This window comes from Carya illinoinensis, chromosome 9 (genome assembly GCF_018687715.1).
Source record: "Carya illinoinensis cultivar Pawnee chromosome 9, C.illinoinensisPawnee_v1, whole genome shotgun sequence".
Lineage (NCBI taxonomy): Eukaryota > Viridiplantae > Streptophyta > Magnoliopsida > Fagales > Juglandaceae > Carya > Carya illinoinensis.
Genome location: NC_056760.1, coordinates 4,465,432 through 4,528,064, shown reverse-complemented (window position 1 = coordinate 4,528,064; position 62,633 = coordinate 4,465,432). Strand labels below are relative to the sequence as shown.

General features: G+C 34.8%; 9 protein-coding genes and 1 long non-coding RNA gene across 12 annotated transcripts; 2 read left to right on the top strand and 8 right to left on the bottom strand.

Moving 5' to 3' along the window:
* Positions 1–7,290: 7,290 nt before the first annotated feature.
* LOC122275268 (triacylglycerol lipase SDP1-like) lies at positions 7,291–12,770 on the bottom strand. The gene is made up of 3 exons (XM_043084254.1): positions 10,163–12,770; positions 8,852–8,995; positions 7,291–8,628 (listed from the first exon to the last, which is right to left on the bottom strand). The coding sequence occupies exons 1-3, from the start codon at positions 11,579–11,581 to the stop codon at positions 7,636–7,638; spliced, it is 2,556 nt and encodes an 851-aa protein (XP_042940188.1). The 5' UTR covers positions 11,582–12,770; the 3' UTR covers positions 7,291–7,635.
* A 3,043-nt stretch (positions 12,771–15,813) lies between these two features.
* LOC122275168 lies at positions 15,814–18,127 on the bottom strand. The gene is made up of 2 exons (XR_006228495.1): positions 17,989–18,127; positions 15,814–17,488 (listed from the first exon to the last, which is right to left on the bottom strand). It is a non-coding gene; the product is annotated as an uncharacterized LOC122275168 (long non-coding RNA).
* Positions 16,270–20,858, top strand: LOC122275167 (calmodulin binding protein PICBP-like). The gene is made up of 3 exons (XM_043084138.1): positions 16,270–16,617; positions 16,708–20,427; positions 20,566–20,858. The coding sequence occupies exons 1-2, from the start codon at positions 16,270–16,272 to the stop codon at positions 20,365–20,367; spliced, it is 4,008 nt and encodes a 1,335-aa protein (XP_042940072.1). The 3' UTR covers positions 20,368–20,427; positions 20,566–20,858.
* Positions 20,859–25,907: 5,049 nt separating this feature from the next.
* LOC122276386 (protein GAST1) lies at positions 25,908–27,514 on the bottom strand. The gene is made up of 4 exons (XM_043086052.1): positions 27,359–27,514; positions 26,605–26,661; positions 26,478–26,511; positions 25,908–26,288 (listed from the first exon to the last, which is right to left on the bottom strand). Exons 1-4 carry the CDS (start codon positions 27,425–27,427, stop codon positions 26,107–26,109), a joined length of 342 nt encoding a protein of 113 aa, XP_042941986.1. The 5' UTR covers positions 27,428–27,514; the 3' UTR covers positions 25,908–26,106.
* A 1,674-nt stretch (positions 27,515–29,188) lies between these two features.
* LOC122276385 lies at positions 29,189–34,767 on the bottom strand. Of its 3 annotated transcripts, none has more exons than XM_043086050.1 (10): positions 34,611–34,767; positions 34,268–34,467; positions 33,312–33,704; positions 33,055–33,195; positions 32,868–32,971; positions 32,548–32,769; positions 31,418–31,912; positions 30,237–30,628; positions 29,896–29,989; positions 29,189–29,787 (listed from the first exon to the last, which is right to left on the bottom strand). In XM_043086050.1, exons 2-10 carry the CDS (start codon positions 34,442–34,444, stop codon positions 29,673–29,675), a joined length of 2,133 nt encoding a protein of 710 aa, XP_042941984.1. In that variant the 5' UTR covers positions 34,445–34,467; positions 34,611–34,767; the 3' UTR covers positions 29,189–29,672. The 3 variants fall into 3 exon arrangements, with proteins under 3 accessions (XP_042941984.1, XP_042941983.1, XP_042941982.1); XM_043086049.1 differs by having other exon boundaries at positions 34,268–34,491; positions 34,611–34,752; XM_043086048.1 differs by having other exon boundaries at positions 34,564–34,678.
* Positions 34,768–40,549: 5,782 nt separating this feature from the next.
* On the top strand, positions 40,550–42,428 carry LOC122275792 (protein EARLY RESPONSIVE TO DEHYDRATION 15). The gene is made up of 3 exons (XM_043085030.1): positions 40,550–40,704; positions 41,541–41,885; positions 41,995–42,428. The coding sequence occupies exons 2-3, from the start codon at positions 41,576–41,578 to the stop codon at positions 42,147–42,149; spliced, it is 465 nt and encodes a 154-aa protein (XP_042940964.1). The 5' UTR covers positions 40,550–40,704; positions 41,541–41,575; the 3' UTR covers positions 42,150–42,428.
* Positions 42,429–42,982: 554 nt separating this feature from the next.
* On the bottom strand, positions 42,983–47,241 carry LOC122275789 (GTP-binding protein BRASSINAZOLE INSENSITIVE PALE GREEN 2, chloroplastic). The gene is made up of 4 exons (XM_043085027.1): positions 46,993–47,241; positions 45,514–46,871; positions 44,383–44,550; positions 42,983–43,715 (listed from the first exon to the last, which is right to left on the bottom strand). The coding sequence occupies exons 1-4, from the start codon at positions 47,108–47,110 to the stop codon at positions 43,362–43,364; spliced, it is 1,998 nt and encodes a 665-aa protein (XP_042940961.1). The 5' UTR covers positions 47,111–47,241; the 3' UTR covers positions 42,983–43,361.
* A 290-nt stretch (positions 47,242–47,531) lies between these two features.
* Positions 47,532–48,393, bottom strand: LOC122275791 (replication protein A 70 kDa DNA-binding subunit B-like). Its single transcript, XM_043085029.1, has 3 exons — positions 48,113–48,393; positions 47,890–48,010; positions 47,532–47,815 (listed from the first exon to the last, which is right to left on the bottom strand). The coding sequence occupies exons 1-3, from the start codon at positions 48,307–48,309 to the stop codon at positions 47,663–47,665; spliced, it is 471 nt and encodes a 156-aa protein (XP_042940963.1). The 5' UTR covers positions 48,310–48,393; the 3' UTR covers positions 47,532–47,662.
* A 43-nt stretch (positions 48,394–48,436) lies between these two features.
* On the bottom strand, positions 48,437–49,651 carry LOC122275790 (replication protein A 70 kDa DNA-binding subunit D-like). The gene is made up of 5 exons (XM_043085028.1): positions 49,391–49,651; positions 49,215–49,311; positions 48,991–49,115; positions 48,832–48,910; positions 48,437–48,723 (listed from the first exon to the last, which is right to left on the bottom strand). The coding sequence occupies exons 1-5, from the start codon at positions 49,554–49,556 to the stop codon at positions 48,564–48,566; spliced, it is 627 nt and encodes a 208-aa protein (XP_042940962.1). The 5' UTR covers positions 49,557–49,651; the 3' UTR covers positions 48,437–48,563.
* A 1,547-nt stretch (positions 49,652–51,198) lies between these two features.
* On the bottom strand, positions 51,199–54,033 carry LOC122275954. The gene is made up of 3 exons (XM_043085303.1): positions 53,472–54,033; positions 51,849–53,390; positions 51,199–51,656 (listed from the first exon to the last, which is right to left on the bottom strand). Exons 1-3 carry the CDS (start codon positions 54,031–54,033, stop codon positions 51,199–51,201), a joined length of 2,562 nt encoding a protein of 853 aa, XP_042941237.1.
* Positions 54,034–62,633: the final 8,600 nt, after the last annotated feature.

The following is a 62,633-nucleotide window of genomic DNA, read 5'->3' as shown; positions in this document are numbered from 1 at the left end:
GTAGTAAATAGTAATAAAAAATAAATTAAAAGTAAAAATAAAATAATGAATAGTACTTAAGTATGTTGAGAAGTGTTAAGATACTCTCAATACTTAATTGTAATATTTTTTAAACTATTTAATATTTAATAAATACCCTAATATTTATGTGGAGGATTTTACTATGCCACTTTGCCTATTTTATTTGGTTGTGTGTGAATGTTGGGTTACTACCGAATATTAGGAGAATACGTAAAAAAAATAATAATAATAAATGATACACGCTTAAGTCTTTTTATGATTTTATTTTAAAATAAAGATATTTATATAAAATGATGTTATATATATAAGTTTTTTTTATACAAATTATATTCATTTAAAATATATGTATATACATTATAATAAAAGAGTTGCATGTCTATCATTTTTTTAAAATTATTATGATTAAAACGAGTAATTATTAGCGAATACATACTAAAAAAATCAACATTTATTAGTTATATAATCAATTTCGATTAAAGAAAAGTTTGCATTATACAAATTTTGAAAAAAAAAAAAAAAAAAAAACAATTGTTAGGTGAGAATCTAATCTTCGATTCTCCAACCAGGTGATGAATGTCCTGTAAAGATCTCATCTGCCCCTTTGACTGGCATTGCCTCCTCAAACGGCTCTTTGTTTTACTTTTCATTTTGTTATTTAGACAATAATACCTTTACACTCATTTCCTATTGTTTTGTTATCATTTGTCTTTTTTTTTTTAATTTGAATTAAAAATATTAAGACATGACCTTCTTACATAATTTAAAAGAAAATAAACTCAACTAACCAACTAATCATATAATGTAATTAAAAATAAATTTAATTTTATAAAAATTAATTTTCTATTAAATTATGTAAGAAGGTCATGTTCTAATATTTTTAATCCAAATTTAAATAACAAAAGAAATCAAAAAAAAAAGTTAAATAAAAAACAATAATAATAAAAGATTAAAGGTATCATTACCTTCGCTATTTTGGCAAGAGAGAGAGGGAGTGATCTCCTTTTTTATTTGGAAAAGAAAAAGGTACAGAAATCTAGCATGAATATGGCTTCACTCATTTATTTCAACTCATACTTTGCTTTTTTTTAGGTAAAATATAACAATTACATGCATGAGCTGTTTACCTAAGATGAGATTATCAAAATGGAACATCGCTTGAATGTAATTATAACTACTTTTGGCACTTTTCGATGGTGGTTAGAGCTCATGCACGATCTAAAGTATGATAAATAAATGCATAAGATGAATTCTTAAAATATTTATTAGTGTTCATTTGAATTTATGAAGAATCATTAAATTCTCGATAAATATTATTTGATCCATTTTATTTGTTTATATCTATTATTTGGAAATTAACAAAATTTCTAAAATATCTCAATGGTGCAGATGCAATATATTATTAAGCTTAAAACTCGTCTAACACGAGCCCTCTTTTTTTAGGGGGTTCCAGTCTATTTTCAAACTTCTATTTGCCTTATTATTGATTTCATTCATCTCTTATTCAAAATAATCGAGATTGCCACAATTATGAAATAACCCAAGTATCATGGCCCAGATCAGGTTTTTGGAAGAGAACTACTACAAATATAAAAAAATTATATAAAGTAAATTTACAAATTAATATGAGTTTCATGGAATCTGTTAGATTTAGTTTATAATAAAAGTAAATTTATATCTGACATATCACATCAAATTATATCAATTTGTAAGTTTACTTTCATATAAGTCTTATATAAATAAAGTATTTTTGTTTTCAGTTATGTTTGTTCTATGGAAAATAAGAGATCTGGGAGGATGAATAATGTCAATGATGGATGGGGGTAGAACAAGGTTGGTCAGGCATGGGAGCATGAATAATCATCACTGGTGATAAGACACCCATGCATTGCATTTGATAGCGTATTGTTAAGAAATAAATCTCACGTTGTCTGTAGATAAAATTCTGAGTATGTTTATAAGATTAAAAACAAACCTCACTTCTTGAATCGATTTTATGTGTATCAGGCTTATAAATTTTTTCAACTACCTCACCATCCTTAACAACCACATCAATGACAATTTTCTCAATGAATACTATATACAGTTTTATATTTGATAAATTCGTGCATTTTTATTGGAAATCTATTATTAGTAAAATAAAATTTTAATATAAATTCATTATTAAAATTATAAATTGATTAACTTTTTTTGAAAAGCGGATGAGTGTTGCATAACTCAATCCTACGATGCATGCACTTTTTTCGTACCCACAATTAACAAAAACGGTGTGGAACTTCCGAGAATGTTTTGTCGGATTAATGTGGGAAAAAGCCTCACAAAGTCACAATGACGTGTAAATTAGGAAAATGTTTAATTAGTGACTCCTGACTTTGATCCGACCGACTCATCCATACTTAAAAGCTAGCTGAGAAAATCCAGTTCATGAGTTCACATTTCCTCCCAAAGCATTCAACCATCTACCTACACTTCTACCTCTGTAAATAATAGTTTTATTGTTCACATTTAAAATGGTAGCTGAGTCTTTCCATGAGTAGGGTGAGGCTGAGTCTAAAGAGACTTTACTCAAACAGCTGCTGAAGAAGCTGCAAGGTAGGTGGGGGCATCAGTTCAAAGCTGTGTTTGGTAAGTGAATTTTATTATTATCTGTAAATAATTTATTATTGTTTCCATATCATCTAAAATTACATCTAAACGTAGTCTAATTGTAACTTAATAGACACTTCAGGCACTTATAGAATTCAAGGCGCAGAAAACTGCATTTCAAGGAAAAAAAAATAATAAAAAAGAGGATAAAGTTCTTATCCAACTGCCGATCAGAGAAATAAATGGTCGAAGTTGGGCTTATATTAGCCATATTCTATCAAGATCGCCATGAATATACAAAGCATCTTTTAAGTTGCATTGACTGTGAATGACGTTCCCGACTGTTAATATGGACTTATTAATAGTAAAACCCCATTGTCACGGATTGATATGGACTTAATCGAGTTACAACTATTCATCCATCAGCGCATAGACTTGTTACAAAATATATTACTAATACATTTACATTTTCAAGATTATTATATAATAAATAAGGTTACATAAAGAGTAAATTAAGATTGATAGACAATAATAATTCATTGTCCATAACCTTAAATCATGGCCATAATTTTATAAATAGTAAACGTTAATTACGGAGGAAATCCAATTCAAACAAGTTGAAAAATGAAAAAGATAATCCTGACTTTACTACTACGTCTTTTCTCTCTTTCACAACCACATGAATTTCAAAGAGGAATGGCCGCGTGGTTGATATTGAATTGAAGCCAGCATATCTCCTTATTTCAAACTCGATCCCTTATTGCAACAGTCACGACCACCACGTTCATTTACTTTTTTCCCATTTTGAATTATGTTTATAATATTAATTGGACTATTATTAAATTATGAAAGTCTTCATTTTTAACTATTAATTATAACATAATTTATAATTTATCATATTCCTAAAGAGTAATACTTGTTAAATCATATAAATAATACTCAAAGGTTGATCTTGACTCATAGAAAGAGTAAAAATTATTTGTATGTAGATTTATTAAATAAATAATAATCTTTTACAAATTTAAAGGGATGTTTGGAAACAATTGATCAATTTCATCTCATTTCATTTCCTTTTCAAATATCATTCAAATACAGATACTTTTAAACTGATCATTAAATTTTTTTCAAACTAATCATTACAATTTTTTCAAATTTTAAACGAAAAATAAAAAAAACTATTCAACTTTCTCAAATGAAAAATCTAGTTTAAAATACAACTGCGCACTAATATGTGCATCAATATAATATAATTGATCAAAAAGTATATTTTATTAAAAACAATGCTAATTTAAATTTTAAATATGAAAGAATCAGTATTGGTTCGTAGATTAGTACGTGACTTTGCTTGTACGTACCAAAACTCTTTAACTTTTTCTCTTTTCTTTTCCAAAATTTAGTAAATACTTAACTCAAACTATCTTACTATTATTCATAAATCACTTTATCACTATTCATAATTTTTTTTTTATCTCATATCATTCTCCAAGCATCGCTTAAAGAGTTTTGATACTCATCATCCCACCCCCGCCACACTTATTTTTATTTTTATTTTTTTTGTTTTATTTTGTTTAAATTAATTAATTTATTCTATTCATCATCTATATATCATATATTTAATAAAATAACTAAATTATATATAATATGTGATGCGAGAAGGATATTCTGCCCTAAATATATATCATAGTTGTAATAGCCTCCTTGGTCGACATGGGAAAAATCTCAAATAATTGAGAGAGAGACGCACACAGAGACGTGGAAAATACAACTGGACATTCACTTCACTTGTCTCGAATGCTTTATGCCAGCCCACGCCCAATGTACCTCCCAACCTCGGTGGGAATCATTCCTTGGACCTATACAACAATCTTGTATTATTATTGAAAGAATATTGTATATAATTATTTTTACATAATTTTTTATATATTTTATTGATGTTATTGACTGTAATAATTTTTTTAATATATAATTAATTATATTAATAAAATACACAAAATAATACGTAAAATAACTATATATAGAATTTGTATATTATTATATACCGACAATTTATTTTTGATGCCCCTAAAGGGAGATGGATGTTTGACTCGTTGGCATCCATCCCTTTTTGTCTCTCTCTTTTTTTTGTTTGTTTTGTTTTGTTTTGATTTGATGGCATGGGCCAATGTATTATGTTCTATTTTTCCAACCCAGCTGTCTTTGTTTTTGCTACTTGGCTATTACTGTCTAGACGTTAAGTGGAATCACTAGTAATTCACTATTCAATTCCAAAAAGTGGGGTGGCTGTGGCTGCCTCTCAAAAACCATATAAAGAAAATTCAAAGTGGGAGTTGTTTGCATTTTGTCTGTGAGTGGGGCAGTCAGTTCGGCAGACACAACATGGTGCGAATTTGTGAGAAACTAGCATTAAAATCTGTTGAACTCAAGGTTTCAAGTTTTATGTGATTATAAATCTACACATGGATTTTGATGATAACAAATGAATTCAAAGAATAAAGAAGTCTCAAACTCAAATTGTCTACACAATGGAGTCAAGCACATCAAAGAAACAAGCATGAGTAAGAAGGGAACAAGTTCACATTAAAATTATAGAGTAATGTTGTAAATCTCTTCAAAATTCGAAATTAGGATTAATGCTCAAAATTAATATTTTATCATAAAGCATTAAAATACATTTTCCACATGTGCATAAATATTTTTGAAAATTAAATTTGAAAATTTTGAAAGATGATTGATTGTCATCTTTTGCATGTGCATGCCTTGATTAAAGGGTTGAACTTTGAAAATATTAAAGATGATTGATTGTCATCTTTCACATGTGCAAGTTTTATTTGAATATTTTCAAAAGTGATTGATGCTTTTTTAGACTTATACAAAAAGTAAAAGATTAGGTTTGAATTTTTTGAAAATGAAAGTGTGCTCATTTTGTCATATGCCAAAAGTAAAAGATTAGGTTTGATTTTTTTTGAAAAAGTGAATGATGTTGTCTTTGACAATTGAAAAAGAAGAACCTTTTATTTGAATTCTTTGAAAAAGTGAATGATGTTGTCTTTGACAATTGAAAAAGAAGAACCTTTTATTTGAATTTTTTGAAAAAAGTGAATGATGTTGTCTTTGACATGTGAATCTTTTTAAATTTGAATATGAAGTCTCATATGCCTATAAATAGATCAATTGAGAGCTTCACATTTACAACATCAAGAGCATACAACATTCATTTAAAACTTTCATTCTCTCTTCTCTAAGCATTGAGCCTTAATCCTTATTCATTTTGAGAGATATAGTTTGCGCTGTATTGTTCTTATTTCACTCATTGAGGAGTGTTTTCTGATAACCTACCCACTATCAGCTCTTGTATCAGAAAAAATGTGTGTATAACCCTTGTGTGTGTAGAAAGTATTCTACACGGGGAATAGTTGAATCACCACGTGTAAGGTGATTGCAAGTGTAGAGGGTGTTCTACACGGATCCTTTGTAGCGGTATTGTTCAAAGGTGTAATAGGTTTCTATCTCCACCTGAAGGAGGTTGAATAATGAATTTGGGAATCCTCAAGGGGTAGCTTGAGGCGAGGACGTAGGCAGTGGGGCCGAACCTCGTTAACATACTGAGTTTGCTTCTCTCTTACCCTTACTCTTTATATTTATTGTTATTTTATATTTTGTTTATATTTTATATTATATATTTGATTTATAATTGTTATTTTTTTTTTATACAACTCAATTCACCCCCCCTCTTGTGTTAGTCATCTGGGCAACAAAATCTCACTATTTTATGTTGCCATTTTACTCATATTGTCCACGAGAAATTTGTATAGGATTGTCCGGTCTATCCTGTGTTTCTTATGCTCTGAACTTGGATGCATGTCAACATTGATAAAAGTAATCCATCCTTGCGGAGAAGTTTCCTTTCATACTACTTTTAAGTGCATAGTAAGACTGTTCAACTGCTTCATTGCCAAATTAATTTATCACCGTACCAGGACAAAAGCATTTGTAATGGAACTTTCATCAGCAAAGGAAAATGTGCTTTGGGCACGAAAAGCTTGTGCAATTTCTCAGCAAATGTTGGGTGGAAAGATGAGCCACGTGAAATCGATCATGGGTCAGGATGATCGCCTTTATCTTCCATCTTTTTCTCCCTCATGGTCGTCGGCTTGAGAGAATTACAAAATAAACACAGCCAGCCACAAAGCAGAAAAAGCAACAAACCCTGACAACGAAGTATAATTTCTTCCATTACAATAGCCACAAGAGTAGGAGCCTCCCTATTTTAGGATCTAGAAATTGTTGAAATCATCCACACAGATGTGATCGGTTCATTTATCCAAGAGAAAAATTGACAGAAAAATAGTGCTTTTGAGAAGCATGGAACTGCTTGATGGGAAAAAGGATCAATGATTCTTCCAAAGGTTCTAGGTTCGCCAGAAATTTAGAAGGTTCTAGGTTCACCAGAAATTTAGAACCAAATTTTGTGAAACTTTTCATAGACATGATGCTCCACTTAATTTGATATAAAATGAGGCATAAAGGAATAAACAACTTTTTTTTTTTTTTTTAGTAAGCATGTGTAAAAAGGAGTCTTTCCCATTTTGGCTCATTTTTTATGTTTCCAACATACATTTATACATGCATACATACACACATATACACATATACATCCATCCCTCCCTCCATCCATATACACATGCATGCGCGCACAAACATTGAGAGTGAGATAAATAGAGATTCATTTGTTGACATATACGAATGACATGATCAGCTGTGGTATCTACTAAACATGATTAGCTTACATATTCAACGCCACGATGTCTGCAAAATCCAGAATCAAGACTTTCTTTGCAAATTAGTGGGGGAATACCACGAAGTGCAATACCAAATGGGGTAGCTATTTGAAACTTCAAGCTGCTTTGGTAGCCCTTCTAATATTTTCTTGGAGTTATGGTCCAACACTTCACTGGAGACATTAGAACTTCAGATTTGATTACAATCTAGCGATCAAATGCAAAATCCAGAATCATTGAAACAAAATGATCCTCAAAATTGATCATCAACAACAAGCTGACTGCTATCATCATCTATGCCAGGAGGATCCCTAGAAGTAGAAACTGGAAGATCTAGACTGTTTGTTGGGGTGACATTTTCATCACCATATTCAGATGTAGAGCTAGTATCAATCTCCTTTTCAAGACAGTCAAGATGCAGACATTCAGGAACGTCACTGCTGTAACTTTCTGCATCATGGCTCCTAGGTGGGATTGTCAAATCTTCTCTCTTAACAATATTAAACACAATCCCATTATGGGTACTCTCAGGCTGCAAAAGATCGCCTTCAGTCACTGTTATGCTGGAACCATTAGTGGAAACTATGTTTGCAAGATCCCTCTGATCGGATTCTGTGCCTTCTGAGCTTCTATCTGGAGTATTCACCCTTGGGCTACGATAACATTGATTGTTGCCAACTATGTGAAGTGTAATGGAATTAGCATTAGCTATTAAACCTCTGTTTTCTTCAACATCGATATCCAAATTTTGGACAAAGTGAATAAACTTTTCAGCTGAAGTAGTCCTCATCAAGGGCCCACCAGACCTTGTCCAAGAATTCAAATCAACACTTTCGGACTCACTATCACTTCCATCATGCATGTTGCGATGGGTTCGCAAATTTTTACCTGAAGGTCCCCCTCCAGTGGATCCACCAACTCCTTGATGAAATGAGGGAGCGACATCTGCAAGGAGGTCTTCAAGGGAACCTGTGGAATTCTCCCGTGCAATTTGGTTCCAAGAAGGAATTCTTCTGGAAGCACTGAATCTCACTGTGCTGGCTAGACCATGAGAAGAAGCAGCAGCTCTCTCAGCACTCCTTTTGAGTCTACGCATGTGGTTGAGAATTGCAACACACTCATCAAGAGCAAGCTCAATCCCACAGTTTGCTTTTATGGCTGAGAGCTTCTCCCAAGTGCACCGTCTCCCTTGGTTTGCTGCCTTTTGAAGCTCCACATATGATGGGTTTTGTATAATTTTTGAGTACTGGAACAACAATAAGAGGTGGGAGAGAATAAATTGTTAGCCGTGTGAGAATTCTTCAATTGATGAAAACAAAGAGAATTTTAAAGCTAGGCTTCTGACAGCTTGCAAGTATTCAACAATTTTCATTTTAACTATTGAAGTTTTAGTCAAGCAAACTTTTGAGAAGTTTTGTCGTTAGGGTTGGTTATACCCTCTTCAATTTACAACTTCTCTTTGCACATACCTGAGCAAGCGTGGCAGGCATAACAATGGTGATATCACCCTCCCAATCTTGAGCAAACAGCTTGGCCAGTCCCCCTAAAGGGAAACCAAGTTCCAGAATCTGGTTGTATCTATGTTTCACCTCCATCTCAGCCAGATGAGCAAGCTACAAGATTAAGGATTAAGAAAGATTAACTTTCACACAAAAATGCCAAGAAAAAGATTTGATAGCTGAAACCAATAATAACTAGGCATGGACCAATGAGCCCACCATTCTTAACCAAATTTTCCTATCCTTCAAATCATATCTAGCATAAACAAACAAGATGAGACACTACTTCAGATTATTAAGAATCTTTTGGAAAAATATTTGAGCTGGAGTCCATTTAAGATGTGGTGTGAAATTCTACGGTTCAAATTAACATCAATATTTGCTGCTGTAACATTCTGACTGAGTGTAGGTGCCATTATATTGCAATCAAGTGCAGGTCCTATGACATTCCAACTAAGTGTACCGACTCCTCTGTGGCTCTGTGCATCACACATAAACAAATCTCTGTGACCCTTTATCATTTACTTGTGAATCAACCTAACCCGTTTGAAATTTAAGATCAAATAAATATAAGCAAGCCATGAGCATAAAATCTCTACTCAAATGACAGGTCAAGCAATTAATGCAAGAGAATCATGTTTCACCAGATACCAATGATTTTTCATTCCAACAAGTTTTAAAAATTCTCTAATTATGTTCCAATAAAAAATAATTAAAAGAAGAAAAGAAATAGAAAGAAAGGTTGACCCTAATTCAAGGAGAAGAAAGCCAAACTCTACCATCTAGACTATCATAAAAAAGGAAGAAGAGATTAATCATTGCAGAGGACCAGGATCAACAAGTACAACCAATCTCTTTTAACCTATGAGATGGGCTCGGAGGGGAGGAAAAGGTATAATTATCTTAAAAAAAATGTCAGCCCATTCATCTTCAGAAAGCTATATTCTATTGGTATCAAGTAGCAACGGTTCACCTAGTGCACTGACAAGCATAAAAAAGGAGAACCAGTCCTGACTCCTGATAATGTTCAGAAAATATCAGACAACTAAGAGTCGGATGGTCAAATCTCTGAAACTTTAGTACAAACTCATATTGCTTGTTTTTCGGTTGGGGGGGGGGGGGGGGGGGGGGGGGGGGGGGGGGGGTGGCGGTGGTTGTGGGGGCGTTAGGGAATCAGGGACACAAGAACAAGCATTAGCCAGGAATCAGGGACACAAGAACAAGCATTAGCCAAGAATAACGCATAAAATGGATTGAAGTTCCCATGAAATATATACATACCTTGGCAGCAAAGTTGCCTCCATAAGCTCTCACAAATTCCTTCATCCTCAATAATGGTGCTACATGAGGATTTGCCTGACTAACAATAAAATGATTCACATTGAACAATTCCTTCAATTGCATCATAGGCAAATCAATCTCCAAACTACCATCCCTCCACCGACGAACATGAGTGCCAGAGGCCTCCTCAGGACCTAGATTGAATGGTGGATGATAAGGAACAATCTCTCCACTTCTATCCTTTGCCATCAGCTCCTGGGCCTCAAAGAGGCCCGGGAACGCACAAGAAGCAGTCACTGCACTCCATATAACAACATGAGGTGAAGTCAAGTAGTTAAGGCATCTAGGCGGCTCATGCTTCCTTGGGGAGCAAACTGTTATCCCAAGAATTCGACCAGTCATATCATAAGCTTCTTGAAATGTAAGGTTACTTGTTAGATGCCTTAACATCATCTGCAATTTTCTGATCTCATGAACAGCCCCTTGTGTCATGACCCTCTTAACTACAGTAAAAATCCCACCCATCTGATCAAAAAACTGCATTGAGTGTAAAGAATCCTCAAAAAAGCTTTGCAGCTCAGGCCATGACTTAGTGGCAACCACAGCACACATAATGGATCCTACACTAGAGCCAGCAATTATCCTGGGCAAAAGCTTATGCTCAACCAGTGTTCTAACAACGCCAACATGAAAAGTTCCTAGGGAAGCACCCCCACTCAAGAGCAAAGCTGTCCTCCCAAAGGCATGCCTTGTTTCATGCATGAAAGCAAGCTTTTCTTCTAATGTTAGCTCCTCTGAATCCGAATCACAGATCACTCTCAACTGAGTTGAGACCTCATCGATGTATTCCTTTATGAGTTTGGGCACTTGAAGCCTACCTTTGTGAAGCTCAGGGTTGCACATATTGCCGAGATTTCGGATAAGGTCAGCCCGCATGCAAAAGATAATATCTTTCAGAGATCTTTCTTGGCGACGATGGTGGAGCTCTTGAAGCTTGTTCCTCACTAGTTCTACGTCATACAGGTCAGACTCATTCATCTTTGGGGTCTCTTTATCTAGCATCTTCGCAGCATGAGCCCATTCCTCATAGGTCAATGCAGCTCTCATCATATTTCTCCAAAACTTTCTCCGGTAAGCCATTTCAGCCCTCTGCTTCACATTTGTGTATCGTTTCAACAAGAAGGCAATTATTGTCACCATTGCCAAGATCCCTTGTGGGTTTCGGGGATGCAACCATGCAGCCATGGGTGCCACAAAGTCCCTAAATGTATATATGAAACTCCACAACACACGAAGTATTTGATGCCTCAAATGCGAGATTGACTTGCAGAACAAAATTCTGAAAGCAACCGTCCGACCAACAATGGTTGAAGGTCCAATTGAAAAGGGATCAACACTGGCCTCGTTACTAATATCCATTTTTTGTCAATATAATAGGTTGCTTCTAAATGAGTGGCGGTATCACTGCCGAATCTACTCAAGGCTGAAGGAGAAAAAAAACCTACAGTAGTTCTAAGATACTATTATGCAGACGATCACTTGGCAACCTAAATTTAAAAAATTACGTATAGATGTAAGAATGAAAGGCCGGACATGCATAAAATACAGGCTGTGTTTGGCTGTCAAATTTAATGAAACCTGAGAGGGTGATTATGCGAATGGGTTTGTCTCGGAAAACTTAAACTTGGATATCTGCCAAGAACTAAAAACGAAATCAATGAGAAAACAATTTCAACCTCAAAACTTGAATAGCTGGTTTCTCCTATAATTGCATCTGATGCTTAATCCTTTAGCTCCAAAGAATTAGGGAAAAATAGTGTTCGTTGGTGTAACTCTAAAAATCTTAATTTTGTATAATTCTAAAAAAAGAAGCCTAATTGCACATATTAAATTTCAAGCATGTATAGAAGTAACAGAGGCCAAGTTCTTGATCCTGAACCTCATGCCAAAGCGCACAATTAGACCACAAATTCTCAAACTTCCAATCACCACCAACTCGGCAACTCAACATCCAATTAAGCTCAAGATCAGAGCCCCCAAAATTCCCATGACCATTGGAACCTCAAAACACCGGTGGTCAGATTCCCCAATTCCACACACTTCACCCCCAACAACGTTGATAAAAGAACAACTGCCGCGACGCTTTCAAATCCCAACTGTGGTTCAAAATACCCGTAAATCCTATCTTAAACTCATATAGGAGAGGGAAAAAAAAAAAAACACGCAAATCTCCCCTTCAAATGCCCAAATACAACCAAAATATAAAATCAATAGCCAAATGGGTTGGACCCAAAACCATCAATACCTGTCCAAAAAACCAGAAACGAAATCCCACCTAATCCAAAAGGGATACAATTATAGAATTGATTTAAAAGAGATACGCGTAAGAGTTATTAAGAATAGTACCGAAAAAATGGAAACCTACGATCATTGAGATTGGGATTCTGGTATGAGATAAAGATACAGATGGTATGACGGAAACGGCGGAGTGGAGTGAAGATTCGGATGAAGCATGTGACGGGGTAATAAATAGAGTTCGATGAGGTGGAAGAGGATAAGAAAGACATTGGCTTTGGCAGATCGTTAGAACTATCTATTTAAAGAAAGTGATGATTGAAATACGATTGGTTCCCAAACTTTAATGCCTAAACGGAAGCTCTTTTTGTTCCTTACAAGAAAGAAAACACAAAAAAAAAAAAAAAAAAAAAAAAAAACAAATATTTTGCACTTTAAATGATGACAACGAAAACAAAATTTGTTGGTCGATATGGTTGGTTGATCATTGGGTTTTTGTTATCTTATGAAGGTTAGTATCCAATAATTTTAGAATTTTTGAATCAATGGTTAAGTTTTTAACAATTGGAATTAGAGTAAAAATCACATATGACTTCAAGTTAGGAACGGGACGATTTATAAGTTGGATTAAAATGTCTTGATACTTTATATGGTTATAGTGTTAAGTCATTAAATACTGATAAATCAATGAAGTAACTAAAAGAAATATAGTTCGTACCAAATTAGTGTCAAATGTCAATAAAATAAGCTACCATAAATGTCGAATTAAAAAACGTGATGGAATATTATGATCACAAGGATTAAAGGTTTAATTAAATTAATATATCTAGAGCTTTTGGATCATTAGATCTTCAACAATTATCCATATTTTTTGTTTGTTTCTCGATAAATCTTAACTTGAAAATAGTGGAGACTCGGACTGAAGCTCTTTATGAGCTACTACTATCGCCCACGATGAGTCGGAGAAGAAAAGTTAAAACCTGTGGAAGAATATATCTTACTTGTATTCTCATTGTTAATAGGTTTATTTTGTCTATTTTTAATGACATAAGAAATTTTATAAAAATAAATTCACAAATTGATTACATAAAATGTCAAATTATAAAATAAATTTAAATATAAATCATGTAAATTTGTAAATTTATTTTATTTATACTTACAAATTTTTTCCCAATTTTATATCCACAAATAGACATAAAATGAAATGAATCATTGAGCAAGTCTATGCAGGGCATGTAGATTGTAGTGAGACATATAACGTGGTTGTATTTTGACGAAAAGAGAAAAGTCAGAAGTTGATAGAGTCGTACGACTCGTATTTTTCAAAAAATAGTGTCAAAATCTAGGTTGGCAGCATTTGCCTGAACCAAATGAGTACTGTAATTTGGAAAAATAAAAAAAGAATAATTAATTAAATCTTGCATTCTATCTTTCACATGTCTTTAAAAAAATAAAAAACTAATCCTTGAAAAAATTGTAAATTGAGATAGAGTACTACCAAATGTATTGATGTTGTGTTTCGTTGCCCAAGCAAATCCAAAGGGGCCAACTTGCACCTGCAAGTATGGAGAAATGAGAGTTTCCGAATAGCGAGGAATACCTCCAATACTTAAGTCAGTATGTGGTTCTATGTATGAGAATTGTATGAGCTTGAGTGTAAAAAGTATTTATAGAGCCCTCCCCTTGTTCAGGTGGGATATATATACTTGGTAGGGATGATCTCTAGAAGTGAGATCGTGAAAGTGTCGCTTAGTACTTAGGTCACATCCCCCTTATTTGCCTTCTGTCATACAACATGCTTGCTTGACTTGATCGTGGTGACCACTGATAACCTAGGAGGCATGTCGTGGCATGCCTACCATCGTCCTTCATTAAATGTGGCGTGGCTCCTCGTTGTGGCATACCCGATTCTATTTTTCATTAAATGCGGCGTGGCTTTGGTTAGGTACATCCACTCTTAAGGTCTATTAAACCGTTGGGGTTTAAAAACAAGAATTGTCCCTGACCTCAAGCACTTGGACTGTCGCTAGGCCTGCAACAAGGCCAACCCAAGGTTGTTGGCTAGTAGGGGTGTTAGACAATCTATTTGCCAGCCCCTAACTAATTCGTGTCACTTAACTGTTCCTTCTCTTGGGCTTCTTGGGCCAATTTATCCCAGCCCATTCTATCCACTCGGGCCATTAGGCCTAGTGCCCCGCAAGTTGGGCTTGTTCGGCTCGGCCAAGCCTTGGGAATGAATACCCCTCACAAACATAATTGCCAACATGAAGCTCCATTACCAAATCAGCAGGGACATGAAAATTTATTTTGGGTCCCCACAAAAAATAGAGTAGTTGGTGCTTTTTTTAAAAGATGATGGGTCCTGGGCCCTCCGGCCCCAAAATTACGCAATGGAATTGAAAATGGATCCCGAAGCCAGAAAGCATTTTGCTGGTCCAGCTTTGCCCATGGCCCATGAAAATATAACCAACGCGTTTTGCTTGGTGTCCACCTCCTATTGTCTTCCTTGTGATGGTCATTTTTTAAAATCTCAACCGTCCATTTGTAGAATATATCAATTTCTTTCTTTCTTTTTTAATCAATCGGGATCAAGATAAGGACTAGACTTATATAATTTTAAGGTATTCTCATCTTATTCCAAAATTAAATTTTCATTTTTCTATTAAAAAAGTAATACGTTATGAATATCTGTCAATAATATTAGACGAGCCTGATCCGAAAAATTTTAAGAGTTCTCTAAAAAGTTTGGACATGTATTTTTGCAAAAGTTGTTAGGAAATATAAGAAACTATTCGAGTAAATTTTTTCTTTAATTTTTTTTTATTAGAATTTGTGATGAATAATATTATAAATAATTGTGAATTATGTGAATACGATACAGTCGTTTTGAAAAAGAGTATGGTCTATTATTAAAAAATTATTTTTCTTTTCAAAATAATTGTGTGACTTTTACAATTACTTTGACGTTGGACTTGGGACCAAAATATGCATCTGATCTGACTAATCGAAATCTGAAATTTTCAAAGCAACGACTCGTTGATTTGTACATTTGCTATCAAGTTTTGACATAAAAAAAACCATGTAAATGTTGAAGGGAATACAATATATCTTATGGTATTAAAGTCTAAGAGCCACGCATTGTTTTCAGGAATAATATTTTCACATACAAACCGTGTGGGTCACTGCATGCGCCTTTACAATTCACAGGAAAAAGAAAGTCATGCTAGCATGTTGCAGCTGGTCATCATATCTTAGGATTCTTTCAACATCATCTCAATAATACTGTGACATTTTTTAAGATCTACATGCACAGGAATGATCTGATCATGTCAAGCCTTTATTCCAATATTATAATCTAAGCTAAGATTTGAATATTTCTTTATTGTCTTTGGAGTTTTTCATCAGCACGACATGTGTACGAAAATGATCAAGTTTCTGGCATTATTCTCTACCAAAAAGCTTCAAAAAAAAAAAAGAAAAAAGAGTGAATCGGAAAGACAAGGTCATTGGCATGCATTCTGTGTTTGTACAAGTCAAGGCATCTTCCTGTCCCTTTCTCCACCATAATCAAACTTGGTAACGTGGCAAAGTCATGGCTGAAATTTTAAAAAGCAGTTGGAGGAAGATGAAGAAGACGAGTCGCTATAACCAGGCACAAGCTTTTGAATCCCTTGTCCTTCCCAGACAGCCAGAAGGGCACTTTTGCTTTTCTTCCAAAGCTTAATTCTCCACCGCAGAGTAAAGATAGAGACTGAAAGATAACTCCAACCTCCATAGCATAGCGTTGAATACTCTCGTTACAAATTCAAAGAATGATTTCTAACAAGCTTGAAGCTGGCACCGATTATGATAGTGTTGGGTCTGCGGAGTCTGAGATGGCATCTATAACCAAGGACTCATCTTGTTTTGGGGACAACAGTGACAGGGGAGGAAAGGATCCAAAGAAGAAACTGAAGAAGCTGAGGTCAATCAAGTTCTCAAGATTTCCAAGTTTAAGATCATCCAACAGATTAACGAAATCTCGAAATGGTCACCTCATTGCCTTCTCTGCTAATCCACCAAGCTCGGGACAGTCCACTCCAAATAAGATGTCAGATGTGTCGCCAAGTTATATGAAGGCCACAAGCAGTTCAGATGCAAGGAGGAAGGGAAGTTTTCAGGCAAGTACTTGAAATCATTGAATCTAGTCTTGGTAACAATAATTCAGGAAGAGATTTTCTTATACACCAAATATTACTTCTTGTGAACAGAATCCAATGACAACCTCGGCAAGGAGATCGAGTTTAAAGCCTGAGAAGAGATTGGCAAGAATGGCTAGTTTGAAATTCAAGAGGACTTTGATGAGTAAAAGCTCTGGAGGGACTGAGGTGCAGAGAAAAGCAAAGAGGTCAAGATCAATCAGGCAGGAAAAATTGGAGGGGCCACGTTTTTCCACAAGAAGCTTCAAATTCCGGTATCAGGCAAGATCCCGTAATTCTGAATCCAGTTTTAGTAGCTGTTATCAAAATAGGAAAAAATCATGTGTTTCAAAGCCGAAATCTACTTTGTCTAGTAACAAATCTGTGAGAGTTGTAACTAGAGCATCAAGTTTGAGACCTGTGAGAGTCTTAACAAAAATGGGTACTTTCAAATCAAAGAAGTCTTCCACGGTGAAATGTTGTCAAATATGTCAATCTCCTAACTCAAGCATGAATAAAGCTACCTGTTCTTCAATTCTCAAGGATTCCAAATTCCCTAACTCATTGGAGCTCGAGCTTCAGCCTGGGGAACATGAATCTACAGGAACTTCATTCATGAATGTTTGTACATATACTTATTGCTCCCTTCATGGCCATCACCATAATGCTGCTCCTCCATTGAGGCGCTTCATTTCCATGAGGCGGCGATTGCCTAAGACCCAGAAGAGCATGAAACGGCAGTGTCAATTTTCTAACGGCAAACGTTCTGGAAATAGGAAGAAAGGACTTCAGGCAAACCAAATGCTCCATAATGGAGATCTTGCAGTTGCTAATGCCACCAAAGCAATATCTCCTGTCAAACAAAAAGATGGCAGGGACTTGTTTGTAAAAAATCAAGCTGAAGAACCAAAGGGCATGGCAAATGGAGTAGGCATATCAGGTGGAGAAGATGAAGAACTCAGTGATTTGGAATATCAGGATGAGATGCTGCTTAGTGACACTAAGTACTCGCATATGTCTGAAGCCACTCATGAAGACAGAAAAGAAGAGAAAATTGGTACACCCAACAATGGAGAGGCGGAGGCTAATTCCGTTCTCATTGATAAAACTAGAAGACCAACCGATGATGAATTTCTAGAACTAACAGGTAGTAACAGCGATGGCTCTTCTGAATTTGATCTGGACTCATTGGAGGAACAAATCACAGGCAATGAAGAAAAGAAAGGAGAATTGGAGCCGGAACATGAACTTTTTCACAAGATCTCTACCCAAAGTGACTCCAAGCCCAATATGATCAATGATGCAAAACACAAAATGCAGTTTAAAAATCAAAAGTACATCGGAATGTGGCACCTGATGTATAAGCATGCAGTAGTAGGTATCGACAGCAAAGCTGGAAACCAGCTTCCTCTAGAGGAATTGAAGGATGAAGAACAAGTGAAGGATGAAGCACAAGTGAAGGATACCAACAACTTGCTTGGAACTAACAACTGCAGTTCTTCTGAGGGCTTTTTTGAAATAGGTAAGGGCACATCCAGGGAAAGTCGTGATCACCCAAAAAATGAGCTCAGGCAGAGTGAAGCCATTAAGCTGGTACAAAAAGCATTTGATGATATCCTTCTCCGAGAATTTCAAGACTACCCAACGGATGATGCATCAATTAGTAGTAGCATAAGTTCAGACCGGGAACTCTTCAAAAAGAGTAATGGAGAGGGCCGGGAATGGAGCATCTCAGCCTCATACGAGCCAGCTAAAGATAGTAAGGTACAAAATCCAGAAACAACATGGCTCAAAGCTGATAGCATTGGCACTCCCAAAGAAGGGAAAAGCGCGTCAAACATGAGAAATGAATCCGACCAGAAAGCACCCAAGAGCTGGAGCTATTTGAAAAAGCTAATTATCTTCAATAGATTTTTCAAGGCATTGGAGAAGGTGAAAATTTTCAACCGCCGGGGGCCACGATATCTATCCTTGAAGCCTGACCCAGAAGCAGAAGAAGTCCATTTGAGGCACCAGACAACGGACAAGAGAAAAAGCACCGAGGAATGGATGCTTGATAATGCACTTCAACAGGTCATTTCTAAACTAGCTCCAGCTCAAAAACGAAAAGTAGCTCTTCTTGTCGAAGCTTTTGAGTCAGTTCTTCCACTGTCAGAAGTTGAAACTAGCCAAAGGTCCAATTCTGCAGTTCGCACTCGAGCCAATCCCATTCAAGCCTGTGTCTGTGATGGTTCCTCAACTCAAGAAGGAGGAGAAACAAGTCATGAAAGTAACTATGAAGAGTTTGCTGAAATTTTGATTGGGAAAACATCATTTCATGAGAAAACTTTCAAAGCTTACCCAGACCAAGTCGGTGATTTTCTCAGGGACAAACAGATCCCTTCAATGAAATTTTCTGAGCTCAGAGAAACAAGTTCGGATTGTTGTTGCATTAAAACAGCACAGGAAATAACTGCCTCTCAAGACACTGATGAAGAATGGAAGGAAAAGCAAATTTCTGCCATCAATCTTGATAAGGTGGAGAATAAATTCCTTCTTGCTGACGGTCCACCCGATTCCATCATTAGTTGTTCACCAGAGATCAAAGATCCCAGCTCAGGTAATAAATTCTCCTCGAAGCCAGAGGACATTGTAAGCACCTGTCATGAAGAAGTTGGAAAGAATTGGAAAGTCTCCAAAGAAATAACTTTAAGTTCACAATTCTACAACAGTGGTTCAGAATCAGAGGCCAGAGATTCAGGGATGCATTTATTGATCAGTGCACCTTGCCCATTGAAGGAACAGATAAAAGCCGAAGAAGAAAGAAATGGAAGAACTGCGCTAGAATCTATATCCTTTCCAGAAGTTTCTTCATTTGAAGAATTTAAGCATGACTGCACCATTGATGTAGCAAATGAGGCCCGGATTGAAAAAAAGAGAAACATGAGGTTGTGGTACTTGGTGTATAAGCACATGGTGTCGAGTATTGCAGCAACAGATGGACCCAAGCTACATTTTGGTGAAGCAGGTGAAGAAGAACAATTGGATGATGCCGACTCATTGCCAGAAGCAAGCATTTCTAGTTCTGGCCAAGATTCCTCAGAAATTGATCAAGAAACAAATAGGTATAATGAGGCAGATGAGCAAAAGGTTGAACTCCACCGTATTGAAGCCATTAAGCTGGTAGAAGAAGCAATTGATGAAATCAGTCTTCCAGAAATACAGGACCTCTCACCTAATGATCTAATGAGCACTAGTGACATGATTCCAGGTGAGAGACTCTCAGAAGAGAAAACTGGTGAGGGAGGGGAACCATTCATCTCTAATTGCAAAGACAGCTTCACAGAGTCCCACAAGAAAGATCCAGGAGAAAAATGGCTCAAATATGGTAATATCAGTACCCAAGAAGGAGATAAAGCAGCAATGAACGTGGGAAAAAAATCAAACAAGGAAATTCCGAGGAACTGGAGCACTCTGAAAAAGTGGATCTTGCTTAAAAGATTCACCAAGGCATTGGAAAAGGTAGGGAAATTTAATGCACGGGAGCCACGTGATCTGCCTTTGGAGCCCAATACAGAGAGAGAAAAAGTTCAATTGAGGCATCAGGGCATGGATCAGAGAAAAAATGCTGAGGAATGGATGCTTGATTATGCACTTCAACAAGTTGTTGCAAGATTAACACCGGCACGGAAAAGAAAAGTGGAACTGCTTGTTCAAGCTTTCGAAACAGTCATCCCAACCATTGAAAGATGAAAGAAAAGATGCAGCAGCTTCCAATAATGCAAAACGGTGTTCAATCCGTATGTCACAAAGGTAAAAACCTTGGAAAGAAGAAACTAATAACACTAGAGATAGATCGTGAACATAATGCCCCTGTTCTTAACGTAACATGTAATAAACCAAGAATAATGCATATTTCTCCTTGGAGTCTTACAAATTCTTTTTATACAGGTGAGGCGATAAAAAGCAGCTATATTGTGATGGTCACTGGAGATGGCTCTGTAGCACCACTTCAGAGAAAATTTTCCCAGAGACGACCGTTTGGCTGAACAACTAAACTTATTCATTCTGTCATTTAGTACATATACCATGTAGATGCCAATTATGAGTTAATGAAGATTGTAAAATGCATACACTTCTTGTGTGATTCCAAGGCTTATTTGAGGTCAGTAAAGGTTGTGAAAAATGAAGAGATGTTATTATTTCACATTTTTATACACGAAAATGCTATTTCGAGTTCTGAAGACTGAAAGGTTCACCACAATCACTAGTTTAAAACGTGGTACTGCAAATTATCCCGGAAACTATCAGATAAATATATACTTGTTTCTCTATCCAGACCATCTCTTGCCAATGACTGCAGATAAATTACCGTTATCTAGTAACCAAACCTTTTCCGTCCACATTAACACATGAAGAACAAGGAACAAAGTTACAAACATGCATACAGGTGGCTCCTGACCAGGATTAAGCTAGCTACGGAATTGGTGTCTGCCTAATTGTAAGACCTTAAAAAGAAAAACATGGGTGGGGGAGTCAAACCCACATAGTTGGGCCTGTAAGCAGCAAGCTTATGCATGTGGAGAAGCAGAACATCTCCCATAACGGATCAAAGGTTATCTCATCTCATCGCATCTCATCGTTATAATTTTTTTAAATTTTTATATAAAATATAATAAATAATTTAATTTTTTTTAATTTTAAAATAATAATATTAAAAAATATATTTTAATAATATTTTATTCAACATTACCACTCAATTCTCTCATTATAAAAACATCTGATTATTTCCGCAGTAACACAAAGCATTCGGTGTGGAAGAACGAGATGAAAGGCAAACTCAGCTACCCCTGATGACAGTAATTGACTCGCACACATCGACACGTGAGCTCTTGTGAAGTAGGCACATTAAAGTCTTGTTGGCGTCCATCTTCTCAATGCATCTATTAAGAATCCACGTTTAAAAGCAAGGCGCAACATTTGTTAGGTGGGAAAGTGGGAGCCGTATCCACCCAGAACTCCATACCAGGAAGTCAAATCGAATATCCCCTGTTGTTTTTGCAACTACATCGAACCTCCCAGGAAAAATCTCCTTTTTTTTTTCTTTTGGGTTTTCTAGTTTTCTTTCATTAAGAGGATTTTGCATGCGAATTAAGAAAATTAATCAAAAAGCATGTGCTCAAAATGGGCCGGTGGCACCCTTCATGAGTTTGATGTAACATATAGAAGAGGGGAAAAAACTACAAACTAATTATTTTCTTTTTTAATTATATTATTGGTAGAGAAAGAACTCACATGTTTAACTCAAGTACCGTCTCTCCTCTCTATAAATATAGACACGAAGTATTTGGAGGTAAACGTGATCTCTCTCAAATCAACCAAGTTCTTATCAGCAGTGCTTTCAGATCACATGGCTGGCCTTCAGTACAACTTCTTCCCCACTGATTTCTTTTACCCTCGTCCACAGTCTGTGTCCTCAGACGCAGCTCACAAAGTGGTTCTTCCTCTCCAGCAGCAAGGCCCCATCAAGGAGGCGACCAAAGATTTTGACGGTTCTAAAGCTCTGATTCAGAACAACCTTGTTAAATTCCACCCTTTAGTACTACAGAAGAATCAGACGCAAGGTTAGATCAAGGACAGCATGATCATGATCAAGCTGTATGCCCCAACATCTCAACTTTTAGCAGAATCGACCGCTTTCGTGGGTGGTTGCCGTAGACTCCACAAGATCCCACGGAGTCTTCAGTTTAATAGAAGCTTATGTCATGTAGATTGATCCCCATGAAGCTGGATGGGTTATTTTTTAGAAGTTTTCTGTCATGATAAAAAGGGGAAAAAAAATTTTGTTCGTTCTTGTAATAATTAGTAAATTTCAGTCTTATCGGGTGATCAGAAAAGAGTTATTATTGTGGTTATCAAAGAAATAATTCAGCATGTTCTACAACTTGTGTCTTCAAACGATTTTTTCTTCTTATTATGATCTAGAAATGGATGAACAACTTGATCATCGACATGTCTATCTTTGAAAGCCCATATTCCATGTTTATAATTAACCTAAACATGCAGTGTGATTTTGGATATGTACTCCCAATGTTACAGAATTGCTCAGAACTTTTCAATGGAAGTGGAGAAACTTGCAATTGTGAAACAAATGCATGGAAAGGAAACTTGCAAGTAGATTTTTTTTTTTTTTTGACAAATTGGATTCAAATGTTTTATGGGACGATTGAGATGGCCTGGTTTACCACCAAAAAAATAAGAAATATAATATGCCTTCTGGTTCTTCAACTACATCCGTTTCTCTCATGTTCAAGAGCACGACTTTCAACTTTCATCATGGGTAAGCAGCCTCGCGCCGCCCTTGAGGCTGCTTTCTTGATGTGAATATGCTAGAATATGCCTCACTCAGGCGTGCAATTTAATCAAACTACTAAAAGTCAACTTATCAATATTTTATTAAAATAAAATATGAAGAAAATCAAAACGTTAATAATGCTTCTCCTCTCATCATGATGTCATTTGTTTAATAGATATTAATCTCTGCGCCTGCATCTTACGTAGAAGAGTATATACCATCGGCAGAAAAATACCTTAATATTCTTTCAAAAGATCTAGAAATTAAACTAGAGGTGAATAAAATCACACACAACTCTTTAATTAGGAAAGTTGGGTCGGAAAAGTATACGGTCCAATTACCTTGCGGTCCACGGAAATGGGCCTGGCCCTCCCCCACAATGACTTTGATTTCACGCGCAAGAAACTGAGAAAGAAGTCTTCTAGTTCTACTCGGAAACGGAAACTACACTTCCGAAGAACTTGTGGCCCAAGCCATGAACAATGATCGCTTCTCTCTCTATTATAAATAAATACCAACATACTCCCCACATATCCCAAGCACCAAACCACAGGATTCAATTCTTGTAAACTGTTTGCCTTTGATCAAGAGCTCCATTAATGGCTGGCCTTCAATATAACTTCTTCCCCACTGATTTCTATTACCCTCGTACGACCCCTGTCAATGCGGACAGCAGCAGCAGCGGCGGCGGCAACAACAACATGCCTGTCGCTCTTCGTGTCCAACCACCAAAGGTAGATGCAGACGGCGACGACGTGCCAGAAAGAAACAAGCTTTGTTGTCAATTACCTCCTCCTTCCACGGCATTGGTTCCCTCTCCCTGCATTATCAAGAGCGAGTTGCGTCGTAAAAAGGCCATCATTTTTGTGTCAAACTGTTCCAAAAACTGAGGCTAGCTAGATGATCTTTTTTATCTCTTTTGTTTTAACTGCGGATTAGGGTTTCTGTAAGGGTTTTTCGATGGCTCGTGTAAAATATGGATGGATTAATATTTTTTTTTGCCCCAGCTTTCTGAATTGATGGGTTGATCTACGTAGCTAGAAATTAAGCTTCTTTAATAATATTTTTCATGTTATTCATCCTGATCACTTCTCAGACTACACGCATGAACTGCACGTCTTTTTCTTTTTCTTTTTTCTCTGTAATTTCAATTATCAAGATCTCACATTGAATGTTGGGACGTTATGATTATCAAGATCTCAGCTTCCATTATCAAGATCTCACATCGACATGATCACAATTTCCAAAGAAAAGCAAAAGCTTAACTGCCAAACGTATTTATTTATGAATTATAATTAAAAGATAAATAAAAGATTCAAACAAAGTTTTTAAATCACGAAATTTGAATAACGAATTGAGATAACATGAGATAAAAATTTAAATTTAAATAAAATATTATTTTTTAATATCATATTTTATTTGTAAAAAAATATACGAAGAAATAAATTAATTTAGGTCAAACCTGTTAAAATGTTGTTCGTGTGGTCCAAGTCTACAAAATACTTGTGTGCTTCATTGAACATTCTACTGCTACAAATTTCTCTATAGCTTCTAGAATTGCTTGATTTCTATTTTCAATTATGTGGATATATATATATATATATATATTGACAAGATGCATGCTCTAATTTTACTAAAATAATCGGCTTTTGTTTCTCTATTTTATGCCAATTTTGATTTTTTTTCCATTCAAATAAACCAATTAGTGTAAATTTGAAAAATGTTAATATTTGTATTAAGTTTGAAAAATTCTTTAACTATAAAGTATCTTATAAAAATAAATTTATAAATTAACTTAATTTAATAATATTTTACATTAAATTACGTCATTTTGTTAATTAATTTTTCTAATTATTGATGAAATTGGAATATTATATAAAGAACAATTATAGGGGCGTGCCTCCTAAGGTATTTGAAATTTTTTTATCGTTAATTATTAAGAAAAATATATATAATTTCATTAATAATCTTTTTTTAATATTAAATTAAAAAAAAAAATCCCCAGGGCGGTCAAATCCAGCCGTATAAGCTGAGCGGATGACTATCATTTTCCGTCGTAAAAGTGTGTTCCAATATGGCTGGGCGTCAATACAATTTCTTCCAGGCGCTTCTAGAGCCACCTTCTTCTTCTTCTTTTTAATATTATTTTTTAATACTTTTAAATATTTAAAAAAATTCATAATAATATTAAATAATATTTTTTTAATCACAAAAAAATAAAAATAATAAATAATAAATTAATTAAATAAGAATAAATAAATAAATTTAAAAAGAGGAAGAGGAGAAAAGAGAGCCGGGGGGAGAGGGAGGGGGGGCGCTCCAAGCGGTTCATTTCTTTTATTCATTTCTTCCCTACAGATTTCTTTTACCCTCGAAGTCTAAAACCTGCTGCAGTTGACGCCCCTCCTCAAAGCGTGGCTCTTCCCCTTCAAACCAGAAGGAGAAACGCTGCTGCCGATGCATGCTAGCTCGTTAAAGCTCGTCCCGCCCATATTCAGCAGCAGCAAAACCAGCAGGGACGTACCATGCGCAGGGAGCAACATCGATACGGGAAATATCTCATTTTCTCCTCAAATCCGCTTTCTTGGTTACTTTGTCTCCCACAAGAGCCTGATCAAGAGACCTTTTTTCTTTCCCAAGACCGTCCTAATTGGAGCGTTGGATGCATGGCTGAGTTCAACGTAGCACGCTGACCGAAATGATATTAAAGCCCAAAGATCGACCTGATCATTCGATACTTCCGGCCCAAATATTATGTGGCAGTTTAGTAACTCCACAGGATAGATGACAACCTTAACTCTTTATTTATATATTGGTACATTAATATGTGCATTATCCTACACACACAAAAAAAATCCAAAATCCCAGTTAAAAATGAGCCTAATGAATTAACCAGCCCAGCCATCGACTCTGTAGTCAGTAGATATTAGCCAGACGATTACTGGAACGCCATCATACCAGATGTTATTTTATTTTTTGAAAAAATAAAACTACAGTACACTGCTCGATCTCTAGTCTCTTGATAACAACGATCTTAGATACAATCTGTTCAGATATTTGGATGAAGGATTTATGAAATATTACAGAAGGTAGCGTAGCAAATTAAGCAATTAGGAAAGAAAGAAAGAAAGAAAGGATCAAGGGCATTTGGGTCCTCCTCTCTTGGTCTTCCAATTGTTGTAGCAAGGGCAGAATTCCTTGTTCCCATAAGTTCCGGGAGGGACACACAAGCACTTGGCACAGCACTTTTGACAGAAGAACATGCATGGCTTCTTGAACGCTGTTTTTGAGCATCTTTGTGTGCAACGTGGACCACACTCTGCATGCAAGTCCCCCACAATCGTATTCATATTTATACTACAAAATTAAAGAATAAAACATAATTGAAACGTAAAAGCTGGACAAGCTTATATGGTTATCGGGCTTTGGAGAAATTTGATTTGGAAAATCGCAATTAACGATGTTGTTGTTTTGATGTTCTATCAATGCTTAGCTAAGCTGCCCTTACCTTGTGGTTGAAGGCTGCCTTGGGTGATACCATACTGAGTTTGAACGAAAACAAAAACATCAGAGTTTGGTCATTATCTACATTTGTCTGTAACTTTAATAGATGAATGTCCATTAACAAATCTCACCTTTGGGAATTGGCTATTTTGTTGGGGCTGTGGGGTTGGAGCCTCAGTCTCGATCGCCTAAATCATTATCAAGGCTTCAAGAAACATTCTTAGCAAATATGCTGAAACAAACCTCATAATTATGCAATGATATCACAGTACAGACCCAAGGAAGGGAAATCATATATGCGAGGTACTTTCACAGATTTTGATTGTGATGGTAAATCTCTGGTGAAGAGCTAAGCTCCAAAATTGACAACTTCGTATGGAAATTAAATGGAGTTTCTACACTTCTTTTTTCTGAATTCAGAGAAAGACTACCCCCAAACACCCTCTTATATAGTTTTATGGGAACATCCATTTTGCTCAGGAAATGGGAAAAAGGCACCCTAGTTGTCACCTTATGAGTTATGATAGTCCTGTCACCTAAAGGCTGTGCTGGGTCATTCTTCCTTCTAGTTTGTTAAAAACAACTGTAGTCCCAAGTAAATATGCAAAAACAGAATAGCAAGGCATGCAACAGCCCAACAGAGAAAGAATGACAAATGATCGTTTATTCTACTTTCTTGTAAGATGGATGTACAGCGGGAGGGACATGGGATGTACCTTGACTACGATGTTTCTACTTTAGGTCTCAAATCAAGGAGAAAAGTGTTGCAAAAAGGTAAAGCAAACAAAGAAACTACTAAATTCTGGCAGAAATGCCTCCTTACAAGTCGGAGTGACAACATATGGGAGACATGCAGACAGAGAACTCTTAAGATTGTGGGCTTACATGGTTCTCTACTAGTAAATGCAGCATCATAATTACAGAGAACATTAGACCGCAAAACTTCTTTGCCATTGTAGAGAGAAAGATGTTTGGGATTATGTGAAGATGGGTGGCTGTCAAGGACGTTATAAGGGGTATTTTATAGGCAGTTTGCTCGCTACAGTTCTAGATTTGGACTATTTGATCTATTTCACATGCATCGAAGTTGCGAAATGACAAGAAGTGTTGCAAGGGACAAAATTCTATATACTACATTCACGTCAACTTTTTTCATTGCGTTGAAGATGTGCTATTTAATTTATAGCATAATATGCAAGTCTACTTTGTTACTGCTATATATGCAACACATTAAACTCTTAAAGTATATATGCTGCCTTTCTAACTGTCATATGGAACAGCATATATGAACATGCATGGAAGAAAATACTTTTGAGGAATTCTTTCGATTGGTGCATGAGCTGGTTTTTGTGGATTTAGTAATTTTGCAATCCCATTGAACATACATTATAGTCTCCTTGTTTTGTTAATTGTTATCATGTTTGTTTCATTACTAATAGGTGTGTGTGTGTGTGTGTGTGAGAGAGAGAGAGAGAGAGAGAGAGAGAGAGAGAGAGAGAGATCAAACAAACTATATATCATGTATTTTATATCGAGGAAGGCTAAATCGGTCATGTTTCTTTTAAAACAGAACAGAAACCATGTGACATGGGTAGCTTGAACGTTATATGTGAGACTGCTTCACATGTGCCTTCACATGTCCTATGAGGTTTCCAATGCCCCTCTATACCCACCTACTACAGAGAGAGAGACAGAGACAGAGACAGAGAGAGAGAGCAGATATAAACAGAAACCATACATTCATTTCTCAGTACCCTTTCTGATTTGTCTTCATTGGAGGCAACCAGCTGAGCAATGTAAGAGTCCTTTCAACTTAGTCTATTCCATTCCCGTGAACTACGTTATTTGTCGTTATCTTCCTTTTGTAATCTTGGAAATATACGAAGAGAGAAACAGAGAGATAGAGAAAGAAAGTGCCTTGCCGGCCATCTCAACCATTTGAATTAGATACAGTTGGTTGGGTTAGTTTCCTCTCGTGATCTATGCTTTTTTCTTTGTATTCAATGATGCTGTGAATGTTGATTAAGAAAAGGAGTTTTATTTTCTTTTTCTCTCGTTTTTCAAGTTAAAGTAAGTATAGCTCACGAAACCCCACACCACTCAATGAAGTTTGAGTAATTAAAATTTAGAGTGGAGTCCTTTTGGCCCAATAAATTTGCATGATTATATAGTTTGATAGATACATGAAAATGCACGTATTACCAGCATTATACATATATATTTATATAAAAAAAAGCATACGACATTTGGATCAAGTTTACCTTACCCAACACCTATGGTGCAACCACATGGTCTATAGAGATAGGGTTTTATCTTATTAGGTGGATTCTTCTAAATGTGAGAACAGTTCGAGGAACTCCATAGAAATAGATATTTCTAGCCATTTATTCCCTCGAAATGTTTGGAATGACTAGACTAGGCCAAATGTTCTTGAAAGGTAAAAAAGTTAACGAGTTTGGTGGACCAAATAAATAAGCTGTGACCCCTAAGGGTATTGGCTTAGTGACAGAGTCTTGCTTTTACATGGCTTGGTAGATGAAAAGTCATGCTTTCAAGTCTCTATGAGGGACTCTCCACATAGTCTATAGATAAGGGACTCTAGGCTTCCCCCTTCACCTTTTTGCCAACAAATTTAAACGAGAAGAGGGGAGGGGAAGGGGGCACTCGAACACTCTATCTGTAATTGAATCATTATAAATCTTTGCAGTTGCTTGGTTATGGAATCATGATATGATGCAATTATGAAGGAGCAATCGCAGCAATACGTTTTGGTTACAAGAGCAATATCTGATAAATGTTAGAGAAGGGAACCTAAATGTATTATAACAGTCTAGTATACATCCTAAATAAGTCAAAAAAGGCTCCAACAAATGCATAATCAACCTAGAAAATATCCTATATTCTCCGACTCACTCATTCCTATAACAAGCCAAGAATTAAATCAAGAATGGATAAACCTGCGAGCCCACAAAATTCACAGTGCAACTGGAGCAGCGAAAATTAAGTGGAGAAAATTTTTAATCAAATTAAGTGGAATTGAGCCGGTGAAGTTCTGCTATCAACCTGTTCGCCCCAAAAATAGTAATCTTTCTTGGTAAAGTCCGGATGAAGAGAATAAAATTGAATTGTTAGGAACCTTTTGCGCACTTTCTGATGCATGTTCATTGCTTAAGGTTTGCCAAAATGGCACACCAGGCAGTCATGTTCTGCTGCACCCAAGAATTGAATAATAGCAGCGATACCAATACTCTCTGTAGGGGATGAACATCCATGGCAACCTTGAAGGAAGAGCAGTACCCAATCTATACGTGACCCTGGAAGAAATATAAATGTGCAAGAGAGAGTGGAGCTAAGTTCGAATCTTCAAAACTATGAAATGACAGATCAGTGGTAAGAATACTACATAGACATAGGAGGCGTACCTTTTCCCAGTCAGGACACCGCGAATTGATTTCACTACAAAAGACCCAGAAACCCCAGAAAATATGTTTACATAATGCGGCAAGACCAGTTCTCCTGAAATATATTATCCAGTTATAATTAGCACAAAAGACACCACATTCATAGCTGTGTATGAGGGAGACGCAATATTTCAAAAATATATTTGAGGGAGATAAAATCATAAAATATAAACTTGTATGCATGTATGTGTATGTAGCGTGCCTGCAAGTATGTTTCTTTAGCAAAGCCAAGATGTTGAAATGAGAGGCTTTGTTAAGATTCATCCCTACGAATCATCTCTAAAAATAGCCAAAGGCCTCACCTACACTTAAGAAGTTGCTGTGGAGAAGTGAAACCAGAATGCTAGATTTCTCTCCACTTTGATTCCTCTGAAGATTCTCAGATGAAGAATCAATTAGATTACTCTGACAAGATACAATTTCAAACCATATCCCAGAAGGGAATCTTCTTTGCCTCACCAACCAAAGGAAAATTTTGATAGAAGGTGTAGCATAAATAACAGAGATAATGACTTCGATCAATATACAGATAAGGCTAATGGTTGTGTTCACAATACTAAAGAAGATGTAGAAAACAGAAGTTGTTGGTAATAGAAGTAAGAGCAGTGGAAACAGAAGAGATCCAACAACATGCTGCTTCACAGTGTAGTCATAGCTATCTAATCTCTGACGAAGAGGGTTCCACTTTCGACCCCTGCAAAAGGATCAGCAATAGCATGAACAACTTCAACAAGGTAAAAAAGAAAATTTATCTACTGAAATATGAGGTGATCAATTTAGAAAAATTCGTGAACATTTGACTTCTAAATCTAGCAATGAAGCAAAGAAAAAGATATTTCATGAATTGAAGCTCGGCCTCCAAAGACTATTGAAATGTAGCCAAATACACAATACCAGTATCTTCAATAGTCACCCTCTTAACTTTCTAAGTTATAAGTGTATTGTTCTTTCATTAAAAACTCATGGCAAATCCCTTAAAGGCATTTCTCTTGGAATATGTCAAAGCAGGCCTAATCCAGCGCACAACATATAGCAACTGGACATCCACTCTTTTTTGATCTCTTGAATGATATATGAAACAAAAATTGCATCTTTTGGGACAATATTACCGCTTAAAGTTAGCACTCTTGTAAAAATGTGATGGCCAGAGATGTACAGGATCAAAATTATGCTCACATAGCCATGACCAACCCTCTCTAAAATCTGATAAGGATAAAAAAATCTAGCACTTCCATATAAGAACTCGAGCATTTTTAAATTCATCCTGAGGAGAAAATCCTCTTTTTAACTTAAGGATCACAACTTTTTCCCCTCATCTGCAAGTAAACTTAATAACCAACCTTTTTTTATCTTTGTTTGGGTCTTTTTAGTGCTTCTAATTGATTTAGTAGAAGTTCATGCCTGTTACAATAGCCTGGTGGGGTTTTGAACCTTTTGAGAGTTGTAAAAATGAAACAAAGAAAATGGAGTCACAAGGTGCTACCTGAAAAGGCGCCATAAAGCTGCTAATGCCTGTATCTGTGTCGAATATATTAGTGAGAGCAACCAATGAAGTGACGACACATGCAAAGTTGATAGTAAAAGTATGTCTATGATCAAAGCGGCAGGAATCGTCATCCCAAAAAGAATTCCTGATATTGCAAGTCCTTTAATGATATAAATGGAAAGGAAACCCACAAAGCCCCAGAGGGTAGACCATATTTGGATTGCATTGAGAGAAATCATGCCAAGAACTCCCGCCAATTCTGTGTTTAACTTGAAACCTGCAGGGACTCCCATTAACCAAACGCAACCTAACCGCAACAACTTGTTCGTAATGTCATTGGCAAACTTCATAATCCACATGCAAGCAGATTCAGCATTGTATAACAGTGCCAAACCAATAAAGTTTCCCAAGAGAACATCGAGAGCTATACTTGACCAGATGGAATGCTTATGTAATGCAGCTTTCTCCGCATATTCAACGCATGACAGAGACCTTACAAATTGAAAACCCCAATTAATGAGTTGAGAAACAAAGGAACCTACTGCAAACAATGAATACAAACAAGAAAAATATAAGCTTGATTTTTAAATAATTGAGAAATTTTATCTAAAAATGCAAAAAGGCCTAGCCCAAGTACATACGGTGCAAGAGGAACACCTAATAAGAAAAATAAAAAATATTAGCCAGATTAAGAAGGAAAAACATAGAAATTTCCTTCAAGAACTTGTAGGCTTAAAATGACAACCCGGGTAGTATATTGGGCCACTATCACCCCAAGGTGGCATACATTTCAATATACTATCTGCTTAATTGTAAAAGGCCAGATGTAAGTCAAATAGAGGATGAGATAAATATAGACACAAGGTTAAGACTATATATGGTTTTTATACTCAAGTTAAGCATCAGCTTCAACCTGGATGGGAAAAGTGGGGCCAAAGAGGAAAGAATCTCTAAGTTTTACTAATATACTTAAATTCAATGAAGGGAAAGGCAGAAATCAAGTGATAATCAAAATGGTTTTAAACATAACATTAAGTTCATATTTATAAGTTTTTTATGATCGACTCAAGTAAACCTAAAGTACAAATCAACATTTCCCAAATATTCTTCCCAAAACCTTATCTTACCTCAGGCCAGTTTCTTGAAGGAAGATTGGCCAATACAAGATCTGACAACAGCGGATTCGTGTAATTATCCATGTAGACCCAAATATCTTTGCTGATGTAACATAAATCCATGATTGCGATCCATAGCTCAAAAGGCTATGGAGAAGCTGAAGAATGACATAAAACAAAGTTGACAGTGAAGCTGTGGATATTGCAATTACTTGCCACATGAAGGTAATAAACCTGAAAAGACACAACATAAGTCATCAAATATTGCACACCAAAGTGGGATGGAAGAAGAATGAAGTTGGGATGCAGGATTAGAGTCCTGAAGTGAATACATGCAAAGAATGGAAAACTGAGCAAAGGATCTCCCAGGAGCAACATGTCTCTCGAAAAATATTTTAGCGGCAGCAGCACTGTTAATTGCCAGAATTACTTTATCCTGTACATAAATAATAGAAAATGCATATTGATAACTAGGCAAAAGATCTAAATGCACAAAAAGAAATCTTGAAATCTTTTTACCAAGTCAACTAATGGCTGCTTTTGGTGAAGCTCATCAACCCACTTGGGTTTCTTCAAAGGAGCTTTCACTCGCTCAGATGAATCCCAAAGATGCAGTGAGAAATGGTGACCACCATATGAGGGAGTTTCATAGAATATTACCTATATCGTTCAAAGCAAAGAGAGGAGATAAATCACAACAAACAACAAAGATTCAATGACAATAATGGCGAGGAGGGGGAGAAAGCATACAGTAGAAGCCGTTATGACTTACATACGTGGATATCAGACTGAAACACTACTTGTCCATTCCAGTGAATGTGATGTAATTTAGGAATCCAATAAATTTCTTCACCGAACTGTTCGTGAGAGTAACATGCCAGCAGGATCCAATTACAGTTTCCGGTAGAAGCTTGTGTACATTGCTCTAGTGATCCATCAAGTTTGTGGCACCCACAAGTCCATCGTCCATAGTCTTGTCTAAATGTCCCTCTATTGTTCAGCAGACAAGCATTGCCACAAGTTGAGGAATTCCTTTGATCTTCTGTTGTTCCAGAGCTCAACAAAAGGCCGGTACTGTGAAGATCTACAGCATGCTGACCGAGTATAGAGAGTGTTGAATTCTCCTGTAGAAACTGGGGCATGTTCACGTTTGTTTCGCGTAGGATCCCCTGGTAAAAAGCAGTTCTGGCCGTAAATTCACTAGCCATGATAAAAAATCAAAAATAAAAGTTTCAACTAGCCAACTTAAAAATTAAAAAGATTGAATTCGTTATGGTTCCCCGAACAAAGGCAAATTTCATTCTGGAGATGTTACATACCTAAATATCAATTCATGTAAATCAAACCCCATATATCAAAGCACGCCATTAATGTTCATTAAAACGAGAATGACATGCATGGCACCAGCGCCTTGAACACCTTTACATCGCCGAGTGTTGGAAAAATAAATTGAGCAGTCACTCTAAAACGTAATCTGGCATTTTATGGCCAACATTGATCTATAAGTTTTTTCGTATGACCACCCAACCACGAGGGAGGGCGCCCTTTGCTAAAACCGCAAGCCACTCAGTAGTAGGTGCACACGAAAATAGTAGCGTTTCTTTAAGTTACACTTTCGCAATGTAAGAACAAAGATCAAAACCAATCGATAAATCTAAAGCAAAAATTGCATGTGATCGAGAGTAACGTGTTCCATATGCGTGGGAATAATTTAAACGTTTGAGTGCTATACCTCAAGGTCGGACAGATTATGTGAAGAAGGGACTTCACTGCTCGCGAAAGCTACGACAATGTCAAGAGAAGCCGAAGAAGAAGAAAGAAACCATCCGAACAAGAAATTGGAAGATAGAGGTTTACTTGATGACAGCTGCAGCTGCTTTGGCCACCAAATCCTACACTTTCTTCTCATTTTTACCTCATGATTGTGCCTTCCTGTTTAATGTTAAAAAATTAAACCTGTAAGAGACAGATCAAAGCAGTGAAAAGGTTGAAATTCGATTTGGCAAATCGAAGATAGCTATGCGTAACTGCGTTTGTTTTGGCCGTGTGCAGTGAGAGAGAGAGAGAGAGAGTACCAAACGGAGGAGAGGGCTGCCATGACGGGAAATCTGGAAGCAAATAGCGTCATAGCGAGCAGATTCGCGGGCGGGTGGGCGAGAATTTCAGGGACGAGATAAACGTTGCGTTTTGTTCAATTGTAATTGCCTGCTTTGGCTTTTTTTTTTTTTTTTTTTAATCTAAAAATAATTGATTATTTTAGTTCAAATTAATCGAGATTTCCTGACTATAACGAAGGATTTTTTTTATTTATTTTTTTGAGAATTTCCTTAATTATAAATAAGGAATTTTCAAGAACCACCCCTGATTATAAAGAAGGAAGCTTTTTTTAAGAATTCCCTTGATTGTAAAAAGGAATCAGATTTAAGAATATAGAGAGCAATAACTTTATCATATGAATAAATTAGGATTTAACATTTCAATTTGCATTTAGAGTGAAAAAATAAAAAAGAGAAATGCATGGTTTGTGAAATAAAATGCTCCATTATTTTTCAGTTCCTCCTCATTTACAAAAGACGTCGACGATAGACTGAAGACCGCACCAACGCACATCGAGATTGATATAATCGATTTTCTCTCTTCAAACCCACATTTTCGCCCAATTTAATAGACTCGTGACAAACGTCGGTGATGTCTCAGTTTGGCACCAAAACTAACGCCAAACTCATCTGTATACAGCCTTAATGTCATCTAGTTTAAATGATCTTGACAACTATAAAAGAAAGCTTACATTGACATAGATTTTGTATAATACAATACGTCGTATTATAAAATTATTTTTATAATCAACAAAACTCTTTAATTATAGAGTAAATCAAATGAAATAATTAATTCACGTCAATTTGTATATATTATGTTGCGGACTTATTTGTAAATATATATGCTAAAGTGGATTTAACATTATTCTTTATTACTTCATAACTTATTTGAATATGTAACACTATTCGGATAGTCAACAGATAACAACAAAGACATATATTTGAAAAAATAAACTCCTAAAGAAAAGTTAAGAGATAAAAGAAAAAAAAATACCTAAATGATATTATGAGCATTAATTAATAGTTTAAAAATAAAGAGATATATTAATTGTAGATATGAACCCCATAAAGGAAAGCCCATAAATAAAAATAATTTAATTATTTGAACTTTTTTAAATACCGATCAAGGTCATGAGTTATGAAGAGTTAATTCGAGCCTTATTGGTAGACTCGAGATGCCAATAAAATAGACATGAATTGCAATGCTCCAACTTTAATTACGACGCTAATATCCAATTAATTCGCGTTTTGTGTCGTTAAGGACTCGAGGGTATAGATGATAGATAGTCAAGTAGCCATAGCAAGCATCTATCGCATCGATGAAAGTTGAAACTTATGCCAGACATGCATGAGAAACAAACGCACTCCATAACTTTCACTTTTCCAGGAAGAAACAGCATTTCATTATGGCGGAGAGCTTTTTAGGTATGGCCTGACTTTGGCTTTTGTTTTTAGAAAATGATGGGACCGATAATGATGCCCTATTTTGATTGATACTGTGTTTTTTACTTTTATCTTTTTCTTAAGAAGGGTTGGAGGGTGTGATTAGAGATAGTTTTTATACTATAACGTGATCATAATAGCACTTAATCTATTGAAGAATCAGATAGGAGGGGTCATAGCAGCGAGAATCTCAATTGCTCCCTACAAATTAAACTTGAGCCATAGCCTGATCTAGTCCTACGAGGACATCAATAATCCATGAACTAATGGGTCACTAATAATCCTAAGCACTTCTCATTATGGGATTCGACCTCAAGACATAGTACCCACCACCAATCTCATAGACTATTGAGCCACTACCCTCAGTGGTATTGTGTTTTTTACTTAATCATTAAGAAATAGACTATTAATAAATTTATATATATTTTAAAAATTTTTTAAAATGTTTTAAAATATTTGAATTTTTTTTTTAAGGTACATTTATATTATCGGTACAATGCGGGTTTTTTTTTTTTTTAATCTTTTTTCTTTTTTCTCTTTTGTTTTATGGGCGGTTGGTGCTTAGGCTGTGGTGTTTCGGCTTATTCAATGAGGTTTGGACTTTGGAGCCTATTTCTCAAGCTCATTCAATGGGTATGGCCTGAACTAATCTCTGTTCTGTTTCGGCTTTATATATTTCTCAAGGCCTCTCCTCTGTTTATTTTTTTGAACTTTTGAACGCAACCGGCAACGGGGTAGCTAATAGCTAATGTTGACTAGGCCCAAACTAAAGCCTTTTACAATGACGCTAACGTCAAATTGGGCCGAAAACCCTTGAAACTTATCTGCTTATGCATCTCCGTTTTGTTTAATAGAATGAAAATAATAATGTGACTATTAAATATGTCTATTCATATTTTTTTATTTTTTATAAAGTGATTAATAGTGAATTTATATTTTTTATTTATTTATTAATGGTTAAGAATATTTAAAAAATGATTAAAAAATTCATTTGTACTAATATGTACATTTGATAATCACCTTAGCATTATCTATTAAATGATGAATATTCGATTATATGGGACAATCCAAATCCAATTTGTTAAGTTAAAAGGGTCAAATCTTCAAATCTTAATACAGCCCATTTAAATAACGAGTTGAGTCATGTCTTAAGAAATAAATCCATTTTAACCTAAATCAATTTATATCAAACACAAACCTCCTAATTTGACATCATATTCATATTAGAATAATGAGTCATGTCACTTACAACCACACCTAAGAAAATTGCAGAAAATAGAGGAACATGGTCCCCACGTGCATCTGTCTTGAGGCATGGCCACCCACACTAACCAAAGTGGTGGTATAGTGGCGGTTAAATGTGGTCCGACAACAACCTATCAAAAGTTTTAAGATGAGAGCTAATACAGAAACATAGATTATATAAAATAAATTTATAAATTAATATAATTTAATAAAATTTATTAGATATATTTAATAATAAAAATAATTTTACAATTTGACGTATCATATTAAATTATATTAATTTATAAATTTATTTTTATATAATTTTTTGTAGTTAAAATATTTTTCTCTTAAAATTCGTCCAAAAATTAAGAGATAAAACAAGTGCAAAAAAAAAAAGTATGCAGTGCACGACTGCCAGTCTGCCATGAGTGATAGAGGCTGTGCTTGATAGCCCGGGACGATCACGAGTCGATGGAAATGAATTGTCCAAGATTAATTTTAAAATATTTGATGGTGATGATTTCGAGAGTATGACACGTATACATCCATTACAATTGAAGAACAGTGAATCTACCATTAAAAATTTGAAATAAGAATAATGAAAAAATCATAAAAAAATAATGTAGAAAATAGTAAGAAGAGAACAAAATGAAAATTAATAAAGAAATTTAGTTACAGTTATATAATTAATGATAGTCATATATTTAGTTATTTTTAAATTAATAAATAAATATATATGATTTAAATAAAAATATAATATCTAACATTATTCGTAATTATATCCCTAACATTTACGTAACTCATGATTATGATCCTGTTTATATTTAAAAAGTATTTTTATCTCATTTTATTATTTAAAAAATTATAAATAATTTAATTTTTTCAAATCTTAATTTTAAATTTTTAAAATTTTAAAATAATAATAATCTTTTATTTAAAATTATTTCACCCCATTTTATCAAAAATCTGAATCCAAACCAGCCCATTATCTAGAGGGATAAGGCACTCCTTCCAGTATTATTTGTGAGGAGGGGCGCCTTTTTTAAAACAGCTTTGCTACATACAGTCGTCACATGTAGTTGGAGTGCAGTCGGCTGTACAGAATGAATAAAAAAAAATTATAAAAAATTTTTTTATATTCAAGAGGACCTACATGAATTATAAAAAGTTATAAAAATAATTTTTTTTTCATGTAAGTCCCGTATTAATTTTTTTTTTACAATCGACTACACACCGACTGTATCTCCCGACTGTAAAGAGTATTTCTCTTTTTAAAATGGACAGCAGGGGCAACTGAGCAAGCCATAAAGAATTATGGCCTTATCGTTTCATACTGGACATATCATTTAGCTCCATCTCCCATAATATGCTTTGATGAGCCGAAAAGATACCCAACATGAACAGTTTGTTGGCCACAAAATCCAAAAGTCTCCAAAAATCAGGCCTCTTGTGTCATCACCCAGATGGATGTGGCATTTTCGATGCCAACAAAATTGGTAACGTCACATTTCAGAGTAGTAGTATTCGTAATATATATATATATATATACATCCATGATTGTTCGATCGTGGTGTCCGACTGGGAATTTCACCAACTTGCATCTCCACATCATAGAAAGCCACCCATGCATACCCAAAGTACAAAACAAAAGTATTAAGGGTGAAGCTAAGGCAACGGCCACATGGAGTTGCGTATTTGAAACTTTGGGTCGGTACTCGGTAGTGTTCCAAGATATTCCCTTGGGGTTTCTGGGAAAGTTATGTCGTATTTAGTTCTTATTTTTGTATGTTTGAGTAAATACAAGGAAAACAACTCCGAATAGAAATGGTTATTGCTTGGAATATATGCTCTTCTTATATTATTTGTTAACATTCATCCAATTTGGTCGTTTCCTGGTAATTTCGTGGCATGTGATTACAAGTTCACCCTCATTGATACACATCACATCTGTCCAATTAGGTCAACTAGGACTTCCCAACAAACCTTAAAAGAAAAGTTCATTGTTTTGTAACTATGTCTCGCACATATATTTTATATTTATAAAAATGAATTTTATCACTAAAAAAATTATAAAAAATCAACATTTTTTTATTTATAAAGAATCTGTCTGAAATTTGCAAAATTAAGATTCTGAAAATATATTAATGACATAAAAAACACAATAAATAATAAATGAAGCAAAAAATGTTATTTTTACACATAATTATGATATTTTAATATTTTTTATTATAAAAATCTATGTATAGATATTTTTACGCATTTTATTAATATGATATATTACGTTATTTTTTTAATATAAAATAATTATTTTGATAAATTTTATTAATAAAATATATAAAAAATACTGTATATATTAAATTTTTTTAAATTAATCCTTGATATCGGTGAAAATAAAAATGATGTGAAAGTGGGTCCCATGTATAGACTCAAAGTATGATTAAGAGGGGTAAGTATGATTAGGGGGATGTATGGTTTTTGGAAGGCAGGATATTATCAATATCTTTATATATAACGTGGAATCATCATTCAATGCTCCTAAATTATCTATATCTAACCCCACCGACCACCAACACACCATGTGATTTATGCGTAATATCAGACCTATTCACCACCTAAGAGCTGGCCCACCAAACCTATAATGATAACATCCCTCTATTTGGCGATATTATATTGATCATTGATTTTATTAAATCATTTTTCTTTACTCGTCGATTCTCACAAAAGTCAGTATAATTCACATGCTTTGGGCCCGCATCCTTTATTTAAAAAAAAATATATATTTAAAATATGGATTTATGTTTAAAAGTGACACGTATACTGTTTGTTTAATTATCCAACCACGTCACCTGAATTTTTTCTTAAATATATCTTATTTTATAGTTTTATTAAATGTTCAAGATATGACACTTTTTTTTTATAAATAAAATAAATGTAAAAATTAATTTTTTAATAATAAATTTTATTTTTTTTATTTTTAAATAAAAGATACTTACAAAACTAATAACATCTAATATTAATAACACATCAGCACGTAGACGTCTGTTAAGTAATCCATATAGAGAACATTTTCTCTTTTAATTAATTTTTTGTATAATTGTAAAGAGCTGTATAAACGAAACTGCATTCGGTCAAAGGCAATAATGAATAATACCCACGTGGCAAACGATGACTGGCTTCTTACGAGGAAAGGCCGTATAGTGCATATTAGTGGGCTGGCTCGGATCACCCGAACCTCAAATGCTTAACTCCGAGCCAACGAGGCTTGGACCTCCCGCCCTATATAAGAGCCGCATCTCTATCTTCATCTCATTGCTCACGCGTCGCACGTTTTGCTAGCTGGACGACCAAATCTTCAATTCTAGAAAGATAAGGGAGGGATAGAGATATTTTCTTCGGTCTGAAGGTAATAGTAAAAATGATCTCCTTCAGTTTCTATTCGTTCTGCGCGAAGAAATACGCGTATTTTATGTGTTCTTAATAGAAAGATGTGACGGAACTTTTTGACGATCTGTTTGGTTTCTGAGAAGCAAAGGAAAATAAAGGAAAATTGGAAATTGTAGCTTCCTCTCTTTTGCCTTTTTGTTTGTTTCAATATCGCCGCTTTTCATCAGAGACTAAACGAACCTTCATAACCTTGACGGGTTGGATCGATTTAGTAAATCGGAAATTTTAGTTGGATAATTTAATTGCGGATATGACTGATTTCTTTTTCTCGGCCTGGCTGAGTTTTCGGCCTTCTAATTTCGAATATGTTGTGAAGATAAATATATTTCCATTTCTGGTGTTCTGTTTCGTCTTGATCAGTGATCTGATGGAAAGATTGTGGCTTTTGAACACTATCTGATCAACGGCCGTCGGCTACGTTAAATTTGGTTATCTTTGATATTCTATAGATCTTAAAACTTATTAGGCTGATGATTTTCCGAACTTCGATGCGAATGCAATTTGATATTGAAAATTGTAACTTTTCATCTGATTTGCTATTGAATCGATTTTGTGCTTCCTCGGGAATTATTTCTTAACTTTTGGTGATTTCAGTTTTGGGGAAAATGGTTTCAGTACGTGATGAGTTGTTACCCGAATAAGCATATGAGATTTTAGTTAGGAACAGCTGCAAATAAAAGTTGCGTTCATATTTAGGATAGGCAGGGTTTGAGTCCTGTAGTGCTTTATTTTCTGGTCATGGACCCTGGTTCTTGATGTTATTTATGCCAATGTTCCGCTGGCTTTGAAGTACAGGTAAAGGAACCAACGCTTGGAGGTGATTGAAAAAGATGGCAATGGTTTCAGGAGGAAGGTCAACATTGAACCCTAACGCCCCTCTTTTCATACCTGCTGCTTTCCGCCAAGTGGAGGATTTCTCACCGGAATGGTGGCAGCTGGTCACAACCTCAACATGGTACCGTGACTATTGGCTCAGCCAGCATCAGGGTGAGGATGGTTTCTATGACAATGCTGATGATGATTTTGATGGCATCAATTTAGTTGATTTGCTACCGGAGACTTTTGAATTTGATGATGGGGAAGATTTTTCGAATATGGAAACTCAGTACGAGGAGTTTATCCAATCTTCTGAACAGAAAGGTGCACAAATAAAAACTGTAGCATAACTCTTGAAACTAGTTGTAATATTCAGAAACCCTGTTGGAGCATTTGATTGACTTTTCTCACCATATTTGATTTGGAATGATAGGCTTTGGAATGAATGCTGAGGCACTGGTGAAAAGTCTGAAATCTTTGGATGAAAGAGGTCCCAAGTCCCCAGTTCAACGTTCAAAGTATTCAGAGAAGCCAGCCAAGTACGTGAACCCAAAATGCAGCCCCCGACGCATCCAGCAGCCTCGTTGAAAGGGAGCAAGCTTGATGTGACTTTAGTTTCTTGTAGCTCTTTATGTAGTAGTACCCAAGCAAAGTAATGCTTAGCATTTCGCTTTCTGCAGCTCCTGTATAGAGCAAGGTTGCAACTCTTTCATCCATCCTTGTTCGTTCTCGTTTCTTTGTACGGTTTACTGTCAGCTTACCAACAATTCCCTTGGAATAGAAAATGTGAAAAAAAAAAAATGTAAAAATTGTAACGAAAGAAGAAAAAATGAGGTTATGTTTATCACGAAACGAAGCTTTATTTCCTGCTGCTCTTCAATTCTTGTGTTTGAATTCTCAAAGTAATTTTTGCTCCTAACAATCCACATGGATGGATCGAACCTAATTTGAACTGTTGCAAACTTGCAAAAAGTGTTGGATTCGTGCCATCTACACGGTCATATACCACCATCTAACTGAATGATGCATTGATGCTGTGCATGAATATGATGCTTGTATATAAATATGAGGAACTTCAAACAAATGAATTCCGATTCTCACTAAAAACAATTCTAGAATTCTGGATTCCCAAGAAATCTTTTCAAATCTAAGTGCCCGGAATCAGATTCCTTTATTTGAATGAGCTGGGGATCTGATGGGTTGTCTATTATAGTACGATTACCTTTTAGGTTGTGGATGAGTTACATACTTGCATGATTCTCCATTCAAAATGGACAAGTGACTTATTTCTCTCGAGAAAATCAGTCGGGAAAAAATTAATACACATTGCATGTATCTCATATGAAGCAAAGACTAATGCTCTCTGCGCGATCTTTTTTTCCCGAGCAGATTCACATTACATCTGCCAAGAAGAAATACTATTGTCTATTCATCATAATTGTCTATTCATCAAATTATTGATTTGTTATTTTTCACCAACCTATCAATCATTTCACGAACGCCAGAAAATTATAAAACGATGATTGTTAAACTGATCTAAAATACACTTGATTTCACTGTCCATCAGTTTAACAAGAGCACCATTTAGACTGCTACTATGAATATGGTAAACATTACATACTTGCAACCCATCTGACAAAAAAGCTGGATGCTCGATAACCTGGAAAAATGGAAGCCTAGAGAAGTTTTTTTCCTAATCAAAACGTTGGCCTAGATTTTGGAAGCCTGGAGTTTGATTATGTTACTGACTGGAAAGGTATCATAGCAACTGTGCTTTTCTTTATCTCTCTCTCTTTCTCTTCAAACAGATGCATCCGAAAGGAAATCTGAACTCACTTCTCGAAGCCTTTTCTTTTTATGAACCTGAACTTTGGTTTGGCTGTAAGCACCATCAGTTACCGCCTTTGGCAGCCAAAACCCAGGCTTCTCAAGAAATGGTGCTCGGTCAAGAACCAAAGGTTCTCTTAGGGTTATTTCAATGCCATCATATGTCCACAAAGTCAAGGTTGCTTCCCCTTTAAGACCAAAAGAGAACCATCCTAAACCAGCCACTGCAATGTCAATACTATTCACATCCCAACTTCTTCCGGACACTTTGACTTCTCTCTCTTCCCATTCACCTAATTCAGAAGCATGTTCCATGCCGATGGGAGGCTGAGACCAGAAAAGGCCAAATAAAGTTATACGGACAATACAAACTATAAGAACAGCACTCAAATTTTTTGGAAAAAAATGTCTAGAGAAAGGAATTGAAGTTCGTTTTCCAAGGCACTCAAAGTGAAAATCCATCACCTAAAAAGAACTGCCAACTCGTCCCTCTTCCCCAAGGAAAATAATGCTTTATCCATAAGATCCCCAAAGTAATTTTTCACCATTAACAGCGAAAAGGAAACTGATAAAAACAGACAAAAAATATTTACACAGCCAAGTTTCATTGCAGGCACAAATGCATGTCAATATTTTAAGATGTACTTGCCTCTAGATAACCTTTCAAGGAGACTAGAGTTTGGGAAAAAAAAGGTAGTACATAAAACAAGGCAAGCGTAGAATAGATAGCTTGTGATTTTTCCCAAGCTGTAGAATAGATGGTTTGTGATTTTTCTTGCATAAGTGCTGTGAAATGGCCTGCCATCATTTGATGAGCCAAGACAGACAATTCAGACAACTGTTTTAGAATTATCATTTGTGATAAAGGTCTAAGCTTAATTGTCAAAGTTGGTTCTGTAGTGGAGACCAGGGCCATATAATGCTTGGGAAACTATATGCCGCACCATATGTGTCATACTGCTAGTTGTTGTATCCTTTGGATAAAAATTTTTACCTGCAACCGAACACCGACATGGTTTCTCCAAATCTCATCTGAGTTTTCTATCTTTCCAAAGTGTAGAGAAATATTTGGAGAAACCCAAATTGTGACATAAATCGTTTCCACAGAAGCTTGAGTAAGATCTAGCCTCGTAAGACCACCAACATGTATGGCTTGGCCAGCCTGCAAATATTAAATATGCCAAGACAATTAGATCCAATAGCATCATAACTTTGATATAATTATTATGTTCAATAGACATTGTACATTCTACACTAATTGATAATAAAGCTGACAGTACACAAAGATAAATGGATCCCATCCACCTTAAACACAAATGGAGTTTTCCAACACCTCATTCAACTGTGGTACAATAGGAACTCATTCAATATAGTTAAAGCATTCGAAGCAATGTACATACTAGGAGAAAGGAGAGAAACGAATATCCACCATCAACATGTAATATCTATCTTCTCCCTTGCTTCTCTGAAATATGTTTTTCCCCCTGATATGCCTCCGGTTGGTTTTAGGATTCATGTATTACTAGACAATCGCACATCAGAATCTGATGGGATGAATTCTGATTCTAGCTTCCCGCTTGAATTACAAATGGTGATCACAGCCTAATATTTAACAATGATATTAAATAACAGGAGTATTTTTTTTAGAGAAATGTTTGATCTACACACATATCTTACACAAAGAAGTTTACACACCGACGTGGTTTAATGTGATCCATCCGACTGCAAAGCTCTTTTTATTGTAAAGTAGATCTAATGTATTATATTAAATCACGTCAACTTATAAACTTCCTTGTGTAAGATTTATGTGTGTAGACCTAACACTTATATTTTTTTTAATAAGTATTAAAACAACAGGGATCTAAATGGGTTAAGTTTACGCTTATCCAATGATAAGTTGATTCTAATTTGAACTCATTTGGATATCAACTGAAAAATGTACAGTCAAATGTCAGATTCTTAACATTCAACGATTTGTTTCACTTCCAAGAAGTTTCATCCACTAGTCCGCTACAAGTACTTAGTTGAAATATGCATATAGTATATCAGAACATATCTAAAAATAAAAGCCCATATATGAAGGTGTATGTCAGAACATTTACGGCTACTGTAACAAAGAGCTTGCCTTCATTCTATAAGTCCGGGGTTGTAGCTGCTTCCTTATTTCAACCATTTTCTGCTCCTCCCGGTCCAATCGCATGGACATTAAATATGGATGTAGAAGCCCTGGTGTGTCAAACATCTTAGCCTTGGCTGATAAAATCCCCCCAATTCTCAAAATGCCGAGAGTTGTTCCAGGGACTGGAGCTTCCGTGAGCTTTATAACTTTTGCACCTTCTTTCTTTGCCAACGCATTGACTAGAGTAGACTTGCCTGCATTCTGAGCCCCAATTACCCACACATTACCTCGAGGACCAGCCAAATTCTTAATGAAGGACAAAAGATTCCTCACACCCATGTCCTTAAGGGAACTAACCAAATAAACGCCGCTTAGCTTGGGTGCACCTCCAGCCCTAGCACGATGCCGAACCCATCTATCTAACCTGGCAGGTGAAATTTGCGATGGAAGAAGATCAACCTTCGTAGCCACAAGAACAAGTTTTGGTGGCTTTTTGCTAAGTTTGAGGTCGTCTTTGGCTCCTTCCAATGCCTTAAACAATGATTTTGCCGCCCGTTTAGGGAAAGAGCCATCAAAATCAACACAATCAACAACCATAACCACTATAGTAGCATTGCCATTCCCAGTGGGTTTCATCAGCCGGGTAGCAATCAATCTATCAAAATCAAAATCGGGTATCAAGTTTTCGGCCGTTTGGTTCTTCACTTGTCCATAATTCCTCAATGAATGACACCGAGCACACACTGTAACCTCTTCTTTCTCTTTATGAACCTCCCTAGCCATCCTCTTCTTCTCCGCTTTTGACACCTTCTTCTTCTTTGTCTTTTCGATTGTATCCTCGTTAATATTACCATAACCGAGCCCCGCCGGAGCAAATCCATCCAGATCCGACTTATCCTCTTCCTCGTTTAACTTAGCTTCCCACTCATCGGAATCCCAATCAAACTCATCCGCCGTTCCAAAATCACCTTCTCCCTCATCACTCACCTCAAATTCACCCTCAATGCCATTAAAAAAGCCCTCTTCTTCTTCTTCTTCATGTTCATTATCCAAAGCAATGAACTCACTCACCGTACCCTCGTCACCCCCTGACAATTCTGTTCCTGCCACACGCCTTCTTTTATAGAACCCAGGAAGGTTTGGGTCCTTATCTTGCATAAAGACTCCACAACCAGGACAGATAGGCCCGTAGTTCTCATCCTCGTCTCTTCCCTCGCTCAACACCGGGTTCCTGCCGCCTTTTTTTAGCGTAATTTTCCCACTAACTTTCTGAGTTGTTTCAATACTTGTTTGGTTATGCTTTACTGCTAGATTGATAAACGAAACTTTCTTGGTCTGTATTGTGTTTGTCCCCATACTCAAACCTGATGAAAAAGATAACGATTTAGGAAAGAGGTAAGGGTATAAGTTAAAGTAGAGGAGAGTAGGAGAAAGTGAAGGAAAACGGAGAGAGAGAGAGAGAGAGAGAGAGAGAGAGAATTTTACCTATTAAAAAACGACTATCTGTAATTGGTTGCTCTCGTATGATGCTGCTGCTGAAACTCTTCGAGCTCAGCTGGGACGTGATCGAGGGAAGTTTAACTGTGGATAGCAAGACAGCCATTTCTTCGGCACCGGTAATGGTACTGTATCACTCGCACATATACACAGTGAGAGAACGAAGGAGGCCGGGAGCCGGAAAGAATGGGAGGGATCAGACTATGCTGTGATTGGATTTTACAATTAATAATAATAATAATAATTAGTTTATAATCTGAGCTGTGCGCGGTTTTACAGTCTGAGACCCAGAAAGATGACCCGTCCTCTCCAAAATGTCGGTCCAGTCCATCCTCGTAAGGCCCGTAAGGGATCGATCTAGTAGTGGTATATATATATATATATACTAGTAAAGCAACACGTGCGATGCATGTGTGTCCAGTCGATATTTTTCTTAAGTATAATAATTTAAAAATTTTTCAATTTAGCTATAAATAGACAGAATTTTATCTATATTTTAACAATTTTCTTCCTCTTCAAAATAAACATTATATATATTGTTTGCAAAATATTCATTGCTATAATACAGCACTCTAATAAACATAACTACAACTATACATGAGTACCCTGTACTTATATATTACAATAGTCAAAAGTTTCAGAAGAGAAGTCTGGAAACTCATTCTGCTGTTCCTGGGACGTTATTAACAGATAATACAGTAAGTTTGTTTTGGCGTAACCTCCCAGATTCATTCATCTGCGCGCCCAAGACTATGATCCACTCATTATTTTCAATGTTGTTTGCAATGTTTTCAATATAAGGCAGATGTTCCTGTAACAATGAAAAAATATATAAAAAGATAATGTATCAAAATTTTTAAACGTATTTAAATGTATAGATTTTACCTCGTCTGTACGGTCTATAAGATCAACAGCTGTGCATCCCAAAATTTTCTCTGCCAAAGATCCAAAAATAACAACGGGTGTCGATGTGGTATCATCATACACATCTAAATAAACTCGACACCTGACAGCAATAAATAAATTATCATTCGTTGATATCAGCAAATAAAATGTTCTAACTACCATGTAAAAATTTTTAATTTCAAAATATGAGGAAAATGTTTACCTTGCCCGTGCAATTGCTGCATTCTTGCAACTATAACATATGAAGTTTTCACCGAGGTCATAGCCAGTTGCCTTGTTACAATTCTCGCATGATACGTAGTGGAATGACTGGTGAAAATCAACCATTCTAAATTTGCCTCTAACCAAATATGTGGACCTCTGCATTAAGACAAAATAACTATGTGCACTAATCAACATCTAAACAATACCGTATAGAAGGATTCGAAATTCACCCTTATTACATAAATTAAATCCAACAAACAATCAACATTTCAAATTGAAGCATATGCACAGTTCCGAATCCACAGCACACAATTCACAAATTACCATCCTCCATCTCCATTTCATTCCAACCAACCTCCAATCTCCATGTCCCAAAAACTTAGAATAAAATTAAACAATTCCAAAGAGTGAAAAAATGAATTGTATTCTTTAAAATAAGAAATTTGGCTTTAAAAAAAAAAAAGAGAAAAATATACCGCCATTGCTGAAGCAGATATCAGTTTTTCTGCAATTTCAGATACTTTTATGATTGGATCGGTAGAACTACTTGAAGCTGATCCAAAACTATTTCCAATGATTTCTTCCAGCAATTTATCATTTTGTGCTGCCCTGAAAATTTGAATTAGTAAATAAAGTTAAACATCAATAGAAATAAAGAAAGATTTACAATGAAAAAAATCACATTAAATTTATAGTGTATTTAAATAAGTTATTTACCATGTATGTAATGCAACAGAAGATGAAAGAAGGGGTTCAACAATAAAGACACTCGTCGGTCTTGATGACAGCGATAGGCCTATATTATAAACATGAATGAATAAATATACAAGTATAAGATGTACAATTAACAACAATGTTAATATTAACAGGAAGTACCATTATAAGAAGAAACTTTGATCCGTGTTCCTAAAATAATTGGCTTTGCCAGAATAAGGTCAGAAATTTCGCGGCATTCGTCATGAACAAAGCGATTCCACATTGTTAAACGCAGGAGTTTTAGACTATTAAAAATGATAAATAGTGTTAAATTCATCATAATAAAACAATTATAATATATTAATCTAAAAATTTTACCAATGTGAGACAATATACGTTCATACCCTGGATCAATCAAGTATATCTCTTGGATCAACGATTTTCCATGGTTCGTATTCACTTCATTTGGCGGGTTCATATGAATTGCAAGTGCCAAAATATCTAGTTTAGGAAAAAAGAAATTGTTACTTTGCAGTTAGAGGGAACTATATAAAAATATCGACATTTATATAGTAGTTACCTATTTCAGCATCTGTGTCTATGTGTACGCCAAGTTCATTCAAAGGAACAAGTTTATATTCTGGCGGTCTAAGTGCTGGCTCGTCTTCTTCGATCTCTTCAACAATGGTCTTGGAGTTTATTGTCCATTGAAACTGATATGGTCCTCTTTGATGCCTTGGATCCATTGTTCTTACCAAAGCATTTACGATATAGTATGATTGGTAGATATACAGTGTATCATTACGTAGATCGATGTCTTTTCCAAAGATCACTGCCTGCACGCGATTTTCCTGTAAGAAGACAATGAATAAATTTAATTGTTTAATTTTGAACCATACACAAAATAATGATAAGTAATGAAGAGTAATATTTTAATACCTCAGAATCTAAAAGTACCAAATTTTGGTATTTTGTTGCTGAATTTTGCGCCGTACGTTTTGGTGACTTTTCTGTAACGATCATTTTGATTTTCCAATATCTTGTGGCTGGAGTAATGTCCCTAACAGATGTATATACGGTCCGCATGTTCACTGTAATTAAAAATTAGATGACAAACAAATGTGAATATATAACAAAAAAATTTATAGAATTATAAAATGAAAAAAAAAAACAGTATATGAATAATAATAACATAAAAGAATTGGAACACTCACATGATATTACAAAAGACATCAAAATAATTAGAACACTTGCATGATATTATAATGAATTTGTTAATCTTAAAAAATTTCTATATACAATGTTTTTTGTATAATTTGTTTCATAAACAGCACTTGTCGTTGGTCTTATGAGCATTTTGACCGAATCAGCAGTCTTAGCTCTTGAAAGTGCAACATATAACTGTCCATGAGAAAAGACAGGTTCTGGTAAGTATATTCCGACAGAATTTAACGTTTGTCCCTGTGATTTATTTACTGTCATTGCAAAACTTAACCTAACAGGAAATTGTGTCCTCTTAAATGGGAAGCCGTTATTTTCAGTTGTTTCTGGTAAAAATGCAATTCTAGGTATAAAAACTCTTTTACCACTGTGGTGACCAGATGAAATTCGTGCATCGATCAGATTACGACTAAAATTGCAACAAGTTAATCGTGTTCCATTGCAAAGACCTTCTGAAGGATTAATATTTCTAACTAACATAATAGGACAATTTCTTTTAAGTAACAATTCATGTGGTGGCAATCTGTTCGGTGTCAATGTATTTAAAAAATCTTCCATAATACCTTGTTCAGATACATCAATTGTTTCATCAAAGCTATAATATCGTACAACGTCGCCAGGGAATTTGTTAATGAGAATAGTATTTATTTCATCAACTGACCGATTTTTTGGAGTTAATACAGCTCGATTTGACATTTCTATTAAATTGTCTGGATAGTTAGAAATATTTCCAAAAACAGCATCTAATAAAGAATTTAGAGAGTCAAGATCATTAGTATAGGGAATGGTCATTTCTTTGGAAATTTCGATATTTTCGTCAATAGTTATGGGTGCGTTACCATTGCCAACTTCAATTAAATAATGCGAGAAATCTGGATCTAATCTGGCTCTCATATTTTTTGTTAATTTTATTTTTTTTAAAATAGACCATAAATAAGAAGAAGCTAAGCTTGAATCAATCTGTTGTTCTTTTGTGCTATTACGAATCACAGGTAATACTTGTCGAAAGTTTCCACCAAAAACAATAACTTTCCCACCAAAAGGGAGATCTGTATCATTAATATCTTGCAACATTTTATCTAATGCTTCTATTGAATGTTTTGTAGACATGGGTGCTTCATCCCATATAATTAATTTTGCAAGTCGTAATAATTTAGCAAGATTTTCCTATTTACTCACATTACATGTGCTGCTTTTATCTGCATTTAATGGAATCTTAAATCTTGAATGTGTTGTTCGTCCTCCAGGTAAGATGGAGGCAGCAACACCGAATGACGCAGTTGCAAGTACTATCATATTTTTCGATCTAATTTCTGCTAGAAGTGCTCTGTATAGAAAAGTTTTACCGGTACCAGCAGGGCCATCAACGAAAAAAGCACCAGCTTTATTTGATACTAATGTATGCAATATCAAATCATACGCATTTTTTTGTTCAGAATTTAGGACTTGTGATGCAAGTAAATCTTCAGTTGGAATTGTGACTACTCGTTCGTCGTCAATTTCTCTATTTGTAAATTCATCTTGACCGTAAAATATATCGGCAGGAACAAAACGATACATATTTATATCTTTTCCCATAGATTCTAGTGTGGAAGCAATATCTTGTAGAACCATCTTCCTAACAACTGTTGATGACACGTTTCTTATAAGAAAATCTGTAGACATTTCTTTTTCAAATCGCTCCCAAAGTTCTTTTGGGTTCGTAGGATTGCAATACACCAAAATTGTTGAGAAAAGGTGTCTTAAACTACTTGGTATCTAATATAGACAAGCTTCTTCTAAACAATCTTCTAAGCTACTATCTTTGTTTAACAAACCATGAGAAGTAGCTGCTTCACGATACGTTGGTAGTACAACACCATTAACTGTTCTTAATTTCTCAAATGACGTTGCTCCTCTGATATGATTCAATAACATCCGTAGATAATATCTTTCACCTTCAAATGGATTGGCTGTAACAATTTGGCCTATAACAGTTTTTTTTTTCCTCGGAGTCCAAATTCTACATTGTGAATCCCAAACAAATTTTTCAGGAAATTCTCTATACAACAATTTTTGTGCATTCTCGTCAATTTGGTTTCTATAAAAGAATTCTGTCAACATCGATTTTTTGGACGTATACGAGTTTAACACATTGTTTAGATCTTCGTGTGCACGAAAAGACACCAAATGTTGATCTTCTAGGTGTAGGTGCAAACTATAAACTGATGGATACATTTCGTTAAGCGTGAAACCGTATATTCTCCACATTGCTTCAGGTGGAGTAATCCATCTTCCCGATTGAAATTGTTCGATTTCGTCAATTTGTTGGTTATTTTCTTTGCTAATGATATTGAAAGCAACACGATCATGTCCTTTATAAATATACTTGTATAGATATTTAACAGCTTTAACTGTACAACAAATCTCAACGTTAATATGACAATTATATTTGGAAACAAGATACGGATTGTATGGAACAACCCACCGATTGTCTAAATCTTTTCCTCTAATTCTAGCAATGACTCCATTGTTAGAACGTTTGTATGAAGGGAAACAATCAGTTTCAACAGTTGTATTAGCTGTAAATTCTTTGGGGTATCGATTCTTACAAATGCCGTCTTTGTCCATACATATATTGGCTGGATTTAATATTCCGCAAGGACCATGCATCATGTGTCTAAGGACAACTTTATATAAATGTAAATTTCTCGTTTTGTTAGGTATTTCTGCTGAAACAATTTCGTCAAAAGTTTCAGGTGCATAAATTCTCCAGTCTTTCTGAAGTATAATTAAGAAATGAACATGTGGTAGACCTCTTTTTTGATATTCGATGGTATAAACATATGCTGCAACCTTACCAAAAATTTCTCGCTTAAACAGATCAATCTTCAATTCTTCTAATTTTGCTCTAAAGATTCTTGCAATTAAATCAGGGCGGTTCTGAACTTCTTCATGTGGATTTAGTTGTTCTAAGATTTCTTCCCAATTTGGATTACATGTCATGGTTAGAAATATATCAGATTTGCCAAAACGTTGAACTAATGCCATTGCTTCCATATATCTCTTCCGCATATCTCTTGGACCTCCAATAAAAGATGAAGGTAGAATAATCCGTTTTCCAATATTGGATGCGCAAGTTTCTCCAACTGAAAGACTATCTACAATACCTTGATACACATCTGATCTAATCTCATGTTGTTTCGAGCGAAAATAATCTAGTCTTGACGTTTCAATTTTAATGTACATATCGACAACAAATTGTTGCAGCAAACGACCAGATAGTAACAAAATCGACATGTACATATCTCTTATTTGTAATTTGAAACAATAATATTCACGACATGAAACCGTTGGTACTTTCTTCTTATTCTTCAAAACTGAAAATATGATAAAATATAGTTTAGAAAATTTAGATGAAACTAAAATACATAATTAAATTTACATAAATTTTTTATTACCTTGGCCTTCTTTTCGAAGAAATTCTTCCGCGCTATTTGAATGTTCAATAAAGTGTGATTCTAATGCCTGGGCATTTAACGATATCGTTTCTCTTTCTACTTTTTTGATTCCCTGGTGCCAATCCGAGTCACCGAAAGGAAACAATAATGGGTATTGTAATGGATCATAACATCCAAAATAATACTGAACAATATGACTGCCTCCTGTTTTGTTAAAAACAATAATGTCTCGACCTTTTTGTTCTGTACAGTTGTCAGTTTCTGTCCATATAGCTGCTACTTGCGATACCGACGGAGCATTGTAAACACGTTGGTCTAAATCAATATCTGATCTTATACGAATTGTATGATTTTCAAGACTTGAAATGTTGCTGAGGGTTCTAAAGAAGCGACAATATGGATTAACCTCAAGTATATCCATTAATCGAGCAATGATAGAAGGATCTAATCTTTCTGCGTCATGAATACGATTTTCTAACTCGTGCTCCGTATCGAAGAAATATAGTTGTAAATATGAAGGATGCCCATCTTCAGGAACTAAATCCTCAATATAATGATACATCTGTCCCTGAACTCTAAACGTGTAGATTCTTCTGTTTCGTCTGCATAATTCTTTATCAAATATAACTCCAAATGATGTGAAAGCGAATTTATTATTGTACGTGCGTGCATATGTACAAAACTTTTTAGACTCGACTGAATTAGAAGTGAATAATTGATAAAGCTCATCTGAAAATTGATTACGGCTCAACGCTATTGTCCCATCAGCACAACAAAAGCCGTTTGGTTCATGGTAAAATTTTCTTGCTCCACAATATTGGCACGAAAGCACAAAGGGTAAGTGGTTTGCCTCCAAAATGTCAGTTTGTAATATTCGTCTGAAAGAAGTACCAACTCATGAAGTTTTCTGAACACTGCCAGAGTTGCAAGTTTCTATTCTAGATAGAGTAGATGCGGTCCTATGTATAATGTTACCAGAAGTGTTAATATTTGACGAAGATCCGATTTCTCTTGTACAAATAATTTCATCATCGTTTGAATTATAAGATACATTACGTTGAAATCTTGTTTCTGTTTGTTTTTTCTTACTTCTGCATCGTTTCAGTTCAGTATACCTCTGCCGCTTTTTTTGACATAGTTCTTCTTTCTTCTCCTCTGATTGAGCAGCGTACCAATTTTTTTTTCCAACACCATTTCCAGATTCTTCAAAATTTATTTTTAAAGAATTTTAGATACAAATTAGTGAAGATACAATTTATGAAATTTTAATGTTCTATGTAATAAGATCGGCTTACCAGTTAGCATTCTTAGAACGAATCACAAATTTTGTAGGAATTTGACAGACTAAGAAGACATAAATAACAACTTGTCAAACACGCAGACATACAAAACAAAGAAACGAATATCCAAGGAAAGAAAAAAAAAAAAAAAAACAAGCTTGCAATTATGTATCTCTAAAGCATAAAGAAATATTATATATAAATAATAGCATATGATTAACATTCATATCAAACCAAATATTAAATAACAATTTTATTGATTTGTAAAATAACATAGACAAATGAATTCATAAAATAATACAAAATAAATAGAGGAACATTTATTTATATGGATAATAATAAAACATACCTGGAGATAGAGGACAAATGAAAGATCAGTAGAAAATGAGGAGATCACGACCCAGCAAATCGAGGAGCACAAAGACAACGACACATGCAACAATTTTGTTGTAAATGAATATATTATAAAACATCACACAACCACTCTGATAATATATTATTATTTATTAAATAAGACTATATTAACATATCAAAAATTAATTTGTTAATAACGCACCTCTGTTTTGTAGGCATGATCATCACGTTTATTAATTTGTTAACTTTAGGAACTTTTTTTTGTATAAGTTTTTTAGTGCTTTTTTATTTTTAAGTCAAAAAGTTAATTAGGATGGTCCAATAATCAAAAGCAACCGGATGATCATCATGTTTCTCGTTTATAATTAATTAATAATATATAAATGAGATAGAGATAGTACTCATGTTCGACGTGGTGAGATATTATATATATATATATATAGAGAATTAATTTGTGAGCTCGTGACAACACATGCCATACAACTAATTGTATATTCAAACTGTAAACTTCAAACAAATTAAAATCATAAGATCAAGATAGTATTGACAATATATTCTTTTTAAATATATATATATATATATATATAAATCTCGTGCATCGACGTTTGAACGTCCTGGAAATCATATTGTAAATGTTTTGCCAAATTTACTTTATAAAAAAATTATGAAGAATCATAATATTTGTAAAAGATTGTAAAATTAGCTAATGAAAAAGATGATGATCAATTACAAGAAAAATAAGCATTTGTGATTTATTATTTACAATAAAAATATGCTCATTTTAACATGAACATAAGAAATAACTGACTACAAATAAGCATTATTTTTGTAGTGTAAGTGCATGTTTGGAATTATGATGGAAAATATAGTTTATAACTTTAGGACTTATAGCTTATGACTTAAGTACCAAATAATTGGTTGCAAATAAACAGTTTTCTTATAGTGAAACGACGATAATTCGAGTTTTTAAAGATTATCACCATATCGCAAATAAGCAGTTGAAAATTATATAAATATTTTCACCTATTGACAATTTTTTTAAAATTTAAATTATATTCTAAATTATCTGAAAAAGTGCATTTGAAGAAAGATACTAAAATGATATGTTTCCTCAAACTTACTTTTTAGTTTATTTGAAATTAAAAAGTATCATAATATGTAGCACCCAAACAATCAATTTTTTTTTTTTCGTTAAATGACTTTTAAGGCTCTTTAAGTACTTTTTAAAACTCCAAACACAATCCTAAATAGGCCCTAAATGTCAATCATGCTAGCTGGCCTGATCAATCTAATGATAACATAGAATTTCTACAAGAAAAAATAATAGAGATCAGAAATTATTGCCACAAATTAACGCAATGCATGACGTAATGACCTATTTGACGTTGAAAACAAAAACAAAAATAAAAACACACACACATGCACGATATCTCCATGGTTGGCTCTTGACTTGTAGTAAGAGGAGCATCCTATGTAAATGCAACACATGAGCAATGGCAAGGTAGGCCACGTACAATATCATTCAACCTTAGCACGTACCCTTGGTGCTCATGAGAACTCGTTGGATTGAGAGGACGTGAGCTCTAACTATATACAAGATTTATACATGATTCTAAAACTGTATATAACATTACTCTGAAATTTAATAGACAAAGAGTAGGACCATGCTCTTTTGTTTAGTTGTAGCAAATTATAATAATAGAAGACGATGATGGATGTAGACTTTCAAGGCATCTGAGGAACTTTATAAATATCAAAATAGATTAAACAAAGAGATTGATGGTTGTTGTTCGAAACCCATCACATGCTTTCCCACATGGATATTGTCATCGCTCACATGAAACAGACATATATAGATGGTCCCATGCAGCATGGTCATAAAATATTCTTCCAACTAATATCACTCCTTTTATTATATATAGATCAGATCGATCACCTTTCATGATCATTTTGGTATTAAAAACTCGATCTCACCTCTTATAAATAATTTCTTCTATATATATTTATTTATTTTCTGACGTCATAAACAATATTTACTTGTTCATGATCATGTACTTAATTTCAAGTGATATATATATATTCAAGTAATTGCTAACAAGTTTTACCTGTTGAGGATAATTATTATTATTATTTGTCAATAAATAAATAATTAAGCTAGGGTGGCCAGTACTCATTAATTTTGTTGACTTTAGTAACTGTGAATAAGAATTTCTAATGACCAAGTATATAACTTATATATGATGACTTTAATTAGGTTAGTGGTTACCATAGAAAGACTAACTTTTGTTGACTTTTATCTCTACCATTCATATTATATATAGTTGCTTGTAATATATGTTTATTATTAACCAGCTTCTTGTATATGGAGAGGGGGATCGAGATGATCGCTCAGCTACGAAAATTATAGTAAGGAATATCAGATCAATAAATGAAGATAAGAAAATAACACATGGAATGAAAAAATACCATGAAAATGGAACTTATAAAAAGTATAGATCGATATCACATATCAAAATTTTTGAATAAAATATTTTTCAAAATTAATTTGCCATTCAAAGCAAGGATCCACAAAAAAATTATAAGTAGAGACCAGCAAAAAGAGATATATAATATATATATATATATAAAAGCACTTACAGGTCTTGAAATGAACAATAGAGAGTCTTTTATATATTTAGATCTCTTGATGAGAACAATTCCTGTTTAGACACAAAAGGCATTGTAAGTTTTAATTGTATTATATATATATATATACACAGGCAGATTATGTGTAGGCAGATTTTCCTTACCATGAAGAAAGAAATAAAACTAAGGAAATACGTACCTTCTGAAACAAAAACCGAATCAGCAATACGAGACGAAGTGAACACAAATGAGCCATAAAGACCGTTTTAAGGTGCCTATTGTCCTCAATCATCTAGACGTCCTATCACGCTGCAAAACTACTGCTGCATGATGTCTGCTCAATTACTTGACACCATTGTTTTCATTACAGAAGACAAAATTTAGTGAAAGATGGTTCGTCTATTATTAGCGTGCATGCATTTTTTCTTGTGTTTGGTATTTTTTTTAAAGTGCGATATGATTATTGAAAGCAAATAAAATCATATAAAATGTGGAAAATTTCCAAGTGTTGGAAATTTGAAATTATCCATATCCTAAAAGACTACCACTTACCATCTCAAAAAAGAATCAAGTAGTCTTTTATAATTTTTTTTAATGTTTTTTTATTAATGTGCATGCATCATTTTAAATGACTATATATATTTAAGTGATTAATTTACAAATGAGTCACGTCAATAAATAAGACCAAGAATACTTTTATTTAAAAAGATGAAATGACATGCTCAAGTTGCTTGAAGATGGAAGAAGCACGTCTTTTTACCGAGCTTAAAGTCTCTTGTTTTTGTTTGGTTATTGAGTAGTCAGCAGTCTAACCATGTGAGTAGAAGAAAATGACAACACTCATCTCTCTCTCTTGAAGTCTTCATTTTATCTTTATGTCGATCGTTCGATTTTCTTCTTGATAAGATTGCTAAATTTCTTAATCAATACATTAATAAGAAAGAAAAAAGCGCGTAAGGAACAGATAATAAGACTGTTATGAGTTAACTGTCAACCTCCTCTTACCCTTTTTTCTTTAAAAGCGCCCCCTTTGAATGTCAAAATCAGCCTAATTACAGCATCGATCTATGGGTTTCTTTGAATGGGGATCGATATACATATCGCAAACACTTGCATCGATCGACATGACATGATCATGAATTTGATGGCATAACTTAAAAATAAATTGTTGTTAATAATACATATATGCAAATATAATAATTGTAATTATATATGTAACCTGATCATGATGGCCGTTATTGATCATCCCATTAATTAAGTTAGTTAGCTAGCTAGCTAGCGCAGGCCCTAAATGCAAATTGCAAGTGTATTTATGGATGACAAGGATTTGCGAGTATATATCGTCATGCTAGTAGCTTACAAACTCACTAGTTCATGCACAACCAGGATTAAGCAAAAACCCACTTCACCCATCACTACAAGAAAAATAGCTTTTTGTGACCAATTTATAGCTGCGATTAGCATGAGATTTGAGACTTTATCAAAAGTTTTTTATTTTTTATTTTTCAGTAGTGCAGTCAAATTCTGCTTGGAATTTCTTGCTCAACTTCACATTCCATGACACATGTTTGACGACTATGAAGTACTTGCACATTGCTTTAACTTAAACAGTGATCTGTACCTTTTATGTCTGAGAAGAAATTATGCCGCTCAGTGTTTATTGCTGAGCATGCCGCCCTTAGTTTTTTTCTTTCTTTTTTTTATATAATTTTTTAATATATTTAAACATTTTTAAAAAATAAAAAAATCTACCAATATATTTAAAATTATTTTCTTAATTATTAAATAAAAAATTAAAAAAAAAATTGTGACTAATGACCACTTTGAAAAGGCAAATAGAGAAGATATACAAACATTTTCTAATAATAACTTTAGTATAAAATAATAAGATAATGATAGATTTACTCATTGTACAAATTGTGATTTTCATCCAGAGGTTTCTCGGTCGTCCAAGAGTCATGCGGGAAGAAGCGTCGAAGTCCCCAAGTCCTCTTTCTTCCTCCTCCTTATTTTCCTTTTTTCTCAATTTTACACTTTTATCCTTCTTGTCACTTACCGCGTGATTGTTAAGGTTCTTTTTCTTTTTCTTTTTCTTTTTCACAAAAGAATTTTATGAAAAATGAATTAAATTTTACATTTTACATTTATATAATCCAAGACCAATACTATAAAGCAGGCATTTGCTTTTGAAAAAACTTTAGAAACACAAAACCTGACACAAGCTAATGTACTTAAACAAGTGCAAAACTAATCACCCAGTATAATAAATAAAATTCTTGATTTTTAATATATTTGTTGAGTCTTTTTAAGGTTGAGATCAATTTGAGGAAAATATGCACAATCATCTCAAACTATAACAGTATCTGTTGCAATAATCTCCTAAACTATCAAAAACTTGTAATGAACTCCCTTCTCCCTTTAAAATAGTCCAAATTAGCCCTAACAATTTAAAAAAATATATAATAGTATAAAATAATAATAAAAAGTAAGGAACCCACAAGAAGGAAGATATGTTTGCTTTGATTACGGAGGACAAGGCGGGACCAACATTGAATAAGGACTTGTCATCTACTTTCCAATGACAATTCGAATCCACACGTCTAATATCAGTTATCCAGTGCACTATCACTATTGATAAAAAAAATTTTAATATACGTAATCCCTGACATCACTTCAGTGGAAAAAATCATTTAGCTCGATTCTTTTTCATCCATGTAATTTGGCACCCTTGAGCTTCCTTTTATTGTTGCATGTGAGACTAAAATGAAGTTTATTGTTTCATCTGCTAAAATGAAGTTTTTGCTATTCTGGGAGCACTAAAACATATCAATAATTTGTAGAAGCAGATAATAGCACAAATTGATTAGGAAATGTGTTGATTACATATAACATAGCAAATTACTTCATTTTAGTACACTGCAGGTAGAATTCCATGCATATTATGCAGTAGTCATCAGTTCATCTTCAATTATGTTATTACTACAATAAATGGCAAAAGTTCAAAATGTCTTAAAATAAAGAACAAAAGAAATAAGTACATCTCATTCAGTATACTGAAGCAACTGAGGTTATTCATGTGAATCAACCTGTTTAGAAGGAGACCAGCAACACTGTCATGATTGTTGATATCTTGATCCACTGGAATTTTTCCAAATAACAAGCAAAGATTTTACAAGTGAGTTATAACTAAAAAATTTGTAAAATGACAAGCTTCAATTGGGATTTAGAGAACATTCATGGAGGAGATGAATGAAATTATTAGATCTAAAATATCATCTCTTAAATACAATTAGTATTTCAGATTCATATTACGGTTTTGTAAGAAATTGTGCATTATTAAAGGAGAAATAAAATGGAACACATAAAAGATCAAACAGAAGATAGAAACACAAATATGAATATTTGTGAAGTATTATTTTATTATCACAAAGCAAAATTACAGAAATTTGAGGCTCTTTGGCTCAATTTTTAAACGCTCTTGCTCTTCAAAAATCGGCATGCCTTTCCTATCTAAAGGAATAGCCACTCGAAAAGAAGAGTTAAGCAAAGATTTTAAATCTCTGTTCTCTCGCTTTAGTGCTTCATCTTCATGTTGGACTCCATAAGAAGCCGCTGAAGGATAAAAATATTCTCGTGAAGTTTGTCAACCCCACCAGTCCTAGATTGTAGTCGCTGAGAATATGCGACAAGGGTTGATGAGTATCGGGTACCGAGACTCACAAGGTCGTAGATAATTTCATTATCTGACTTATTAGTCAGATCATCATTGGATTGCATTATAATACCTACGGAAGAAGCATAAACAATTGGTGAAGGAGATGCAGAATACCTCATATATTGGTAATGAGAAGATTGTTGAGCCATTGCAAAGTGAGAAAGCAGAAAGAGATTACAGAGTAAGAATGCAGACTAAATTTAGAAAAGTGAAGAAGATGAGATGCGAAAGAAGATGAGCTGAATAATTCTTTTATAAAGAAAATTATGACAGAATATCACTCTATTGCTTCATAACATCTTTCATGAAGCATCTCTCTACAAGAGACAAGAGATGTAGCATCATAGCTGCGGCGCCTGACAGATACAGAAGAGCGATGTAGTATCATAGCTGCGGCACCTGACAGCTACAGAAGACCTGTAAGAATCTTACGGATCAGAGTTGTCTGGTCTAAAATAGAGGGTCACCGTTTTTGTTGAGAGAGAGAGAGAGAGGTTAACATCTTAATTTTGATGAATTCTTTACTGAGTATGTTATTTAGAAGAACACTTCAAGTATATCATTTATGTTTATCTAAAGCAATTGAGAGTTTACCACTGAAACCGAAGATGTTAGACATGGGTACAGCTGAAAAAATCATGGGAGGTCGAATCCGCACCGTTTTCCATAAGAAAACCCTCCAAACAGAGCAAAAAAGAGAAAACCAAAGAAGACAACGACCAAAATCTCTTCGTACAGAGCTTTATCAACAAAAACGGAAACCCACATGCAAATTCTATGAGATAAGGCAAAACAAAGTAGAGAAAATAAGTGAGAGGAAAGAGAAGGTGAGGAGCGAAATGATAGGAGTCGGGGTGGGTCAATGGAGAACAGTTTTATTTCGTGAGAGGAATGTGGGAGGTTTGTGTACGTGACAATACACACAAGAGAAACCCACATGCAATGTATCTGTGCTGAGAAATGGATTCTCTCCCACCAAATGAAAACCAGGCGTCCTTAAAGCGGTTTTCGGTTTTACTTTTTGGTGAATTACGACTTGTTTGGATGCTCGACTAAGTATGTCTTCGACCCGTTAGATCCCTAGATTAACTACTCTACTCGCAACACCATCAACATGATATAACATCATATTTAATACATTACACTACCCGTTCATTATTAATCAATTATCGAATTACAGTATTGGTA

Excerpts from the sequence above, each read along its gene's own strand:
- LOC122275954 (XM_043085303.1), bottom strand. The coding sequence starts at position 54,033 with ATGTATCATTATATTGAGGATTTAGTTCCTGAAGATGGGCATCCTTCA. Across the intron at positions 53,391-53,471 it reads TCTTCGAAAAGAAGGCCAAG|TTTTGAAGAATAAGAAGAAA; the intron begins GTAATAAAAAAT and ends TCATATTTTCAG. Across the intron at positions 51,657-51,848 it reads TGAAGCAGCTACTTCTCATG|TTGTTAGGAAGATGGTTCTA; the intron begins GTTTGTTAAACA and ends TGTCATCAACAG.
- LOC122275789 (XM_043085027.1), bottom strand. The coding sequence starts at position 47,110 with ATGGCTGTCTTGCTATCCACAGTTAAACTTCCCTCGATCACGTCCCAG. Across the intron at positions 46,872-46,992 it reads AGATAGTCGTTTTTTAATAG|GTTTGAGTATGGGGACAAAC; the intron begins GTAAAATTCTCT and ends CTTTTTCATCAG. Across the intron at positions 43,716-44,382 it reads ATGTCGGTGTTCGGTTGCAG|CCTCCCATCGGCATGGAACA; the intron begins GTAAAAATTTTT and ends TTCTGGTCTCAG.
- LOC122275790 (XM_043085028.1), bottom strand. The coding sequence starts at position 49,556 with ATGGATCCAAGGCATCAAAGAGGACCATATCAGTTTCAATGGACAATA. Across the intron at positions 48,911-48,990 it reads CAAAGTTTCTTCTTATAATG|GCCTATCGCTGTCATCAAGA; the intron begins GTACTTCCTGTT and ends TTTATAATATAG. Across the intron at positions 48,724-48,831 it reads TCTGTTGCATTACATACATG|GGCAGCACAAAATGATAAAT; the intron begins GTAAATAACTTA and ends TCAAATTTTCAG.
- LOC122276385 (XM_043086048.1), bottom strand. The coding sequence starts at position 34,663 with ATGACGCTATTTGCTTCCAGATTTCCCGTCATGGCAGCCCTCTCCTCC. Across the intron at positions 33,196-33,311 it reads TGTTTCAGTCTGATATCCAC|GTAATATTCTATGAAACTCC; the intron begins GTATGTAAGTCA and ends TGAACGATATAG. Across the intron at positions 29,788-29,895 it reads GGTGTCCTGACTGGGAAAAG|GGTCACGTATAGATTGGGTA; the intron begins GTACGCCTCCTA and ends TATTTCTTCCAG.
- LOC122275791 (XM_043085029.1), bottom strand. The coding sequence starts at position 48,309 with ATGTTGATTAGTGCACATAGTTATTTTGTCTTAATGCAGAGGTCCACA. Across the intron at positions 48,011-48,112 it reads GCAGCAATTGCACGGGCAAG|GTGTCGAGTTTATTTAGATG; the intron begins GTAAACATTTTC and ends TATTGCTGTCAG. Across the intron at positions 47,816-47,889 it reads TTATAGACCGTACAGACGAG|GAACATCTGCCTTATATTGA; the intron begins GTAAAATCTATA and ends TCATTGTTACAG.
- LOC122276386 (XM_043086052.1), bottom strand. The coding sequence starts at position 27,427 with ATGGCAAAGAAGTTTTGCGGTCTAATGTTCTCTGTAATTATGATGCTG. Across the intron at positions 26,662-27,358 it reads ATTTACTAGTAGAGAACCAT|GCGATCGAGACTGAGGCTCC; the intron begins GTAAGCCCACAA and ends ATAATGATTTAG. Across the intron at positions 26,512-26,604 it reads AAAATAGCCAATTCCCAAAG|TATGGTATCACCCAAGGCAG; the intron begins GTGAGATTTGTT and ends GTTCAAACTCAG.
- LOC122275268 (XM_043084254.1), bottom strand. The coding sequence starts at position 11,581 with ATGGATATTAGTAACGAGGCCAGTGTTGATCCCTTTTCAATTGGACCT. Across the intron at positions 8,996-10,162 it reads GAGGCAACTTTGCTGCCAAG|CTTGCTCATCTGGCTGAGAT; the intron begins GTATGTATATAT and ends TTAATCTTGTAG. Across the intron at positions 8,629-8,851 it reads TGCCTGCCACGCTTGCTCAG|TACTCAAAAATTATACAAAA; the intron begins GTATGTGCAAAG and ends TTGTTGTTCCAG.
- LOC122275167 (XM_043084138.1), top strand. The coding sequence starts at position 16,270 with ATGATTTCTAACAAGCTTGAAGCTGGCACCGATTATGATAGTGTTGGG. Across the intron at positions 16,618-16,707 it reads GGAGGAAGGGAAGTTTTCAG|AATCCAATGACAACCTCGGC; the intron begins GCAAGTACTTGA and ends TCTTGTGAACAG.
- LOC122275792 (XM_043085030.1), top strand. The coding sequence starts at position 41,576 with ATGGCAATGGTTTCAGGAGGAAGGTCAACATTGAACCCTAACGCCCCT. Across the intron at positions 41,886-41,994 it reads CCAATCTTCTGAACAGAAAG|GCTTTGGAATGAATGCTGAG; the intron begins GTGCACAAATAA and ends TTGGAATGATAG.